Raw genomic sequence first — 63,898 nt, 5'->3', positions numbered from 1 at the left:
AGAGAGAGAGAGAGAGAGAGAGAGAGAGAAGTGAGGTGAAACTCAGATTTACATGAACAGTCCTGAGTCGTCCTCTTTCTCCCAGAATAGAGCAGCACCTTCACCAGATGTTCAGCTTCATTTAGTCAACTTGTCCGACTTGAGGGTTCTCAGACCTGTCCGACTCAACACTTCTCCAACATGTCCGACTCTATGGTCCTCCACCGTGTCTGACAATGTCTTTTTATGGACTAATATAGGTCAGGCCAGACTGGACCAGTACTGAACGTCTTGGGACGTTACTGGTCCATTCGTGGTCACTGGGAGAACTTTCCTAACTCTTAATTTAACTTTAAACATTTCTGTTCATTAAAGTTTAATAAAATAGTTTTAAAAACAATTTTTTTATATAAGTGTGACATTCCATTGTTTAAAATATAAAACAGGGAATCACATTCAATTTTTTTAAATATACCTCTGGTCCGTATTTCTTATATATATTTTAAAATTTTTAAATTAAAAAAATGGAAAATTAATAATAAAAAAAAAATAAAATAAAATAAAATAAAAAAATATATTTTTTATGAATTAAAAATAAAAATATTTAAAAGTTAAAAAATTGTAACAGTGTTAGTCTGAATTTACTGTATGTGGGTCTTTTTCAGTAAAAGTGATGAGAAAGATTAAATAAGTCTCATGTTTAAACAGAATAAAAGTCCCTTCATTTTCAGACTGAGTTTTGCTCCTTCACTGAATGTGTGACACAGTGCTACATTTCAGTGAAGAGTCATTGTCCATAAACCTACATCACTCATCACACTGTTAGTGATAACACTGTAAAATCTGTGTGTGAGGGGTTTACACACTTTACCCTCAAAACTTATTCATAAAACTCTAACATTTCTAAATGAAGATCTATCTCTGAACTAAACCTTGTTTTCTAAACAGTCTAAACATTTCTATGTGTTTATTATGGAGGTGTTTGATGGAGGCATTTCCATAGAGAGGGTCCACTTTGCATCATGAGCCCATGCTTCAGTGCTCTGCTAGTGTTTATAGTCCTGTGAGTTTAACACTTCATGACTGAGAGCTGCTGCCCCACAAACTTCACACACAGCAACCATGACTTTGGTCTCCATCTTCATCTGGACACTGGCGCTCTGGACGAGAGGTAACACACTTGATTATCTAGGAGATCTGTGGATCTGATCAAAAATTGTTTATGTATTTACCTTTTAGATATTACAGTAAATAAACCTTAGAATTTATCAGTTAAAATAACAGTTAAAAAGAACTAAACTGAAATATAATGGTGTTTAACATATAAAATTTCAAGAAGTAGAATAAAATTATTGTATGTTCCCAACTTATATTATAGTATATTATTTAAATAAATACTTGTTAATTAAATAAAAATATTACCTATATTATTTAAAATTATTCTTTTATTATTATTATCATTATTTATTTACACTTTCTGTTTAATTTTCCATTAGGATCCAGTGGTCAGGTGACTGTTACTCAGACTCCTCCAGTGAAGACTGTTTCTACAGGACAATCAGTCACCATCAACTGTAGAACCAGTAGCGGAGTTCATAATGGCAACTATCTTGCCTGGTATCAGCAGAAACCCGGAGAAGCTCCTAAACTCCTGATCTACTTGGCTAACACTAGACATTCAGGTATTGCAGATCGTTTCAGTGGCAGTGGATCTGGTTCTGACTTCACTCTGACCATCAGTAACGTCCAGAATGAAGATGCTGGAGATTATTACTGTCAGAGTTACCACAGTGGAGGAGTGTTCACACAGTGAAATAGAGTCGTACAAAAACCTCCCTCAGTCAGAGACTGCACAGAGACTGCACTGCTGCAGCTGCACCCTACTGCAGGTGCTGAGGGGGAGGATGATACACACAATAACACACTCTGTGGAGGAGAGACACACACCTCACTAACACACACCTCCACACACAATAACACACTCTGTGGAGGAGAGACACACACCTCACTAACACACACCGGGTGACTGTCTGTGAGGAGCGTGGTGTGTTCTCCCTGTGTCTGCGTGGGTTTCCTCTGGGTGACTGTCTGAGGAGTATAGTGTGTTCTCCCTGTGTCTGTGTGGGTTTCCTCTGGGTGCTCCGGTTTCCTCCCACAGTCCAAAAACACACGTTGGTAGGTGGATTGGCAACTCAAAATTTTCCATAGGTGTAAGTGAATGTGTGAGTGTGTCTCCCTGTGAAGGAATGGTGCCCTCTCCAGGATGTTTTCCTGTCTTACGCCCAGTGATTTTGGGCAAACTCTGGACCCACAGTGACCCTGAACAGGATAAGTGCTTACAGACAATGTCTGTGCTGTTTTTCTTTCTTTTTATGTTTGTTGTGTGTGAGGGGGAATTAGCTGTGGGGGCATGTGGGTAAGAAGCCCATCCCTGAAGGCTCTTCTCTTCTAATTCAATAGCTCCTTTAGGTCATTGGTGACCCAGGGTTTGTTATTGAGGAAGCATCACACTGTCTTGATGAGTATGGTGTTATTCACACAGAAGTTAATCCACACTGTTATACAATTTGTCATGGAATTGATGACACCTTCATGGGATTCACAGAGTACATCCCAGTCCATGTCCTCAAAACACCCCTGAAGTGCCTCATTCATTTCCTGTGACCACCTCCTAACAGTCCTCCTTGTCACAGGTTACTGCTGAAAAACAGGTGTGTAAGTGGACGTGAGAAATACCAGATTAGGTTCTGATTTTCCAAGTGTGGGGAAGGTGGTGGAGCAGTATGCGTCTTTCATATTTGCATATAATAAATCCAGTGATTTATTTCCTTCACATTATGTGTTACATGTCAGTGTAGGAAATGTCCAGAAAAATAAATTAATAAGAATTATGAAGAGACTCACATATACCACACAGTTTGTATTCACTTAAGCAATGTGTATTTACAAAATATTTATAATAGACAAAATCATACAGAATTAAATAAGCCAACAAACAAACAATAGAAACTAAGGCCATGTTTCCAGGGGTAAGCCGTGAACAAAGTTTCAAACATAACCCAAGTCTAACTCCAAACCCCAAAACTAGTTTCCCTATACAAACATAAACAAATAAATCACAGTTAATAGACCTGACTCCCTCTCCACAGACAGTAGTACAGGGCAATCCACAGAACTGACACCGGGAACCAAATAAGACCCATAACAATCTGGTTTTTGTAACAAACTGTTGAAGTGTTGGAAGTGTGGCAGAGAGTGAAGTGAGGTTAAAATCAACAGAAATCATGATGAATGCAGTTTGAGTGTTGTGTTTGGAGTCTGGCTGTGACTGACCTGATGACCTCACATGACGTGTCATCAACAGCCAATAGCAGAATGTAAACAACAACAAAGATGGTCATGTGACCTCCCTCAGCAGATAATATGGAGGAAAACTCACAGCTCAGGGTTCAATATCCAGATGACAGAAACACTCCTTCACTGTAACATATCTGAGATTACCACATCTGTTTTTAACAAACACTGCAGTCACCCTCCTTTTTTCTCACCATTTCGTCTGCAGTCACAGTCTGAAAGTCAGGAACGGTGGTGTTGGAGTCTGGAATATGTTCCTGCAGCCATGTCTCAGTGAAACACAGTGCTGCATTCCCGGTATTCCCACTGAGTCCTTATCAGTACTCTGAGCTTATCCATTGTATTCACCAGTGACCTCACATTCCCCATTACAACCAAGGGAAGCTAGGGTTTATACTTCCTCCTTCTAGCTCTCCATATTACACCAGCCCAACATCCCAGACATGTCCTCTTCAAACCATCAGGGATTTGGGGTCTCACTCTGGGCACTAGTGGAGCACCATCTCAGCCAAAGACATGGTGCCCCTTTGCTGCAGTAATACCCCTCCTACTACTCAAACACAAACACTACTCCAACTCCTCATAAAGTGTTGATGGGGATCTGTCACTCCAGAGAACAGTTACCCTGCTCCAAAGAACAAAGCTACATTGTAAAAAAGTCCTAATTTTATAGAAAATAACTGTAATTTTTTAAAGTTTACAGAGAACTCAAATTCATCCGACGCTATAAACCTCCGTAAACCACCAAGTTTAGCAAGTCAAGCTAACGTTAACTAACACCAACTAAAACAGGCGAAGTGAGTGTCCTTACCCTGTTTACCTCCATGTTACAGAGGCTCTTGAACACCTTTCGTTGGTGTCCTTACATGCCCATATTGTTGGAAAAGCGTCAGTGAAATGAGCTACAGATAACGGAGTGAGCGGATGGTCCTTTCCAAAGTGCCCGTTTAAAGTTGACAAATGTAGTCCATTTTCTGGATATTTTGGGATTTTTGGGCCATTTGTGCACAGATGTCCCACTGTACATTGAATGATTGCAGCCAAAAACAACACACCTTTTCGTCATTTTGCATTAAATTAAGTGCAGCTTCTAGAGTTGTTGTCCACCATCTACGTCACATGCAAGACACCTATTAGAGTTTCCCAACACCGTTGGGGGGGGGGGGGTAGCTTTTAAACCTTATTCCTTGAATTAGTAAGAAATAACATTCTGACTATCAATAAACACAAGTTAGGAACTCAAATTCCACTGTATTGTTTGACACTTCGTATTGCTGGTGCTTAGCCTTTAAGGTTAGGTGGACTCTTGAAATCGTTGTTGAGACTCAGCATTTCTCTGAGGTAACGTTAACGTTAAGGCGCTAAAAGTTTGCTAACTTTTTTCTATCGTCATTGACTATTAGTCACATTTAAATTATAACCAATCTGCTTAGCAGTTCATTTTTCTGCATAGACCACTGAAATAATGTCATCATTTTGTATTTGGCACAATTTTGTTATGTTCATATTTGGCACTTTTGAGTGGCAGACATTAATGGTGTTTTCAAAGACATCTATCATGTTCTGTGGTGGCTAAATTAATATGCGTCACTATACGTTTTGTTCTTTGGATATTTTTTTTCCTGTACATTACTGCGTCCTCTGAAGGTAAAAACACTTTCAGTCAATTTGCAGAGCTTATCAAAGAAAGCTATGTCAAAGCTTTATGATGTTTCAGTGAGTATTAGATGAAAATTACTGCATCAAAGCTTTCCTTGCTTTCCTTCAACACCAGCTTCTCCTGGTGACAGGTTTCAGAAATGTAAGCTGGGCGTTGATGGTCAGTGGTTGAAAGGCTGCTCAGTAATAATTGTAGACTATATATTATTTAATGTTATGTTTTCCAAAATATATGATGACGTGAAAATATATATATATATAAATTTATATCATGTGTACATATCACTTTCCAATTAAAACATGTATCTCCAAACACCACCATGTTTGTACAAAGAGCTAGTGGGTATTTTACAACATTTGTTCCATTGATAATTAATATTGAAACATTGTGATAGTTAATGTAAAATGTGAGACTGAATGTGAAGTAGTGCTGTCCAGCTAAGTGGAGTTCTTCACATTCACTGTTACTGGGGAATGTACCTTGAATGTTAATGTGAAGAATGTTAAGAAAAGGCTCTGCAATTAAAAATCTTATTGCAGCTGGACCACATTTCAGTTAAGCCAATGCAGGTCTTCAGAAAAAAGTGAATGGGTGAGGGAGACAACACATCTTACAAGCACAGGCATGGTTTGTGTAAATTTATTCAAAATCATTATTGGGGTCAATGTAAGGATTTTGTACATCACACCTTATTTAGTCCTAATTGAATCCATTGTCTTTCCTGGATACTAGAAACGTAAAGTAAAATAATGCATAACAAGTTTGGCCTGTGGTTTGTTTACATCACAGCCAGAGCAACAGCGCAGCACAGCACAGAAAAAGAGCAGAAGCAGATGCCCCAGCACAGATCAGAGACCAGTGCAGCAGCAGCACAGCCCAGAGACCAGTGTAGCAGCAGCACAGCCCATAGACCAGTGCAGCAGCAGCACAGCCCAGAGATCAGTGTAGCAGCACAGCTCAGAGACCAGTGTATCAGCACAGCCTATAGACCAGTGTAACAGCACAGCTCAGAGACCAGTGTAGCAGCACAGCCTATAGACCAGTGTAACAGCACAGCTCAGAGACCAGTGTAGCAGCACAGCCCAGAGATCAGTGTAGCAGCACAGCCCATAGACCAGTGTAAGAGCACAGCCCAGAGTCATAGCAGCAGCACAGCCCAGAGACCAGTGTAACAGCACAGCCCAGAGACCAGTGTAACAGCACAGCCCAGAGACCAGTGTAGCAGCACAGTCCAGAGACCAGTGTAGCAGCACAGACTATAGACCAGTGTAGCAGCACAGCCCAGAGACCAGTGTAGCAGCACAGCCTATAGACCAGTGTAGCAGCACAGCCTATAGACCAGTGCAGCAGCACAGCCCAGAGACCAGTGTAGCAGCACAGCCTATAGACCAGTGTAGCAGCACAGCCTATAGACCAGTGCAGCAGCACAGCCCAGAGACCAGTGCAGCAGCACAGCCTATAGACCAGTGCAGCAGCACAGCCCAGAGACCAGTGTAGCAGCACAGACCAGAGACCAGTGTAGCAGCACAGCCTATAGACCAGTGTAGCAGCACAGCCCAGAGACCAGTGTAGCAGCACAGCCCAGAGACCAGTGTAGCAGCACAGCCTATACACCAGTGCAGCAGCACAGCCCAGAGACTAGTGTAGCAGCACAGCCCAGAGACCAGTGTAGCAGCACAGCCTATAGAACAGTGTAGCAGCACAGCCTATAGACCAGTGTAGCAGCACAGCCTATAGACCAGTGCAGCAGCACAGCCCAGGGATCAGTGTAGCAGCACAGCCCATAGACCAGTGTAAGAGCACAGCCCAGAGTCATAGCAGCAGCACAGCCCAGAGACCAGTGTAACAGCACAGCCCAGAGACCAGTGTAACAGCACAGTCCAGAGACCAGTGTAGCAGCACAGCCTATAGACCAGTGTAGCAGCACAGCCCAGAGACCAGTGTAGCAGCACAGCCCAGAGATCAGTGTAGCAGCACAGCCTATACACCAGTGTAACAGCACAGCCCAGAGACCAGTGTAGCAGCACAGCCCAGAGACCAGTGTAGCAGCACAGCCTATACACCAGTGTAACAGCACAGCCCAGAGACCAGTGTAGCAGCACAGCCTATAGACCAGTGCAGCAGCACAGCCTATAGACCAGTGCAGCAGCACAGCCCAGAGACCAGTGTAGCAGCACAGCCTATAGACCAGTGTAGCAGCACAGCCTATAGACCAGTGCAGCAGCACAGCCCAGAGACCAGTGCAGCAGCACAGCCTATAGACCAGTGCAGCAGCACAGCCCAGAGACCAGTGTAGCAGCACAGACCAGAGACCAGTGTAGCAGCACAGCCTATAGACCAGTGTAGCAGCACAGCCCAGAGACCAGTGTAGCAGCACAGCCCAGAGACCAGTGTAGCAGCACAGCCTATACACCAGTGCAGCAGCACAGCCCAGAGACTAGTGTAGCAGCACAGCCCAGAGACCAGTGTAGCAGCACAGCCTATAGACCAGTGTAACAGCACAGCTCAGAGACCAGTGTAGCAGCACAGCCTATAGACCAGTGTAGCAGCACAGCCTATAGACCAGTGTAGCAGCACAGCCTATAGACCAGTGTAGCAGCACAGCCCAGAGATCAGTGTAGCAGCACAGCCCATAGACCAGTGTAAGAGCACAGCCCAGAGTCATAGCAGCAGCACAGCCCAGAGACCAGTGTAACAGCACAGCCCAGAGACCAGTGTAACAGCACAGTCCAGAGACCAGTGTAGCAGCACAGCCTATAGACCAGTGCAGCAGCACAGCCCAGAGACCAGTGTAGCAGCACAGCCTATAGACCAGTGTAGCAGCACAGCCTATAGACCAGTGTAGCAGCACAGCCCAGAGACCAGTGTAGCAGCACAGCCCAGAGATCAGTGTAGCAGCACAGCCTATACACCAGTGTAACAGCACATCCCAGAGACCAGTGTAGCAGCACAGCCCAGAGACCAGTGTAGCAGCACAGCCTATACACCAGTGTAACAGCACAGCCCAGAGACCAGTGTAGCAGCACAGCCTATAGACCAGTGCAGCAGCACAGCCTATAGACCAGTGCAGCAGCACAGCCCAGAGACCAGTGTAGCAGCACAGCCTATAGACCAGTGTAGCAGCACAGCCTATAGACCAGTGCAGCAGCACAGCCCAGAGACCAGTGCAACAGCACAGCCTATAGACCAGTGCAGCAGCACAGCCCAGAGACCAGTGTAGCAGCACAGACCAGAGACCAGTGTAGCAGCACAGCCTATAGACCAGTGTAGCAGCACAGCCCAGAGACCAGTGTAGCAGCACAGCCCAGAGACCAGTGTAGCAGCACAGCCTATACACCAGTGCAGCAGCACAGCCCAGAGACTAGTGTAGCAGCACAGCCCAGAGACCAGTGTAGCAGCACAGCCTATAGACCAGTGTAACAGCACAGCTCAGAGACCAGTGTAGCAGCACAGCCTATAGACCAGTGTAGCAGCACAGCCCAGAGACCAGTGTAGCAGCACAGCCCAGAGACCAGTGTAGCAGCACAGCCTATACACCAGTGCAGCAGCACAGCCCAGAGACTAGTGTAGCAGCACAGCCCAGAGACCAGTGTAGCAGCACAGCCTATAGACCAGTGTAACAGCACAGCTCAGAGACCAGTGTAGCAGCACAGCCTATAGACCAGTGTAGCAGCACAGCCTATAGACCAGTGTAGCAGCACAGCCTATAGACCAGTGTAGCAGCACAGCCCAGAGATCAGTGTAGCAGCACAGCCCATAGACCAGTGTAAGAGCACAGCCCAGAGTCATAAGGGCAGCACAGCCCAGAGACCAGTGTAACAGCACAGCCCAGAGACCAGTGTAACAGCACAGTCCAGAGACCAGTGTAGCAGCACAGCCTATAGACCAGTGCAGCAGCACAGCCCAGAGACCAGTGTAGCAGCACAGCCTATAGACCAGTGTAGCAGCACAGCCTATAGACCAGTGTAGCAGCACAGCCCAGAGACCAGTGTAGCAGCACAGCCCAGAGATCAGTGTAGCAGCACAGCCTATACACCAGTGTAACAGCACAGCCCAGAGACCAGTGTAGCAGCACAGCCCAGAGACCAGTGTAGCAGCACAGCCCAGAGACCAGTGTAGCAGCACAGCCTATACACCAGTGTAACAGCACAGCCCAGAGACCAGTGTAGCAGCACAGCCCATAGACCAGTGTAAGAGCACAGCCCAGAGTCATAGCAGCAGCACAGCCCAGAGACCAGTGTAACAGCACAGCCCAGAGACCAGTGTAACAGCACAGTCCAGAGACCAGTGTAGCAGCACAGCCCAGAGACTAGTGTAGCAGCACAGCCCAGAGACCAGTGTAGCAGCACAGCCTATAGACCAGTGTAACAACACAGCTCAGAGACCAGTGTAGCAGCACAGCCTATAGACCAGTGTAGCAGCACAGCCTATAGACCAGTGTAGCAGCACAGCCTATAGACCAGTGTAGCAGCACAGCCCAGAGATCAGTGTAGCAGCACAGCCCATAGACCAATGTAAGAGCACAGCCCAGAGTCATAAGGGCAGCACAGCCCAGAGACCAGTGTAACAGCACAGCCCAGAGACCAGTGTAACAGCACAGTCCAGAGACCAGTGTAGCAGCACAGCCTATAGACCAGTGCAGCAGCACAGCCCAGAGACCAGTGTAGCAGCACAGCCTATAGACCAGTGTAGCAGCACAGCCTATAGACCAGTGTAGCAGCACAGCCCAGAGACCAGTGTAGCAGCACAGCCCAGAGATCAGTGTAGCAGCACAGCCTATACACCAGTGTAACAGCACAGCCCAGAGACCAGTGTAGCAGCACAGCCCAGAGAACAGTGTAGCAGCACAGCCTATACACCAGTGTAACAGCACAGCCCAGAGACCAGTGTAGCAGCACAGCCTATAGACCAGTGCAGCAGCACAGCCTATAGACCAGTGCAGCAGCACAGCCCAGAGACCACTGTAGCAGCACAGCCTATAGACCAGTGTAGCAGCACAGCCTATAGACCAGTGCAGCAGCACAGCCCAGAGACCAGTGCAGCAGCACAGCCTATAGACCAGTGCAGCAGCACAGCCCAGAGACCAGTGTAGCAGCACAGACCAGAGACCAGTGTAGCAGCACAGCCCAGAGACCAGTGTAGCAGCACAGCCTATAGACCAGTGTAGCAGCACAGCCTATAGACCAGTGTAGCAGCACAGCCTATAGACCAGTGTAGCAGCACAGCCCAGAGATCAGTGTAGCAGCACAGCCCATAGACCAGTGTAAGAGCACAGCCCAGAGTCATAGCAGCAGCACAGCCCAGAGACCAGTGTAACAGCACAGCCCAGAGACCAGTGTAACAGCACAGTCCAGAGACCAGTGTAGCAGCACAGCCTATTGACCAGTGCAGCAGCACAGCCCAGAGACCAGTGTAGCAGCACAGCCTATAGACCAGTGTAGCAGCACAGCCTATAGACCAGTGTAGCAGCACAGCCCAGAGACCAGTGTAGCAGCACAGCCCAGAGATCAGTGTAGCAGCACAGCCTATACACCAGTGTAACAGCACAGCCCAGAGACCAGTGTAGCAGCACAGCCCAGAGACCAGTGTAGCAGCACAGCCCAGAGACCAGTGTAGCAGCACAGCCTATACACCAGTGTAACAGCACAGCCCAGAGACCAGTGTAGCAGCACAGCCCATAGACCAGTGTAAGAGCACAGCCCAGAGTCATAGCAGCAGCACAGCCCAGAGACCAGTGTAACAGCACAGTCCAGAGACCAGTGTAACAGCACAGTCCAGAGACCAGTGTAGCAGCACAGCCCAGAGACTAGTGTAGCAGCACAGCCTATAGACCAGTGTAGCAGCACAGCCTATAGACCAGTGTAACAGCACAGCTCAGAGACCAGTGTAGCAGCACAGCCTATAGACCAGTGTAGCAGCACAGCCTATAGACCAGTGTAGCAGCACAGCCTATAGACCAGTGTAGCAGCACAGCCCAGAGATCAGTGTAGCAGCACAGCCCATAGACCAGTGTAAGAGCACAGCCCAGAGTCATAGCAGCAGCACAGCCCAGAGACCAGTGTAACAGCACAGCCCAGAGACCAGTGTAACAGCACAGTCCAGAGACCAGTGTAGCAGCACAGCCTATAGACCAGTGCAGCAGCACAGCCCAGAGACCAGTGTAGCAGCACAGCCTATAGACCAGTGTAGCAGCACAGCCTATAGACCAGTGTAGCAGCACAGCCCAGAGACCAGTGTAGCAGCACAGCCCAGAGATCAGTGTAGCAGCACAGCCTATACACCAGTGTAACAGCACAGCCCAGAGACCAGTGTAGCAGCACAGCCCAGAGACCAGTGTAGCAGCACAGCCTATACACCAGTGTAACAGCACAGCCCAGAGACCAGTGTAGCAGCACAGCCTATAGACCAGTGCAGCAGCACAGCCTATAGACCAGTGCAGCAGCACAGCCCAGAGACCACTGTAGCAGCACAGCCTATAGACCAGTGTAGCAGCACAGCCTATAGACCAGTGCAGCAGCACAGCCCAGAGACCAGTGCAGCAGCACAGCCTATAGACCAGTGCAGCAGCACAGCCCAGAGACCAGTGTAGCAGCACAGACCAGAGACCAGTGTTGCAGCACAGCCTATAGACCAGTGTAGCAGCATAGCCCAGAGACCAGTGTAGCAGCACAGCCCAGAGACCAGTGTAGCAGCACAGCCTATACACCAGTGCAGCAGCACAGCCCAGAGACTAGTGTAACAGCACAGCCCAGAGACCAGTGTAGCAGCACAGCCTATAGACCAGTGTAACAGCACAGCTCAGAGACCAGTGTAGCAGCACAGCCTATAGACCAGTGTAGCAGCACAGCCTATAGACCAGTGTAGCAGCACAGCCTATAGACCAGTGTAGCAGCACAGCCCAGAGATCAGTGTAGCAGCACAGCCCATAGACCAGTGTAAGAGCACAGCCCAGAGTCATAGCAGCAGCACAGCCCAGAGACCAGTGTAACAGCACAGCCCAGAGACCAGTGTAACAGCACAGTCCAGAGACCAGTGTAGCAGCACAGCCTATAGACCAGTGCAGCAGCACAGCCCAGAGACCAGTGTAGCAGCACAGCCTATAGATCAGTGTAGCAGCACAGCCTATAGACCAGTGTAGCAGCACAGCCCAGAGACAAGTGTAGCATCACAGCCCAGAGATCAGTGTAGCAGCACAGCCTATACACCAGTGTAACAGCACAGCCCAGAGACCAGTGTAGCAGCACAGCCCAGAGACCAGTGTAGCAGCACAGCCTATACACCAGTGTAACAGCACAGCCCAGAGACCAGTGTAGCAGCACAGCCTATAGACCAGTGCAGCAGCACAGCCCAGAGACTAGTGTAGCAGCACAGCCTATACACCAGTGTAACAGCACAGCCCAGAGACCAGTGTAACAGCACAGCCCAGAGCCATAACAGCAGCACAGCCCAGAGACCAGTGTAACAGCACAGCCCAGAGGCCAGTGTAACAGCACAGTCCAGAGACCAGTGTAGCAGCACAGACCAGAGCCATAGCAGCAGCACAGCCCAGAGACCAGTGTAGCTTCACAGCCCAGAGCCATAGCAGCAGCACAGCCCAGAGATTAGAGCAGCAGCACAGACCAGAGACCAGTGTAGCAGCACAGACCAGAGACCAGTGTAGCAGCACAGCCCAGAGATTAGAGCAGCAGCACAGACCAAAGACCAGTGTAGCAGCAGCACAGCCCAGAGATTAGAGCAGCAGCACAGACCAGAGACCAGTGTAGCAGCACAGCCCAGAGACCAGTGTAGCAGCACAGCCCAGAGACCAGTGTAGCAGCACAGCCCAGAGACCAGTGTAGCAGCACAGCCCAGAGACCAGTGTAGCAGCACAGCCCAGAGACCAGTGTAGCAGCACAGCCCACAGACCAGTGTAGCAGCACAGCCCAGAGACCAGTGTAGCAGCACAGCCCAGAGACCAGTGTAGCAGCACAGCCCAGAGACCAGTGTAGCAGCACAGCCTATAGACCAGTGTAGCAGCACAGCCCAGAGACCAGTGTAGCAGCACAGCCCAGAGACCAGTGTAGCAGCACAGCCCAGAGACCAGTGTAGCAGCACAGACTATAGACCAGTGTAGCAGCACAGCCCAGAGACCAGTGTAGCAGCACAGCCCAGAGATCAGTGTAGCAGCACAGCCCAGAGACCAGTGTAGCAGCACAGCCCAGAGACCAGTGTAGCAGCACAGCCCAGAGACCAGTGTAGCAGCACAGCCCAGAGACCAGTGTAGCAGCACAACCTATAGACCAGTGTAGCAGCACAGCTCAGAGACCAGTGTAGCAGCACAGCCCAGAGACCAGTGTAGCAGCACAGACTATAGACAAGTGTAGCAGCACAGACTATAGACCAGTGTAGCAGCACAGCCCAGAGACCAGTGTAGCAGCACAGCCCAGAGATCAGTGTAGCAGCACAGCCCAGAGACCAGTGTAGCAGCACAGCCCAGAGACCAGTGTAGCAGCACAGCCCAGAGACCAGTGTAGCAGCACAGCCCAGAGACCAGTGTAGCAGCACAACCTATAGACCAGTGTAGCAGCACAGCCCAGAGACCAGTGTAGCAGCACAGCCCAGAGACCAGTGTAGCAGCACAGACTATAGACAAGTGTAGCAGCACAGCCCAGAGACCAGTGTAGCAGCACAGCCCAGAGACCAGTGTAGCAGCACAGCCCAAAGACCAGTGTAGCAGCACAGCCCAGAGACCAGTGTAGCAGCACAGCCCAGAGACCAGTGTAGCAGCACAGCCCAGAGACCAGTGTAGCAGCACAGCCTATAGACCAGTGTAGCAGCACAGCCCAGAGACTAGTGCAGCAGCACAGCCCAGAGACCAGTGTAGCAGCACAGCCCAGAGACCAGTGTAGCAGCACAGCCCAGAGACCAGTGTAGCAGCACAGCCCAGAGACCAGTGTAGCAGCACAGACCAGAGACCACTGTAGCAGCACAGACCAGAGCCATAGCAGCAGCACAGCCCAGAGATTAGAGCAGCAGCACAGACTAAAGACCAGTGTAGCAGCAGCACAGCCCAGAGATCAATGTAGCAGCAGTACAGCTCAGAGCCAGAGCTCACAGTACAAATTTGGTAGTTTTTTTTAATGTGAGTCACTTTTTTGTGCCTAAATCACAGGTGTCACAGTCATTGATTCAGTTGTTTAATTTGAATACATAATGCTCTTGTAGAAATGGACTTGCAGTGTTCAGTCTTGGAAGGAATCTGATGTTTAGATGCACAAACAAAGCCACATGTTCACCTAATTTTTTTCCCTTTAAAAATTAAGCTTCAGTAACCTGCACATTTGTGCCCCCAGACATCCATTTTTACAAGGATGAAATTTATGATGGAATTTCAACATCAACAAATATTCTACATTCAGAGATTCAGAATCTAAGTAAATGATGAATCGGAGACTAATCAATTATATCAAATCATAGTAATTACTTCAGTATATAAGCACTGTAATATTGCTAGAGTTATAGGCACATAATTAACAGCAGCAAACATCCACTTTTGGATCTGGATGATGAAGTACTTAGATTAGACCAAGCCAAAGTACGGACAGCCCTACACAGGGTCAACCCACGAAAAGCTGCTGGTCCTGATAACATATCAGGTTTTGTTCTTAGGGAATGAGCTGACCAACTGGCGCTTGTGGTTACTGACATCTACAACACCTCCCTGAGCCAAGCCACTGTTCCCAAGTGTTTGAAGTCCACCACCATTGTGCCATTGCCAAAAAAGTCACCTGTATCATCACTTAATAATTACTGTCCGATTGCACTCACTCCCATCATAATGAAGTGCTTCGAAAGGCTGGTCAAAGATCACGTTAGAGCAAATCTCCCTGCTACATTTGACCCACTCCAATTTGCCTGTCGCCCAAACCGATCAACAGATGATGTCATATCAGCAGCACTTCACTTGAGCTTGACTCATCTGGAACAAAAGAACTCATATGTACGGATGCTCTTCATTGACCTCAGCTCCGCATTTAATACAGTCATCCTCCAGCACTTGATAAAAAAGCTCACAAAGATAGGCATCAACGCACCGCTATGCAATTGGATATTGGAGAAAAGGAGGAGCGCAAACTGGTTGATGCACAGCTGGCATTGTGGAAGCAGGCAACGAACCACAATCAAAGAGGTGAGGGATGGCGCGGAGGTCGAGGCAGGGGTTGAAGATTTGGAAGAGGCCATGGCAGCGCTGGCAGAAGTGCAGGGTGTTTCGTCTGTGGAAGCCCTGATCACTTCATAAGAGACTGTTCCAACAGACACAGAGACCAGAGACAAGCCCCGCAAGCAATGGAGCCTTCTGACTGAGAGTAGGCCTTGGGGCTGGAGGAGCTGGACAGGGGCGGAGTGTCTGGACGAACACCAGAATAGATCATTCATTCATTCATTCATTCATTATCTGTAACCGCTTATCCAAATCAGGGTTGCGGTGGATCCAGAGCCTACCTGGAATCATTGGGCGCAAGGCAGGAATACACCCTGGAGGGGGCGCCAGGCAACACAGAAACACACACACACATACGGGCACTTTTGAATCGCCAATCCGTGTGTTTTTGGACAGTGGGACAGTGGGAGGAAACCGGAGCCCCTGGAGGAAACCCACGCAGACACAGGGAGAACACACCAACTCCTCACAGACAGTCACCCGGAGTGGGAATTGAACCCACAACCTCCAGGCCCCTGGAGCTGTGTGACTGTGACACTACCTGCTGTGCCACCGTGCCGTTATTGACAAAAACTGATTCTTATGTTGTCATGCTTAGAATAAAGATGACAGTAGCAAGGATAGAATTTGGCTTTTAGTAGATTCATGACCACTTTTGAGCTTCATGTTTTTCAATTAGACCTCAGCATAAGGGGTGTTTGGCCAAAGTTACAGATGCAGTAACAGAGTCTTTAGGATGCTCCGTGCAGACAGAAGAAAAAAAAAAGGCATTTTTGTTTTCTATGTTTCGCCCAATTAATCTCCTGAGCAGGGATTCAGGGATTTAATGTGTAAATTGAGTATTTAATATCACATCACACCCCATACAGCCAGTCAGTTTTCTGCCGCCTATGTAACCTCTCCTTCAGCTTGTATTATGGAAAATCCCCCTTTTGGCACTAATACTGATGAGCTGACTGATCTGTTTAATTCTACTTGCATTGGTATCATTGATCAAATTGCTCCACTTAAAAGTAGAAGATTTAAAGTGAAGTCTCAGCCATGGTTCAACAGTGTTACTCGTGCACTTAGACAGCAATGTAGGAAAGCAGAACGCAAATGGAAGAAAGATAGACTCCATATTTCCTATCAAATTCTTAATGAATGTCTGAATAATTATCAGCATGCAGTAAAAGCAGCCAGAGCTAAATACTTTGCCGATACCATTGCCAAGCATTCTCACCGTCCTAAAGTTCTCTTTAATACAATTAAAACGATACTGCACCCTCCGGCTTCACCCATGCTTCAGAATCAGAATCAGAATCTCTTTATTTCGCCAGGTATGTTAGACATACTAGGAATTTGTCTTGGTGACAGCAACACATGTATGACATGTAACACGTACACAGACTGTTAACAAAACTTTAAAAGAGGTACAATAAACAATAAATAGACTAAAAAAATACAGTTAAGTACTAGAAAAAAAGAGCGTTAAGACATAAATTAGACAACATAAAATATAAAATCTATACTGTACAGATATGCGTATGAATAAAAATGTTTCCAGATATTCCTAAAGTAGGTTATATTATATATTGTTGTAGAAGTTACAGAAATAGAACTTCTGTACAGCTGTGCAAAATAGCATAGTGCAAGTGAGTAAAGTGTCCTGTTCAGTGCAGTTATGTCCAGTCGGTTTAGTTCAGTGGTTTGGAGACTCAGAGGTGTTCACTGTGGTTGAGGAGAGCTACAGCTCTGGGAAAGAAGCTGTTAGCATGTCGTGTTGTGCTGGTTTTGATGGTCCTTAGTCTTCTACCAGAAGGGAGAGTCTGGAAGAGGTGATGTCCAGGATGTGAGGGGTCAAGCATAATTTTGCGAGCGCGTTTCCTCACCCTGCTGGTGTGGATCTCCTGAAGCGTTGGCAGGTTACATCCAATGATCTTCTCTGCTGATCTGATGATGCGCTGGAGCCTGGCTCTTTCTTGTGAGGTAGAGGAACCAAACCAGGTGGTTATGGATGAGGTGATGATGGACTCGATGATCGCTGTGTAGAACTGGATCATCAGGGTCTGTGGCAGGTCAAATTTCTTGAGCTGTCTCAAGAAGAACATTCTCTGCTGAGCTTTCTTGGTGATGGAGACGGTGTTCCTCTCCCACTTCAGGTCCCTGGATATGGTGGTGCCCAGGAACTTGAGTGACTCTACAGTGGAAACTGCGGTGCCCTTGATGTAGAGGGGGGATACAGGGGGTGGGTTGCGTCGGAAATCCACCACCATCTCTACAGTCTTGTCTGTGTTCAGCAGCAAGTGGTTGTCACTGCACCAGGACACCAGCTGACCAACCTCCTTTCTGTAAGCAGACTCATCACTATTGGCTATGAGGCCCACCAGAGTGGAATCATCTGCAAACTTCAGGAGCTTTACAGCTGGTTCCTTGGAGACACAGTCGTTGGTGTAAAGGCTGAAGAGAAGGGGTGAAAGAACACACCCTTGTGGAACTCCAGTACTGAGTGTTCGAAGGTCTGAGGTGTGTTTCCCAAGCCGCACATACTGTCTTCTGTCTGTGAGGAAGTTTGCAATCCACTGACACATGGAGTCCGGCACTGACAGCTGGGACAGTTTGCTTTGAAGTAGCTGCGGCACAACGGTGTTGAAAGCCGAGCTAAAGTCAACAAACAGAACCCGAGCGTAGGTTCCAGAGCTGTCTAGATGCTGAAGGATGAAGTGGAGAGTTAGGTTGATCACATCATCAACAGATCTGTTTGCTCTGTATGCAAACTGCAGGGGGTCCAGCAGGGGGTCTGTAATGGTCTTTAGGTGGGCTAAGACCAGGCGTTCAAAGACCTTCATGACCACAGATGTCAGGGCGACAGGTCTGTAATCATTAAATCCAGTGATGGTGGATTTCTTGGGGACTGGAATGATGGTGGAGGTCTTGAAGCAGACTGGAACACAACGGAGCTCCAGTGATCTGTTGAAGATGCTGGTGAAGACTGGTGCTAGTTGGTCACAGCAGTGTTTTAGGATGGATGGAGAAACTGAATCAGGTCCCGGGGCTTTCTTCACCTTCTGTCTGCTGAAGAGTCTGTGGACGTCCTGCAGGCTGATGGTGAGACAAGCTGGGGGTGGAGGTGTGAGAGCCAGTGTGGGGGAGGAGGGGGGTTGATGATGGGGTGAGAGAGTCTGCTGATTGTCTATTGTTTGAAATCTGCAGAAGAACTCATTCAGGTCGTTGGTGAGCTGACGGTCGTTCAGGTGGAGGGGGGTATTTCTCACCTTGTAGCCAGTGAGAAGCTGAAGACTGTTCCAGGCTGACGATGGGTCGTTAGCTGTGATGTGGTTATTCAGCTGCTCTGAGAACTTTCTTTTCGCTGCTTTAACCCCTTTCTCCAATCTGTATGCTTGATGCAAACTCTGATTTATGTGATAAATTTACGAGGTTTTTCATTTCCAAAACTGACCGTTTACGGACACTTAACTTTTCTCCAGCACCTGGCTCCTCTGTTCTACCTATGTGTTCTGCTTTCCTAAGTCAGTTTGAGCCCATGTCATTGTTGGATCTCACCGATTTAATTCTGCATATGAGACCAACCTCTTGCTCCCTGGATGCCTTCCCCACGCCGCTTCTTAGAGATGTGCTGTCGTCAGTTGGCCCAAGTATATTGTCCATAATAAACAGCAGTCTCATTAATGGTATTGTGCCTTCTTGTTTTAAACATGCAGTTGTTCAGCCTCTTTTAAAAAAGCTTGGCCTAGATCCATCAGTCCTCAATAACTTTAGACCAATCTCTAAGCTACCTTTCTTGTCAAAAGTCTTGGAGAAGGTTGTTTTTCATCAATTTTCTTCTTTTTTAGACAAACATAATATCTTAGACACATTTCAGTCAGGTTTTAGAGCACACCACAGTACTGAGTCTGTCCTTCTTAAAGTATTAAATGACATACTCCTAGCAGTTGATTCAGGAAAGTGTGTTGTTTTAATTCTCCTGGACCTAAGTGCAGCCTTTGACACAGTTGACCACACCATCCTGTTAGATCGCTTGTTGTCTGACGTTGGCATCCAGGATCTTGCGTTGAAGTGGTTTGCTTCCTACTTAGAAAATCAAACTTTTTCTGTTAATATAGGACAGTCTTCCTCTTCCTCTCCTGCATCTCTTACTTGTGGTGTACCTCAGGGCTCTATCTTGGGACCCATCCTCTTTTCTCTGTACATGCTCCCTCTGGGGTCAATTTTTCAAAAATATAATGTTTCATATCATTGTTATGCCGATGACACACAGCTTTATCTTCCGCTGAAATCAGGAGAGAATTGTTCACTAAAACTCATGTTGGATTGTTTGAGGGACGTGGAGTGCTGGATGTCTAAAAACTTTCTTAAACTGAACCAAGACAAGACAGATGTGATCATTTTTGGAAATTCCCACTTGACCCCCACCATGGCCAATGAACTGGGGCGTCTGTCATCTAATGTACACAGCCAAGTAAAAAACCTTGGTTTCATCATAGACACCGATCTTACATTTGAAAAGCAAATAAGCACTGTTGTGAGAGGTAGTTTCTTTCAACTCCGTCATATAGCTAAACTTAAGAGAATACTGTCTTTTAAAGACCTGGAAACAGTTATACATGCTTTTATCTCCTCCCGTATCGATTATTGTAATTCTCTGTACCTGGGAATATCTCAATCCAGCCTGTCACGATTGTAACTGGTCCAAAATGCAGCTGCAAGGCTTTTGACCGGTACCAAGAAAAGGGAGAGAATTACCCCTGTGTTGAAATCGTTGCACTGGCTACCAGTGAAATACCGAGTTGAATTTAAAATCTTACTGTTTGTTTTCAAAGCTCTCCATGGCCTGGCTCCGAAATATATTTCGGATCTTCTTTGCTTTCGATCTACCCCACGTGCCCTACGTTCCTCTGACAAATTGCTTTTAGACACCCCTCGCTCTCGGTTGAAGTCCAAAGGAGATCGGGCTTTTGCTGCAGCCGCTCCAAGACTTTGGAACAGTCTCCCACTCTTCATAAAACAATCCCCTACAGTAGTAACTTTTAAGTCCAATTTAAAAACATATTTATTTTCTCTGGCCTTTGGGTCCTTTTAAATTACTTTAGCCATTTGTCTCTGCCTTGGTTTATGTTGTCTTGTTATCTGTATTTTTCTCCACAACGTTTTATTGTTGGATTCTTTTATTTGTTTTATTTCTTTTACAAGTATGTTTTATAATTTTATCTGGTTTGTTTTGTTAGTTGATTTGTATTGTGCAGCACTTTGGCTGACATTCACTGTCTTTTTAAATGTGCTATATAAATAAACTTGACTTGACTTGACTTGACTTGAATAATATATACAGAGTCTATGTGGTCACACAGCTCCAGGGGCCTGGAGGTTGTGGGTTCGATTCCCGCTCCGGGTGACTGTCTGTGAGGAGTGTGGTGTGTTCTCTCTGTGTCTGTGTGGGTTTCCTCCGGGTGACTGTCTGTGAGGAGTGTGGTGTGTTCTCTCTGTGTCAGCGTGGGTTTCCTCCGGGTGCTCCGGTTTCCTCCCACAGTCCAAAAACACACGTTGGTAGGTGGATTGGTGACTCAAAAGTGTCCTCTCAAAAATCTCTAAAATAATGGTATTTCTTTGTGGAACTTGTAGTGATATCACTATATTGAAAACGTAGCAGGAACCAGACCGACCTGCCGACTCACATCAAAATCCCGCGCTGTACTTACAGCCGATGATTGAGCTGGAGAACGGGGCTTAGGAACCGGTGGCGTGGTCAGTGCCTGAACACTGTCATGAGCAGAAGAGTGCACCGTGAAAGAGGCCGCACTGCGAGGGAGAGGGACAGGTTTATAATCCAGGGAAAGACAGGGAAACACCTGGATCTATGCGCGGCAGAAACTCAGAGTTGTCCACGGCCTCCGCCGCGTCCGTACTCCGAGCTGGACTTCAAGACCCTATCTATATAGCCATTTTGCTATTCCGTTTTTTGTAAGTGCCTCTTTCAGTTGCATTTAAACAGTAATTATGTGACACAGCCATATTCAATATGTTGTTTTATTTTCTAAAGAAACTTTTCTACTCAAATATGTAATCACTTGAGGTTTTCATGCTGACCGATAAATCAATTTTTCTATAAATTGGTCATGTTTTGACCAAAATTTTACCTAGCGCCTGCTTTTTTTTTTCATATTTCTCAATGTACAGCCTTGAAATCATACTCCCACATCAGATATCTTCACACAGATTGTTAGTGTGAGGTGTCTGTTAGTTGAAAACATTAGCATTTTTATGCTAATTTATTACATGGAATATTACTGTGATAAAATAAATTTGTAGCATCAGATGGATATATTTTTCTTGATATTCTAAGCTCTGGGATGTATGACTGATAAAGTTCTGACAGTCACAGCAGGCCCAGATTTTCAGGAATTTAGTTCAGGGCAAATATGGACAATATCTCAACAAATAAAAAAAAAACATTTTGGTACATTGGCAGTTTTCTCAGCTGCTGATAATATTTACAATTATTATTATTATTATAATCTTTTTTTTAAAAAAATGATGAAATAATACTTGTTTATTTAGAAAACACACAATAGAGAATTATTTAAGCTTTTTAGTTTATATTTGTTGATCTAAATCAATATTATTTGATGTGAAACCTACAAAAACCTTGAAAAACTATAAATCAATAATAGGAATATGTTTTTGCTGATGACTCATATTTTTCTGCCCAGAGACAGCGTGGGTTGACGTTATGTGAGTCAAAACGAAACTGAAAGTAAACACCGTCTTTCTTGTCCCTTTGCAGCGTCTTCATTTCTGATTATAGTGAATATCATTAGAATCTTTCATGACAAGAACATAAGACAAAAATTTTGAAGGAGCGCCTTGATTTTTAGGTGGTTTTTCACACTGGATTACTCCTAGAGGCTTCACAGCACCGCGATGAGAGCGCTATTTTTAGAAACGGTAGGATCTGCGCTTTCTAACGGTATACGGAGCTCACAGACGCATTCAGACATTCAAGACTTACAAAGCTGATTATATAAGACACCCGTAGAACCCCACCTCTTAGGCAAAATTCCCCTGCTAACTAACTGGGTCTCCAATACCTCCTTAATCTCCCGTTTTGGAGCAGAGCGAGGGACACTAACAGAAAAGAAATCCGCTATCAAAAGCAGATCGACAACACGACACGAATCAAACACCTCCAAAGTGGGGCAAAGAGCAAGCTGTTACTGATTAGAGTAGATGAATTAGTCAGTGACAATATGAGGTATTTTGAAAATGGCAACATCATATCACTATTTAATAAACTCTCAAGAAACATTGTGGAAAAATAAGTCTTACTACCTCTTTTGCTGTTTTTCAGTTCATTTTCATCTTGTTCAGTGAGAAATATCTAGTCTGCTTTGGGCTCTGTATCTGGATTTGTTAAACTTCATCACTGAGAATGTTTGTTCACATATGTAGGTAGATCCAAAGAGACCCAGCATCTTCTGAGGATGCATTTAGTTCATTCTTGCAAGATCTGCAATCCAGTCTGCACCTGAGAGCTCTGGGATGTCTTTGCCTTTCTTGTCACAAAATTCTGTGCATTTACCTCTGTGAACACATCACTGTCAATCGTTGTCCCTTTCACTGACCGAATTGCTGCCAGCTTCTCCGTAATCTCAAAGTCTTTTGTGATTCCACGTGTGAAGATGAGCAACAGCACAGTGTCATGGACATCGCAGCTCTGGTCCAGAGCCAAAGAGAAAAAGTCAAACTGTTTGATTTCTTCTGCAGCTGTAGCTCCAGATTTTCTGCAATTTCCTCAGTTTTTCTCGCTATGGCTCACCTTTTATCTCAGGGCAGATTAGCGGAGCAATGTTCACCAAAAACTCTTTAACAAATTCCCCATCAGACGAAAGCTTACCTTTTTTTTCTGATTTTGTGGGATATCACAAAGCTGGTATTGAATGCTGCTTCCCTGGACGAGTGAAGCTTGGTAAATGTCTTTGTTTTTTTTATTTTTTTTTTTATTTTAGCTAGAAAGCTTCCAGTGTCCATGCATGCTCAGCATCAGTAAAATTATAGTATTTCTTTGCATGTTTAGTCTCGTAATGTCGATTCAAGTTGTAACCATTAAATACAACGACCTGTTCTCCACAAACTAAGCACACAGCTGTGACTTTGACATCAGTAAAATACTTTGAACTCCATGTCTTCTTAAAAACCCTACATTCTGTATCAGTGTTTATTATGGTTCATTTTCAAGATTTACCATAATAATAAAACCTTTGCTTCGTGTCTAGACAAAGACAGTCAAGGAATTAATGAACAAAAATGGTTGGTTATTGATAAAATTGCTTTATTTCAAGGACACATCAACAATTTATTTGCAATAATGAACATTTAAAAGTGAAATTAAAACAGCTGAAAATTTAAAAAAGTAATAAACAGAACAGGACTGTATTTACTGAGACACTAATTCTTCAGACTGTATCATGTCAGAAGCTGATGTGAAGATCTGAGCATTAATCAGAGACATGTTTGAACACACTGAAGATGAAGAGGAGCTCTATCAGCTCCAACACAGGTGTGGACCCTCACTGTCCAGTGCACTGATCTCTCTTCAGTGTTTCACTGACAGTAGTCTGGCCTCCTTTGGTGGCCTCACAGGTCACTGTCTTCTTCATCCACTCGTCCTCCTGGAGGGTCAGGGTGCTGCTCCAGCTGTAGAGGCCAGTGTCCTTCTGCAGAAGCCCAGGACTCTGACTAAACCCAGAGGTCAGAGGGTTTCCACCCACCTTCCAGCTCAGCTTCCAGTCTGAGGGGAAGCCCTTGTTGGCCAAACACACCAGTGTGGTCTTCCCCTGCCCCAGACTGGAGGAGGGTAGGACTGTGAGGGTGGGACGGGTCGGAGCTAGGACACACACACACACACACACGCACACACACACACACACACAGTTTCATTTCCCTTATTTCTAACACAGCACAAATGACTTCAGTGATGCAGTAAAAATCACACTCTAATTACAACCTTAAACTCAACCACTTTCACATATAAACTCATATTTACAATTACATTCAGAGGAGGATTTCAGTTTCATTAAATATTACAGAGTTTTCACTTACAAACATCTACAGAACATTATGATTTCACCAGGCGTCCCCAAACATTTGCATATAACTGTTTTTCTAACAGAGCAGAACTGAGTTCAGTGAAGCATTAAAATAACGCTCTAATTATAACCTTAAACTGAACCTTAAACTGAAAAATAATTGTCCTTCAAAATACACACACACACACACACGCACGCGCGCACGCACACAAAACAAACACACACACATTCTCACATTTAAAATAGTTATTTTTTGTAGTCTATATTTAATTATATGTAAATAATATTCTTTCCTAATAATTCATTAACATTCCCCTCATGATACACTAAAATAGAGGAAATACATTCATTTCCATAGAGAGGGTCCACTTTGCATCATGAGCCCATGCTTCAGTGCTCTGCTAGTGTTTATAGTCCTGTGAGTTTAACACTTCATGACTGAGAGCTGCTGCCCCACAAACTTCACACACAGCAACCATGACTTTGGTCTCCATCTTCATCTGGACACTGGCGCTCTGGACGAGAGGTGAGACACATGTTTTGTGGAGATATTATATGTCTAATATCAGGATAATAGTTGTAATTTAAATCTGTATTTTGATTTCATATGAAACAACTTCAATACAAGTAATTAAAATTAAAAAGAAATCCTAAACCCCATATAATTTAAATAATTTAATTATCTTAATTATATATTTTTTAAAAATCGTATGTAATATCTTTATTGTGATCATTTATTCATGTTACTAATATTTAACTTTTCCTTTAGGATCCAGTGGTCAGGTGACCGTTACTCAGACTCCTTCAGTGAAAAGTGTTTCTACAGGACAATCAGTCACCATCAACTGTAGAACCAGCCCTGTAGTGTATCGGGATAGTGATGGGGATGATTATGTTTTCTGGTATCAGCAGAAACCTGGGGAAGCTCCTAAACTTATGATTACATATGTTACAAATTTACAGTCAGGTATTTCAGATCGTTTCAGTGGCAGTGGATCTGGATCTGACTTCACTCTGACCATCAGTAACGTCCAGACTGAAGATGCAGGAGATTATTACTGTCAGAGTTACCACAGTGGAGGAGTGTTCACACAGTGAAATAGAGTCGTACAAAAACCTCCCTCAGTCAGAGACTGCACTGCTGCAGCTGCACCCTACTGCAGGTGCTGAGGGGGAGGATGATACACACAATAACACACTCTGTGGAGGAGAGACACACACCTCACTAACACACACCTCCACACACAATAACACACTCTGTGGAGGAGAGACACACACCTCACTAACACACACCTCCACACACAATAACACACTCTGTGGAGGAGAGACACACACCTCACTAACACACACCTCCACACACAATAACACACTCTGTGGAGGAGAGACACACACCTCACTAACACACACCTCCACACACACAATAACACACTCTGTGGAGGAGAGACACACACCTCACTAACACACACCTCCACACACAATAACATACTCTGTGGAGGAGAGACACACACCTCACTAACACACACCTCCACACACAATAACACACTGTAGAGGAGAGACACACACCTCACTAACACACACCTCCACACACAATAACACACTCTGTGGAGGAGAGACACACACCTCACTAACACACACCTCCACACACAATAACACACTCTGTGGAGGAGAGACACACACCTCACTAACACACACCTCAACACACAATAACACACTCTGTGGAGGAGAGACACACACCTCACTAACACACACAATAACACACTCTGTGGAGGAGAGACACACACCTCACTAACACACACCTCCACCCACAATAACACACTCTGTGGAGGAGAGACACACACCTCACTAACACACACCTCCACAAACAATAACACACTCTGTGGAGGAGAGACACACACCTCACTAACACACACCACACACAATAACACACTCTGTGGACAAGAGAGACACACACCTCACTAACACACACCTCCACACACAATAACACACTCTGTGGAGGAGAGACACACACCTCACTAACACACACCTCCACACACAATAACACACTCTGTGGAGGAGAGACACACACCTCACTAACACACACCTCCACACACAATAACACGCTCTGTGGAGGAGACACACAAACACCTCAGTGTGTCTTCTCAGCGCTTTAAAGGGGAATTTAACTGGTACTTACAGTGTACCTTCCATAACGTACAGATTAAGACTGATATAAATCAGTATAAAATACTTACCTGTTCCTACTGGTACTTTAACTATTGGGGACTTTGTTTTATGCTTTTATTCAGCAGGCAAGCTTCACTCACATTCCAGGTTCTTATTATGCTTCTAATTGTCTTGTATTTCATTGTATGGTTCTGATTAATATGATGAGCATTGGCTTTGTACTTTTGAAATGTCTTCCCAGGTCAGTAGGTTCAGTCCTGCAGCAGCTTATGACAGGACGAGTAGAAAGAAGTTACCTCTATGGAAGGCTTGTCATCCAAAGACAAATAACTGAATGCAAGTACAGGGAAACAACAGGGAATGGGCTGGATTATGTAGTTCCTCACATTTCCCTCCTTCTTACATTGTAAATACAGTGAAACTACAGGGAATGGGCTGGATTATGTAGTGGACAACTATTATCCCATTTTACTCTGTAAATACACACAAACAACAGGGAGTGAGCTTTACTTCTGTGTTGTGGTGTTCAAGATTTGCTCTGCCAATGGATTAAAGACACCCCACATCAGTAATGTGGAACATTCATTTTCCTTGTCTACACAAAGTGCACAAAAGACGGTTAAACAATGTCAGTAAGTATCAATTTAAGATAATTATATTCAACAAAATCCACAAAACAATGTTCTATGAACAATCAGTACCTGTAATCTCACTTGATAATTTACATTCCACCTTAAATGACACCTTAACTCACCTCAGACTCCATCACGAGTAAGAGTAAACATATTTAAAACACATAAAACCACCTTTTAATTGCACAAAACATACTCAGTATATACCTAGAAGTTGGAAATAAGTGGGTTAAGGTGATTTATGTCGACAGTTAGAACATATAATATATTTTCAGGTCTAAAATTAAGGAGCGGCACCAAACCTGCTCTGAACACGATGTTATAAAGAGAGGTGGTGGAACGGCCTACTTCCCACATGGTAGGGCTATTGAAACTCCGCCCCTTTTTGACAGCTTTCTCTAATAAGCTTATTTATTTATTTATTCACTGTAGTGAACTACATTATATAGTCCACTCAGTGAAGTACAAGATATCATTTATTAGAATCATAATAAATACCTGGAATGTGAGTGAAGCTCGCCCTCTGAATAAACACATAAACAATGATTGTCATGCACAGAGAATGTACACCATAAATTCAGAGAAATTACACTTATACTCCCCAATATTTAAGTACCAGAAAGAACCTGTAAGTATTTTAAATTTACCGATGCATATAAACAATCCGTAAATGATGTGAAGGTGCACTATAAGTATGAGGTACATTTCACTTTAAAATACCAGGATGTACACCATAAAACACGGGGAGATGCACTGTAAGTGCCAGGGAAGTACACGTTAAAACGCGGGCTGGTAAGTGTTTTAGATGTACTGACACATATAAGGAAGTTATGGGAAGGTACACTGTAACTACTGAGTAAATACACTTTAAATCACGGGAAAGTACACCATAAAATGTGTGAAGGTACATTGTAAGTTCTGGGTAAGTACACATTAAGACGCAGGCTGTATTTTAAAGTGTTACCCACTCCTTCACACACAATAACACACTCTGTGGAGGAGAGACTCTTATTTAAACATTTATTTACATATTCTTTATTTATTTTATTTTTGCCTCATTTGCCATTAGCCACAGCAGACCTAGGACTGTTAAAAACCATGTGATTTCTCCTGAAGGTTGTGGAGAGTCCAGAGCTGTCTTTTTTGATAAGTGTGATATTCTATTGGAACACAGAGGGGAACTAATAATCAAAGTGAGTGTGAACGCTGACAGCATGTATATCATTATTCACTGTAAATGTTCATCTTTGAATTGTAGAGCTCTAACTTTGTATATTATTTCATCTTTGAATTCCATCACAGTGGAAACCTCTTGTCCTTTTTATAGTATTTCAGTGTTCTTTAGCTTTACTACATGAGTACATGCAGAAATATTAATTTTAAAATAACTACCTATAGTTCTTGTACCAAACGTTATTAGTTCTGTCTCATTGTTCTGTTTTAGTGATGATGCCGCTCAGTGATGACTCTTTATTAATTATTAATAATGATAATTAATTCATTCATTATCTGTAACTGCTTATCCAGTTCAGGGTTGTGGTGAGCCCAGAGCCGGGGTGCCAATCCTTCACAGGGTGACACACACTCACACATTCACTCACACCTAGGGATACTTTTGAGTCACCAATCCACTAACCAATGTGTGTTTTTGGACCGTGGCAGGAAGCACCAGGAGAAAACCCATGCGGACATGGGGAGAACACATCACGCTCCTCACAGACAGTCACCTGGAGGAAACCCACTCAGACACAGGGAGAACACACCACACTCCTCACAGACAGTCACCCAGAGGAAACCCACGCAGACACAGGGAGAACACACCACACTCCTCAGACAGAGTCACCTGGAGGAAACCCACACAGACACAGGGAGAACACACCACACTCCTCACAGACAGTCACCTGGAGGAAACCCACACAGACACAGGGAGAACACACCACACTCCTCACAGACAGTCACCTGGAGGAAACCCACAGAGACACAGGGAGAACACACCACACTCCTCACAGACAGTCACCCGGAGCGGGACTTGAACCCACAACCTCCAGGACCCTGAAGCTGTGTGATAGTGACACTACCTGCTGTTCCACCGTGCCGCCATAATGATGATAATGTAAAATGTAAACAATCACAGTAGAGGTAAAACCCCAAAACAATAGGTAGTGTCTCTGTCATAGCTCAAGGTTCCTGTGGTTGTGGGTTCGAGCCCCGCTCTGGGTGACAGTCCTTAAGGAGTTTGGTGTGTTCTCCCCGTGTCCGCATGGGTTTCCTCCATGTGCTCTATTTTGAGAAAACTACTTTGGGAGAAGAATAAATATCCAGAAGTTATACTGACTTGAAGTGCTCTGCCAGTAGTGTGTCAGACAATCGATGAGATCAAGCTGAACATCAATGTGAGCGTTATCCACACTGCAAGTAAAAGGAGAAGAAATATACATTTCACTCTCAATTGTATTGAAGTCAAATGCGAGATCTGCCATCCAGTCTGCATCTGAGAGCTCTGGGATGTCTTTGCCTTTCTTGTCACAACACTCTAGAATCTCTGCTCTCAGGTCCCACACTCTTTTAATCACCTTGCCCAGACAGAGCCATCTGACAGCTGTGTGGTAGCCTATGTCACCATGTTCAGTCTCATGCTCCTCCACAACTCCTTCAAACTGTCTGTGATTCAGTGCTCTTGCCCTGATGAAGTGAACTATTTTAGTTACATTTCAGTAACATAGTTCATTTATAGCACTGAATTACACAACACCTCCTGATGTATGATACAATGCAAAAATACAAATTCCAATTTATCTTGCATCCGCTTCAAGATGCATGTTCTTCCGTAAGATACATTCTGTAGATTGTCCTATTATTAACCATTTTATTACCAGTAATTTTCCTATTGATTCTGCCCCCACCCCACCTTCTCCTGAGGAACATGCCTCACTGTTAAATTCTACACTCTTTGAGATTCTTAATACCTTAGACCATGTGAAATCTAGAATGGTGATGTTTATTTCTTCTTCTCCCTGGTACACTAATGAATTATGCACCATGAAGCAGACTGGCCGTCAGCTGGAGAGACTCTGCAGGAAATCTAAACTTTTTGTTCATGCTGAGGCCTATAAACAGCACCTAGCTGCCTACAGAGATGCCTTACATGCTGCCAAATCATCCTATCTGTCCAGCCTTATTAACAATGCTAATAAAAATACTCCACATCTTTTTTGAACAGTCACCAAACAATTTAAACCTCCTGACAGTGCTATAGCTGCTTCTCTGGCTCTTTGTGATTAATTTCTACATTTCTTTGAATCTAAAGTTGTGAAGATCAACAGTGATCTTGTGTCTTCCGCTGCTAATGACTCTCCACTTTCCACGCTGAGAGAAACTATATGGTCTTTTTGCATCTTTGTGTGACCTTTTGTTATCCCCCTAATAGTCCCATCCCCCATTCCCACCAATCATTCCCCCACTTACATCATACCCTTCCTTCCTCTATCTTATCTCTTTGTTTCTTTGATCGTCTTCATCATCTCCTTTACCCCTCCTTAAATTCCTCTTCTTCCTCCAATTCCCTTCCCCCACTATTCCAATTTATATAAGGACATTCTAAAATATTTGGTGTTAGACTGGATTGGGAACAGACTGGACTGGCAACTGTCACAGACTGGACTGAGAAAAGACTGGATTAGGTACAGAATGAACTGGCTATAGACTGAACTGCTGACAAACTGATGACTAAGCTGTGTCCATGCTTTTCTGCATGCACGTGAAGAAACCTCTGAACCTCCAGTTTCCAAACTTTTCCAAACTGGAAACAGTTTCCAGATCATCCTGAAATAGAACGCAATCACCCAGTTGTACTCATACAAACCGGATTCCAAAAAAGTTGGGACACTAACACAATTGTGAATAAAAACTGAATGCAATGATGTGGAGATGGCAAATGTCAATATTTTATTCGTAATAGAACATAGATGACAGATCAAAAGTTTAATCTGAGTAAATGTAACATTTTAAAGGAAAAATATGTTGATTCAAAATTTCACAGTGTCAAGAAATCCCAAAAAAGTTGGGACAAGAAGCAATAAGTGGCTGGAAAAAGGAAATTGAACATATAATGAACAGCTGGATTACCAATTAAAACTAATTAGGTCAATTGACAACATGATTGGGTCTAAAAAGAGCTTCTCAGAGTGTCAGTGTCTCTCTGAAGCCAAGATGATAAGAGGAACACCAATTCCACCATTGTTGCGCAGAAAGATATTGCAGCAATACCAGAATGGTGTTACCCAGCGTAAAATATCAAAGACTTTTAAGTTATCATCATCAACCGTGCATAACATCATCAAAAGATTCAGAGAATCTGGAACAATTGCTGTGCGTAAGGGTCAAAGCCTTAAAACTCTACTGGATGCTTGTGATCTCCGGGCCCTTAAATGTCACTGCACCTCAAACAGGAATGCCACTGTCAAGGAAATAACAGAATGGACTCAGGAATACTTCCAAAAGGCATTGTCAGTGAACACAATCCACCGTGCCATCCGCCATTGCCAGCTGAAACTCTACAGTGCAAAGAGGAAGCCATTTCTAAGCAAGCTCCACAAGCTTAGACGAGACGTGTGCACTGGGCCAGGGGTCTTTTAAAATGGAGTGTGGCAAAATGGAAGACTGTTCTGTGGTCAGATGGTGGTTCTTTATGGAACACCGGGACGCCATGTCATCCGGACCAGAGAGGACAAGGATGAACCAAGTTGTTATCAGCGCTCCGTTCAGAAGCCTGCATCACTGATGGTATGGGGTTGCATGAGTGATTGTGGCATGGGCAGCTTGCGTGTCTGGAAAGGCACCATTAATGCAGAGAACTATGTTCAGGTTCTAGAACAACACATGCTCCCATCTAGACGTCATCTCTTTCAGGGAAGAGCCTGCATTTTTCAACAAGATAATGCCAGACCACATTCTGCAGCAATCACAACATCATGGCTACGTAGGAGAAGGATCCGGGTACTGAAATGTCCAGCCTGCAGTCCAGATCTTTCACCTATAGAGAACACTGGCGCATCATAAAGAGGAAGGTGCGACAAAGAAGGCCCAAGACGATTGAACAGTTAGAGGCCTGTATTAGACATGAATGGGAGAGCATTCCTATTTCTAATCTTGAGAAGCTGGTCTCCTCTGTCCCCAGACGTCTGTTGAGTGTTGTAAGAAGAAGGGGGGATGCCACACAGTGGTAAAAAATGGTCTTGTCATAACTTTTTTGCGATTTTTGATGCCATGAAATTGTGAAACAACATATTTTTCCCTTAAAATGATACATTCTCTCAGTTTAAACGTTTTGATCTTTGATTTGTGTTCTATTCTGAATATAATGTTAGATGTTGGCACCTCCACATCATTGCATTCAGTTTTTATTCACAATTTGTTTAGTGTCCAACTTTTTTGGAATCCGGTTTGTACATGATCCTGTGTATGTGTTGTAGTGGAGTATGGATCGAATAAAGAAATGAAAAGTTCTGAATGAAAGACTCTCCACTCTGATAAGGATTTTTTGGAACAGAATCCCACATTCCACAGAATGCTTGTGTGCTGAGAGACTCTGCACCCCCCCCCCCTACACACACACACACACACACACACACTCACGCACACACATATGTCTACACCAAAGACTGAGCAGGACACTTTCCAGTGACCCCCCCGCCCCCCCCGTCTCCTCCAAGAATATGAAGAAAACAGAACCAGTTTATGACACTTTTAAGCCGAAGGAGACCAAACAAGGTGTTAAAGACCCGGATTAAAAAGAACCCATTTATGGTCCTCGGCGTCAAGATGGCGACTCCTTAGCTTATGCAAAATCAACAGGTGGCCCCAGAATTGACCTTGCACTGAACTCCTGAACCCCGATCCAAACCAAACAACTAGCATGGACCAACAAGTGGACATTTGCGAAATCATGTTTCGCCCTGCCACCCTTTAAATCCATAACGGACGCATCGTGTGTTTATAAACATTTTATGCAATATGTATGAACGTTACTCTCTGTTATTCTCAACTGATTGTCTATTAACTAATGAAGTGATGTGTATTACTGTTTCAATCATGAAGGACATTTTCTGTCTCTGATTAGGAAAACGAATTAGTTTCTAAACATCTAGCATAATATTGTAAATGGGATGTGATCATAAAATACCCAAGATATATATACATAGATATTTGATAAAAATAATCCAGGACACTCATTATGCTATACCACAGGTATGTATAAGTACTTTTTACTTTATTCAGTTTTCTATGTATATGTGACTCTCTTCCCTCTCTGAAACGTGAAACAAGTCACGTGAGCCTCAGACCCAGAATCCAATCAAAGAAAGGAGACCTCCCAAATGGGCGTGACCGCGCCACATCTGAAAAAGGAGTGCCCAGCTCTAAGCTCGCTCTGTTCTACTCTTTTTCGCTTCGCTCTTTTCCGCTACATTCTCTTATGCTCTTCACGTCGCTCTCTCTTCACTCTTCTCTTCGTGCGACGCTCTTCTTCTTCATTACACTGACAAGATTCTTCAACGAACTTTATAGAGGACCTCACTCAACGCTCAAGGGACGCCTTGTGCTAGTTTGCAGTGCGATACAGAAAATACAGAGTAACGTCGAGAAATTTTCAGTAATCTTTTCTTTGTTTATTTGTGTTCATGTTTGTCGCCCAATCAAAGTTTTAATTTTACGACTGATCAAAGCAGGTGAAACTTATTTTGGCCAGAATAAGATACCACCCCTGAGATTAGTTGATAGCTGATATGTTAGTGTTATACTCTGACTTCTGAGGGCGTCGCTTCTGAGGATTTGAGGAAACAGCGAGCTACTCTTCAACGCCCCCCTCACTCCGGGGACGATCCAGCCAGGCCAGCAGTCCTCTGTGAAGGGAATCCCCTGACCGACGTCACACCGTCTAAGGCCAAGATTGGCTGACTCATCCTGGAAGGAATACCTTCCCTAACAAGCCTACCTTCAGTGACACGGGGAGGACAGGAAGCCAAGACCCGGAGAACGGAGATTGAATCTGCTGGACCCAACGGCTTGGTTATAACAGCAACAAGAGTAAGCAAGCATAAATTACTCATTTTTCAGAAGCTGATGCCTAATTAAGTCTCTTGATAAATGTATACATTAATTAAATCTCATTTACCAACACATTAGTCACAAGTCTTATCGCCTAGCCTATCTTTAAATTAGAATCGGTTTCACCTGCATTGATGCCGTGAAACTTGAGATTGTGCTGTTAATTAAATATTCTCTTTTCTCTTAATAAAATATTTCCATTATTTGAAATAACAGTGTGTGGAGTTTGTTCATTAAGTCTGAAAATCCTGAAGAACTCACGTAGTGGTGACAGTATTCACTCTCTAATTAATTGTTAAGGTTTTGCCATTTAAGTCAATCCTAATGATAATAATTATTATCATTAGTCAAACCATTATTAATCAGAACGAGTTCGAATAAGGTTAAGCCGCTACAGTGTAAATAAACTCCAGTCAACGCCGAACTCCAGTCTCCTGACTCTTCAATGCCGGATATATCTAACAACGTCAACCTTCCATTCTCTTGAAATTAACAATCTCTTTGAACCATTCCAGTCCGGATTCTGTCCCTTCCACAGCACTGAAACTGCCTTAATGAAACTATTGAATGATCTTCTTTTAGCTGTGGATTCTGGCTCTCTCTGTATCCTATTACTATTAGATCTGAGTGCAGCATTCGGCACAGTACGCCACCCCATTCTTCTATCCAGGCTGCGGGAGCTGGGCGTTGATGGTTCCGCACTGCATTGGTTCACATCCTATCTAACTGACAGAAAACATTCTGTCAGTTCATTACCCTTTCTGCTCACACTTCTTGCACTTCTCCTGTTACTCAAAGGGTACCTCAAGGATCAGTTCTTGGGCCACTTCTTTTCATTGTATACATGATTCCCCTTGGACATATCTTGCATCATTTTAATCTCAACTTTATCTTGTGTCATTTTAATCTCAACTTTCACTGTTATGCAGATGACATCCAGATTTATTTTAGTATTAAATCCATTAATAACCAGTAAATAAACAGTAACAAGACTGAACTCTTGCTAATCTGTTCCAAATCAATCCTCAAAAAAGTTGGTTCCCTTTCTCTCTCTATTGATAATTCAAGTGTATCTCCTTCTTTCCTGGTTCATAAACTGGGTGTCATCCTCGACTCAACTCTTTCACTTAGTGCTCACATCAGTTCTATAATCAAAACATCTTATTTTCATCTGTGTATTATTGCCAAAATCAGGCCATCTCTTTCTCAATCTGCTGCTGAAATCTTTATTCATGCCTTCAGCTCCACCCGTTTAGACTACTGCAAATCTCTTCTCTTTGGCATCACCTCTTGCTCTTTCCACAGACCTCAGATTGTCCAGAATTCTGCTCCCCGCCTTCTCACTCGCACTTGCTCTCACCAACACATCACACCTGTTCTTTAACATCTTCACTGGCTTCCCATAAAGTACCGTATTCAATTCAAAATACTTCTTCTCACATACAAAGCTCTGAATAACCTTGCTCCTTCATACCAGTCTGCTCTTCTGCATCTCTACAGACCCATGCGAACACTCAGGTCTTCCTCAGCCGGGCTGCTCACTGTTCCTCCTTCCAACCTTCGAAGCTATGGTGATCGCGCTTTCTCTACATCTGCTCTGCGACTCTGGAACTCTCTTCCCCCTTCAGTCCAACATTCTCCAACTCTCTCTATATTCAAATCAAACCTCAGAAAATATATTTTCTCCCTTGCTTATAAAACTCCTCAAATTTAATCTTTTGATGCTTGTACTGTTTGTTAATGTTTTGTATTCTGTATTTGCTCTGTTTTGTATGTCTTTGAATGTGTTCTATGTATTAACTACTGTAAGCGTCTTTTTGTTCTTGAAAAGCACTATATAAATGTAATGTATTATTATTGTTATTATTCAAAATTCCGACATTTTTCCCTGTCAGATTTGGAGAACCATTGGTTGTAACACCTGCCAGTCTGTCCCACTTCAGTCCCAGTTTGTCCAAGCTTGCAATTACCTCTGTGAACAAATCACTCTCAGTCATTGTACCTTTCATTGAACAAATTGCTGCCAGCTCCTCCATAATTTCAAAGTCTTTTGTGATTCCACGTACAAAGATGAGCAACTTCACAGTGTCATGGACATCGCAGCTCTCATCCAGAGCCAAAGAGAAAAATCAAAACTGTCTGCTGTCTTTTGCAGCTGTAGCTCCAGATTTTCTGCAATTTCTCACTATGGCTCACCATGAGAGGCACACATTCGCAAATGCTTCTTTTTTTCCCAGGGCAGATTAGCGGAGCAATGTTTACGAAACAGTCTGTACAGAATTCCCCTTCAGAGAAAGGCTTACGGTTTTTTGCAGTTTTGTGGGAAATCACGAAGCTGGTCTTGACAGCTGCTTCCCTGGATGTGTGAAGCTTGGTAAACAACCTTGTTGCTTTTGCAGTTTAGCTAGAGAGCTTCCTGTGTCCATGTTTGCTCTTCATCAGTGAAGTTCTTGTATTTCTCTGCGTGTTTAGTCTCATAATAATAATTCAAGTTGTAACCCTTAAGCACAGTGACCATTTCTTGACAAAGCACACAGTTTTGCCTTTGACATTAGTAAAATACTTAGAATTCCATATATTGGTAAAAACCCTACATTCTGTATCAACCTTTCTTATTTAGCATGTGTGTGTGTATACGCTCACTCGTGCAAGAATATATGATTTTCTGTAACCTGGAAAAAGCAGACCCTTCAAAATGAAAACAGTTTAGTTTGTGCATAATGTACCCTTATTTATGTTTAATTCCTAGGGGGAGGTGGCTACCTGATGACCCCTGTGAAGAGCTAGTGATGTAGTGGATGGTTTGGGTACTCATGGGATGGGCTCAGTGAGTAACTGTTGTTGTTAAGGGTAGCTGGTTGCTGACAGGATGACTTACCCTGTTCATGATTATAATTACCACTGACCTCACGAGGGGATGGTGGGGTGCAGCCAATTAGCTGGATGTGCCCTGGGGGCCGTACAATGCCCAGATCTCTGCACTAGACAGAATTTCAAAATACGGAGACATTTTCACTGTAATCAATGTATTGATGTCACTATCAGTTTCTGATCGAACATATTTCTAACTTTGGATGATGAAAGAACATTTGGGAACTTTAAACTTTCACTAAGCACTGAGTTAATAACAGGTTTATAAAGAGCCAAAAAAATTAACAGTCACATATCTTTTAAAAGCTTTATTTTTATGAATGAATACAGCATTAAAAAAGATAAGCATTAAAAATATTTAGAGCAGGAACAAAAGCAACAAAGTGTTAGAGTGTCTATATAGAGAGTGTAACTCTGTACTGAGCTGCTCCAGAAGCTGATGTGAAGATCTGAGCATTAATCAGAGACATGTTTGAACACACTGAAGATGAAGAGGAGCTCTATCAGCTCCAACAAAGGTGTGGACCCTCACTGTCCAGTGCACTGATCTCTCTTCAGTGTTTCACTGACAGTAGTCTGGCCTCCTTTGGTGGCCTCACAGGTCACTGTCTTCTTCATCCACTCGTCCCCCTGGAGGGTCAGGGTGCTGCTCCAGCTGTAGAGGCCAGTGTCCTTCTGCAGAAGCCCAGGACTCTGACTAAACCCAGAGGTCAGAAGGGTTCCATCCACCTTCCAGCTCAGCTTCCAGTCTGAGGGGAAGCCCTTGTTGGCCAAACACACCAGTGTGGTCTTCCCCTGCCCCAGACTGGAGGAGGGCAGGACTGTGAGGGTGGGGCGGGTCGGAGCTAGGACACACACACACACACAGTTTCATTTCCCTTATTTCTAACACAGCACAAATGACTTCAGTGATGCAGTAAAAATCACACTCTAATTACAACCTTCAACTCAACCACTTTCACATATAAACTCATGTTTACAATTACATTCAGAGGAGGATTTCAGTTTCATTAAATATTACAGAGTTTTCACTTACAAACATCTACAGAACATTATGATTTCACCAGGCGTCCCCAAAAATTTGCATATAACTGTTTTTCTAACAGAGCAGAACTGAGTTCAGTGAAGCATTAAAATAATGCTCTAATTATAACCTTAAACTGAACCGCTTCAAATATGAACTAATATTTACAATTACATTAATAGATACATTTCATTCAGAATACTTTTAAAACTATTTCTTTCATTTAATTCATTATAATTGTAACATTACACACATCCCATGATGTGAAAGTTTAAAACATGATTTGATTTCCTCCAAAACAGTGTATGATCAATAACTAAATCAAGCTGCAGTCTCCATGTACTACGTCTTCAAAGCTTTAGAACAGAAAACACTGCTCATAATAACCTCCACATTGTGGCGTCCAGATGGAGACAGAACGGCTCTAATCACCCAACACTGACTCTACAATCCAGCTTTACATTTGATCTTTTTAAAAAGAAATGTCATCACTGAACACTTCACAGGAAACCTTTAGGAAATATTTGTATTTGAAAGAAAAGAAATCCAGTTCAGAAACAGGAGCTGGTGGTGAAACCTAAAGCTCCACACTCTCCACACTTCAGAGCAGTTCTAATTAAATACATTCACATTTGGATTATCATTTATTCAGAAGATCATCAAGTGCATCTCTACTGTTGTCCAGAATCATTTTAATTAAAGATTCCTTTTGAATAAAGAGTAAAAGTGGACTTACTTCCAACATCCAGTTTTGTTCCTCCACCAAAAGTCCTCCACAGTGATACAAACTCGTTTACTGGCCGTACAAAAACCTCCTGCTCTAAACACACCGCTCTCTTCAGCCTTTACACACACTATTTCTGAACTAGAACACAATATTAATGGATTCTGCAGCTATTAATAATGGAAAGCACTCCCAAACTGTAGAAGCTACAGATTCTCAACAAGGATTATTTTATAAACATTAAAATATCTAAACCCAGGACACACTTTGTTCTTTTGTATTTCCACAACAGACAAACACTTGATATAAAAGTATAAAACATCTCAGATTCCAATTACAATCACAGATACAATCATATCAACTAATATTAAAACCAGATCCAATTAATGACAATAATAAAAACATGCTCCACTCTCTGTGTTGGTGATTATATGTTCACTTTCATCAGAAGTGTTCATAAATAATTCAATCAGTAAAAATTAGAGCTGCTGTTGAAAACTGTTCAACATTCATTAATAGTTTAAAAGATTCTTACTGTTATCATTGTGTTTCCTCCACCCAAAAGTCCTCCAGCCCTGATCCAGACAGATGGAGCCGCAGTAGCAGCTGCAGAAAACCTCAAATGAAAGGCAGAGACAGTTAGAGTTTAGGATTTTAAACATGAGACTCCACACTGAGCAGAAATGTTTGATCAAACAATATCAAATAAATATGATGATCTTTCCTCAGTGTTGTTAGAAAGATGATTTCCATAGAGAGGGTCCACTTTGCATCATGAACCCATGCTTCAGTGCTCTGCTAGTGTTTATAGTCCTGTGAGTTTAACACTTCATGACTGAGAGCTGCTGCCCCACAAACTTCACCCACAGCAACCATGACTTTGGTCTCCATCTTCATCTGGACACTGGCGCTCTGGACGAGAGGTAACACACATGATTAAATTAGAACTGTGCTTACATGGTTTGAAATTGTAGAGGAATTTAGGAATCATCACCTAAACATGTAATAAAAAAAATAAATTAATTAATACATTTTATAAACCTAAGGTAATACATATTTTTTTATATTTATATACTATTTAATATGTTTATTTCTATCTTCATCTATGCTATTAATATTTACACCTTCCTTTAGGATCCAGTGGTCAGGTGACTGTGAATCAAATTCCAGTGGTGAGAAGTGTGTCTACAGGACAATCAGTCACCATCAACTGTAAATTCAGCAGCGCTGTTGATAGTGATTGTGGGTCTAGTGATGACTGTCTCGCCTGGTATCAGCAGAAACCTGGAGAAGCTCCTAAACTCCTGATCTACTACGCTAACACTAGACAGTCAGGTATCTCAGATCGTTTCAGTGGCAGTGGATCTGGATCTGACTTCACTCTGACCATCAGTAACGTCCAGACTGAAGATGCAGGAGATTATTACTGTCAGAGTGCACATTATATCAGTAGTAGCTGGGTGTTCACACAGTGAAATTGAGTCGTACAAAAACCTCCCTCAGTCAGAGACTGCACAGCTGCAGCTGCACCCTACTGCAGGTGCTGAGGGGGAGTATGATACACACAATAACACACTCTGTGGAGGAGAGACACACACCTCACTAACACACACCTCCACACACAATAACACACTCTGTGGAGGAGAGACACACACCTCACTAACACACACCTCCACACACAATAACACACTCTGTGGAAGAGAGACACACACCTCACTAACACACACCTCCACACACAATAACACACTCTGTGGAGGAGAGACACACACCTCACTAACACACACTTCCACACACACAATAACACACTCTGTGGAGGAGAGACACACACCTCACTAACACACACCTCCACACACAATAACACACTCTGTGGAGGAGACACACACCTCACTAACACACACCTCCACACACAATAACACACTCTGTGGAGGAGAGACACACAACTCACTAACACACACCTCCACACACAATAACACACTCTGTGGAGGAGAGACACACAACTCACTAACACACACCTCCACACACAATAACACACTCTGTGGAGGAGAGACACACAACTCACTAACACACACCTCCACACACAATAACACACTCTTTGGAGGAGAGACACACACCTCTGCCTGTGCCTTATGTACATGGACAAACATGAATTGTATATTTGTAATTAATGTTCCTAATGTAGACACAGATAAAACCATAATGACACTGCTGACCACTGACTGCATGTTCCATATGGAAAATAACCCACAATGGAATGGTAAGGCAAAAGGTCCAATAATTAAATTCATTTTTGCCTGTATCCCCACTTTAGAACAGATCCTCCTGTTCAGCTTACCACCACATTTTGTTATTTCACTTAAATTCTAACATGAACACAGTGCAGAGAGTGTGGTAAACTTTTCTTCTCCTTTGCGATTCACTGTATTCAATATTTTCACCTCTATATTCAACCACAAAATCACCCTTTGAAATTGAAGTTAAGGAGAAGACACCATGACCTGTCAATTATTGAATACATTGACAAAGGTTATATATTGCAGTTAAAAGCATCAGTTTTCTGATTTCTGATTGAAGTAAAGCAATAGGTGTTAATGCACATGGTAAGCACAGACTATCCTACATGTGGGAGCCCTTTTTGTGCAATTCAGCCTTATGCTACAGAGTGGCTTCAGATGATCATTTACCTGAACACGTATCAATGCATGCACAAAATATATCATTCATTCTTTCAACTTCAGTAACTGCTTTGTCCAGCTTTGTCACACTGGACCCAGAGCACACACAGAATAACTGGGTGCAGGGCACAAAATAATATGAAATGCTATTATTGTTATTATAATTGAAGTCAAATGTACATACACTTACACTAAAGTCATTAAACCTTAAAAAATATTTGTGCCCTCTACATATTCAATGTCAACAAACTATAGTGTTACCAAGTTGTTTAGGACATCCACTTATTTACTTTTGACAGCATTCAGGGTGCGGAGCTCAGCAGACCTCAGTGAAGTGATGTAAATGACAGATAAGGATTAAGTAAATTTTTCTTTTTTTAATTCATGATCTATCATAACAAAACAGTGCACTTTGCTCTTTTGTACATAAACTTACTTTTGATGGGATCGGTGTACTTCTGCTCTAGCTGATTAGTTTTGTGAGTCTTTGTAGTTACATAATGGATGGCATCTTGAAGTGGCCTGATTCTTCCTGCCATTTTTGAATCTACAAGAAATGTTTCAGTTATGATTTAATACAAACTTGAAGTTAAGAATAAATCCACTGGACGGACCCATTTTCTCTCCCAAATGATTAATCAAATATGAGAGGGAACATTCCAAATGTGATTTCATCATGCAGTATACAGATGGATCGCAAAACCAGGAGGATGGGGGATACATTTGTGCCCTACAGGTGTTACATAAATGTATTCTACTGTAACATTAAATACAGATAAATATAGTAAAAAAAATAAATCCTCACTTCAACATTATGTTCATGTTTTGAAGACATTAATAAACATTAATAAAAAATACAACTACATAAACAATGACTATACTTCATCTGTGTAAATGTGTGTGTGTGTTATATGCTTTAGATTATTTTAGGCTGAGATACACTATTGTGTGTTCTTCCAAGATTTTTTAAAACAAATGCTTGGCTCCCTTTAATTCTGTAACAGTTTCTACGCTTCTGACTAAATATTGCATCACTGCTGTGATGATCTCAAGGAAGCCACATAAACATCAGAGGGGTCAGGCGCTGATGTTTTTGTGGCTTCCTTCAGATCACTTATTTGTTTCATTTGTTTCATCTTCATCTGGACACTGGCTCTCTGGACAAGAGGTAACACACAAGTAATTTTGTTAAGATGTATATGTTGTAAATAGGGTTAATATTTGCCTTTGAGTCAATGATTCATGGTAATTTTCATATGTAATAGATTCTGTCCTTGTCAAATCCAAATAGTAAATTCAAGTGTAAACATATTGGAAAATTATGAAAATTACCAAGGGACTAATAATGTATAATGTGTCATCATCTTTTCTGATTATTCATTTTAGTGTCGCGGTGGCAACAGGGTGATTAAAAAAGCACAGACGTCTCTGTCCCAAACAACTTCCACCAGCTCCTCCTAGGGGCATCCCCAGGCATTTCCAGGCCAGTCGGGAGATGTAATCCCTCCAGCGTGTCCTGAGTCTTCTGAGCCTTCTTCCAGTTGGACATGCCTGGTATACCTCCAGTGGGAGGCGTCCAGGTGGAATCTTTATCAGATGCCCGACCCACCTCAACTGACTCCTCTCAACGCAAGGGAGCAGTGACTCTATTTCGAGCTCCTCCCTAATCACTGAGCTACTTACCCAATCACGGAGAGTACGCCCAGCAACCCGTTGGAGAAAGCTCATTTTGGCCACTTGTATCTGACGGAGTTCAGTGCCCACATTGAACAAGTTTGACTTACTGCTGAGGAGGCGAACACAACTCAAAATCTGAGAATACAAGGACAGTACGACCCTGGCATGCAATACTCACAAAGCACCTCCCTCAGAATCACTCAGGGAACAGGGTCATACACCTTCTTCCTCCAAAATTCTAGATTCAACTGTTGTACGGATTCTCCTTTCCAGCACCTTGGCATAGACTTTCCCAAGGAGGCTGAAAAGTGTGATGCCACAATAATTGGCACACTTTCTCTGGTCTACTTTTTTTTTTTTTTATAAACAGGAACCACTATCCCTGTTTGCCAATCCAAAGGCACCATTCCCGAGGTCCATGCAATATTGTAGAGGCGTGTCATCCAAGACAGCGCCACAGTATCAAGTGCCTTCAGTGACTCTGGGCAAATCTCATCCACTCCGGGGGTTTGCCACTGCATCACATCACCACCTCAGTTACTTCAGCCAAGGAAATGGGATCTGAAACTTCTGGCCCTACCTCCTGCACAGGAGGCATGTCTGTCAGCCAAGTTTAGTTTCACCATCATTACTGAGCACTTGGACAGTGTCCCCTCTCCACCTCCTGAGCTGGCTGAGTTTTCTAGAACCTCTTTGAGGCCGCCTGGTAGTGATCTTCCATGGCCTCTCCAAACTCCTCCCATGCTCTGGATTTTGCTTCAGCAACTGCTACAGCTACAACACTTTTTGCTTGCCGGCACCCATCTGCAGATTCGGAAGTTCCCTAAACCAGCCAAGACCAAAAAGCCTCCTTCTTCTGCTTGACAGCTTCCCTCACCCCCAGTGTCCACCAGTGGGTTCTTGGGTTGCCACCATAACAGGCACAGACAAGCTTATGAACATAGCTACATGCGGCTGCTTTCACAATGAAAGTCTGGAACAGAGTCCATTCAGACTCCATTCCCCCTACCTTCTCCGGAACATGTGAGAAGTTCTCTCTGAGGTGAGAGTTGAAATCCATCCAGACAGAGTCCTCTGCCAGCTTTTCCCAGTATACGTTTGGGCTTACTAAGTCTGTCCGGCATCTTTCCCCGCCATTGGATCCAACTCACCAACAGAGGGTGACCGGTTGACAGCTCAGCCCCTCTCTTTACCCGAGTATCCAAAACATATGGATCCAGATCAGAAAATACGACCACAAAATCATTCATTGACCTTTGGCTCAAGGTGCTCTGATACCAAGTATACTTATGAGCAGACTTATGTTTGAGTATGTTGTTCGTTACAGACAAACCATAACTAGCAAACAAGTCCAATTACATCACACCACTCAGGTTCAGATCGGGCAGGCCGTTCCTCCCAATCTCTCCTCTTCAATTTTCCCAGTCATTACCAATAAAGTCCCCCAGCAAAACAATAGAGTCAGTGCATGGAATCCTCTCTAGAACACCTTCATTAAACTGATTAACATCAGGTTTACCATCACTCTCTAATCCTTCTACACCTTCATTAGACTGATTAACATCAGGTTTACCGTCACTCTCTAATCCTTCTACACCTTCATTAGACTGATTAACATCAGGTTTACTGTCACTCTCTAATCCTTCTACACCTGCATTAGACTGATCAACATCAGGTTTACCATCACTCTCTAATCCTTCTACACCTTCATTAGACTGATTAACATCAGGTTTACCATCACTCTCTAATCCTTCTACACCTTCATTAGACTGATCAACATCAGGTTTACCATCACTCTCTAATCCTTCTACACCTTCATTAGACTGATTAACATCAGGTTTACTGTCACTCTCTAATCCTTCTACACCTTCATTAGACTGATTAACATCAGGTTTACCATCACTCTCTAATCCTTCTCCACCTTCATTAGACTGATCAACATCAGGTTTACCATCACTCTCTAATCCTTCTCCACCTTCATTAGACTGATCAACATCAGGTTTACCATCACTCTCTAATCCTTCTACACCTTCATTTGTCTGATTAACTTTAGGTTTACCACTACTCTCTAATCCTTTTGTTTGAGTGTCTACACATGGATGTTTATTAAGTAAAACACTGTCCTCTATGAAATCACTAATGATTCCCTGAAGCTAAGTCACAAAATAAATGCACTCTGGATTTAAGGACATGGACTTAATGTCAAAAGATCAATGTGTGTTGTTCCCATTGGCTTAATCAGTTCATTTGTTTTAGCTTCATATTTTCACCTAAAATAATTCTTTTTTATATTAACTTATATTTACAAATATAAATTTATGGCGGCACAGTGGTGCAGCAGGTAGTGTCACAGTAACACAGGTTAATGGACCTGGAGGTTGTGGGTTCAAGCCATGCTCTGGGTGATGCTCTGTGAGGAGTGTGTTCTCCCTGTGTCCACGTTGGTTTCCTCATACGGTCCAAAAACACACATCGGTAGGTGGATTGGTGACTCAAAATTGTCCATAGGTGTGAGTGAATGTGTGTGTGTGTGTGTGTGTGTGTGTGTGTGTGTGTGTGTGTGTGTGTGTCACCCTGTGAAGGACAGGTGTACCCTCCAGGATGTGTTCCTGCCCTGCGCCGGGGTAGGCTTCGGTCCCACCACCAACTTGAACTGTATAAGGGGTACAGACAATGAATGAATGAATGAATGAATGAAATTCAACTTTATACTATATTTATCACATTAAAACTGTAAAACTTGAAATAAACTACATACATGTCTTGGAGGTGCTATAGCTATCCTAAGGGTAACTTCAGCACCATAAAACACCTCTCTGGCACAGCCCATAATCCCTTGGAAGCTCTTGTTGCACCCTTGAACAGACCTGACTCTACGTCTGACTTGTTTTTTGCAGCTTTATTCTTCCTAGTTTGGTGTTGAAGTTACATTTTCAAAAAGCTTTCAGGATTCATGCACACATATAACAGGGAGGCTGAACTCAACAGGACTGAACTCTCACTCTCCAATTCAAATCTGCTATGCTCTGCTGTTTCACTCATCACTGAACTTTGACCTCTCTTGAAAAAGCAAAAATATATAAAGTAAAACGCTATACAACAATTATGAAAATTAAAACACAACAAAATCAGGCTATGCTTCCTCTGAAATGTAAACCTATTCCAAACATATAATGAAAAAATATATAAATTATTAAAAGGTACATTGTCACTAATCTCTAGTTTGCAACACTTTTTATTTGTACTTTAAATATATATATAATTTGCTGTTTTTATGTAGCCAAACTTCTTAACAATAATGTGTCATTGAGAAAAGGACAAGCCAAGTACTATTTCTTTTTGATCTATAGCTTACAAATAGCTCCTGGAGAGCTCAGTAAACTTGCAGGAGAACTGTGACTGCCCAGCTGAAAAATGCAGGCCAGCCTCCTGCTGGTGTTGATGGGAGAGAGTGGTCATCCTACCCACACAGAGAGTGACTGTAGCTGTGTCCTTTTCTTGCATTAAACACTTATCACTGGACAGTCTGCCTTGACTATACATTGAATCAGTGTCTATCAAACCAGCAGCACTCTCTGAAAGTTAAACATCTCCTCCTCTAACTACATTTTGAGGAATTTCTATAGATGCAGAAATAATCTTCATTATTCAGTTGTGTCCACATTATTTAATGAAGCAGAGAGAGAGAGAGAGAGAGAGAGAGAGAGAGAGAGAGAGAGAGAGAATCAGTGAGGTGAAACTCAGATTTACATGAACAGTCCTGAGTCATCCTCTTTCTCCCAGAATAGAGCAGCACTTTCACCAGATGTTCAGCTTCATTCAGTCAAACTCCCTCAGGAACACACACAGTGTCCAGATTGAAGCTTTATTTCAGTGCAGTAAAGTCTCAGGTCCAGCAACAGGACACTGAACAGAGAACAGACAGAAATATCAGCTCTGTGGAGAATTTAAACTCTACAGTAGAAGCAGGTGAGAGCAGCTCTGTGGTCAGTTTTGTCTTGGAGCTCTTTGGGATCCACTTTTACAACAACACGCCCCACTGAGACCTCAGCTCAAATTACATTATTGTTGCTGGGAGACAGAGCAGTGCTACAGGTAGAGTCTCTGTCACACAATAATGACCCAGGGCTGTTTGACTGTTTGATTTTCATTGTGAAATGGGGATTGGTTTCAGAGCTGCTGCTCAGCACGAACATGCAGAAAGAGATGTGGGAAAATGAGCACAGGCTTTCACAACACATTCACACACACACACACACACACACACACACACATTCACACAAACACACACACACACACACACACACATTCACACAAACACATATTGGTTATTGGATTTTGACACCAGATTAATGAAGGAACAATAAAATAATAATATATATTTTTTTCTAATTTCTTTTTTTTCAGTTGAATGTGGAAAGAACTAATGATACACAGATATTCCATGATATTAATAAAAAAAAATGTAGGTAGTTTTCCTCATTTCCATAGAGAGGGTCCACTTTGCATCATGAGCCCATGCTTCAGTGCTCTGCTAGTGTTTATAGTCCTGTGAGTTTAACACTTCATGACTGAGAGCTGCTGCCCCACAAACTTCACCCACAGCAACCATGACTTTGGTCTCCATCTTCATCTGGACACTGGTTCTCTGGACAAGAGGTAGAAATGTGGGGTTGTATTTCAGTTTTGAAGATCAACATTGAAACCCTTTCTTGAATTATTTCATTTTAAAATTACAATGGATTGAATTGCTTTATTTTTGTGTGTATACAATTTAATATTAATATTTATTTCTCTCTCTCTATTAGGTTCCTTTGGAGATATAATAATGACTCAGACTCCAGGATCTCAGTCTGTTTCTCCAGGAGACACTGTTATTATCAGCTGCAGATCCAGTCAGAGCATTTACAGCAATCTCGCCTGGTATCAGCAGAAACCTGGAGAAGCTCCTAAACTCCTGATCTATGGAGCATCCACCCGTCAGTCTGGAGTCTCAGATCGTTTCAGTGGGAGTGGCTATGGTACAGACTTTACTCTAAAAATCACTGGAGTAAAGACTGAAGATGCAGGAGATTATTACTGTCAGCAGTATAGCAGCTATCCACTCACACAGTGTTAGAGCGTCGTACAAAAACCTCCTTCAGCTGTAGAGGAACTGCTCTGAGTCAGAAACACTCACTGATCTGAGAACAGCTGCTAAAGCTGCACTCAACTGAACTCATCAGCTCCAGAACACTACAGTAGTGAAGAGTGTTCTCTCTTTGGGGAGTTTTCCTCACTGTGGAACAGGGATTTACATCAGGAGATGGAGTATCTCACTAGGAGCAGCAGCAGATAAACACTACACACTGTACACACTACACACAATCTTCACAAGCTCTACACACCGTTACTAATTACATTAGAGCTTGACTTTCAGCTTCATTCATTAATCTATTCACACTGCATCATGTAAATTTACTGAATTAAATGTTAATATTAACTTAACCAAATAATGTAATGATGTTACACCACTGACCTACAGTGACCTTTGCTCTGGTCTAACATTATGTCAGTTCTTCTACAGTTAGATCTTCTTAATCTGTGTGTTTTTGTATAATATTAGAAACATTTTTCTTCCAAAACCTGTCCATTTCTATCCATCCTTAAAGCCGTCTGTCTGGGGTTCATGATGATTCTGCATCTGTCCAAAAATGTTCAGCTTGTTTCAGTCAGTCACACTCAAGCACATCACTCAGCACCGCACTGAATCTACAGCTACTCCCAATTTTAACAACAGAGATTGTACTTTTTAGTGAACTGTATGATGAAGAATCACTGAGATTTTATTCCTCACCAAGACACTGCTCAAGATTAAAGCACAGTTCAGATTATTGAGCTTTTAACTACACAATAATACTGTGTTTCTATGTGATGTCACTATATGAACAAACAATGATCAGGGGGTCCTGACCACTGAAGAGCAGGGTGAAAGGGGGCTAACAAAGTATGCAGAGCAACAGCTGGACTACAGTCTGTAATTGTAGAACTACAAAGTGCTCCTGTGTGGTCAGTGGAGCTGAGAGAATGGACAGTGAGTGTAGAAACAAGGAGGTGGTCGTACTATTCTGATCAGACTGTGTATATTGTTCTCATGTAGATGATGTATCAGATATTGAACTGATAAGATACAGATAATACACTGGATCTCAGACAATGATCCTGATCAAGTGCTGAGATTCTCATCAAGACAATTCTCAATTAACATCACCATCGAACAATGCACACACCTCACTGTGTAATCCTAATTTTAACAGCTCACTTTCAGTCAAAATGTATCTCTAAATGTTAGCTCAAACATCACAATCCCTCTGATAAACAATGAAATTATTAAAGTGGATTAAGTATAAATGTGTGTCTGAAATTAATGCCAGCGCTGAACCCTAAAAGAGTGACATCAGATGTGTTAGAGTAGACTTGAGGTTATAACTGCAGTAGATCATGAGCAGCTCAAACTGCTTGCTGACAGCAACAAGGTCATAATTCATAGAAGAAACATGGACATGGAGAATTTACCAAGATGTGGAAGATCAATAAAAAATAACTAAAAATACTGTTTTAGACTTCTGCCACAATCCAAAACAAATAGCAAACAGTGAAATGAAATGTAGGTCCACATCTCCACAGTGAAGCACAGTGTAAACACGTCTGGATTCTTTAGGTTAAAGACACTCAGGAAACCACTGTTTACTTCTAGACACAAGAGAGTAAGACTGGAGTGTGATAACATCAAATTAATAAAGAACACAGATAATATAAAAATATTATGAGATCTAATGACATCATGATGGACACTGCACCAAGAGAATGATCCAAGTCATAAAGCGAAGTCACATGGAGCATGGTTAAAAAATAAGATGGGTGTTTATCCATGTCCTTCTCAGACTCCAGACTCGAACATGAGAGAAAATCTTTAAATAAAGGACACGAGACAATCTGGTAGAACTGGAGAACATGTGCAGAGAACAGGATAAAATGAGACCTTAGAGGATAAAAACCCTGCTCAGAACATACACAAATGTAGCAGAGGAGGTCTGTTAGGGATCAGGGTGGACATTCAGGACATTAGACCAGGGCTGGACAACCCGAGACTCTGTGTCTGTACAAGTGTGACCCTTATATTCATAATTAAATTATATATTAAATTTATATCAAAACAAAATTTCAAAAGGTGTTAAACCAGTTTTGCTGGAGAAATATGCACCTGTGCATATTAATATTAATTATAAATAACACCATGAGAACACAACAATGCAACATTATCTTCATGACATGCTTCAGCATCAGACAAACACACCAATAATCTACTGAAGACGTGCACTGCCTCCTGAAAAAGTAAATCCTCAAATCAGCCTTAAGGGCTACATTAAAAATGATCAGTGATTCTGAACAACCCTGAGGCAATCGGGTCCATGTCCACAATTTACTCTTAAATAAAAATACCAACCAGTACTGGATTTCTGGGTGCACCGGAATGCTGAAGAACGCATTCACTAAATTAATCACAAAAAAAGAGCTGTTAACAGGTTTAACGGGTACCTGGGATAAGACTATGTGCTGATTTGGAACTTCTGGAGAGGGTGGATGAATCTCAGGATTAATCTCAGAATTTACTGCCTGCAGGTCTTACACAAATCTCCACTCTCCAGTTTCCCCTGGAGCACTAACATTTATTATTCTTTACCAAATAAATTAGGGTATGAACCGCTGATTTAGGGTGGAGAACCATCACACCAGCAGTGAGGAGTGAATTGAACACTGATGTGATGCCCTCAATAGTGACACACTTGAGTGGCTTTTTCAGTTGATAGTCCCTTTTAGGATTAACTACTACAGATTGGGCGCATATCATCCCCAACTTTATTTGCACTTTGCATATCAGCAGTCTGGGACTGCAGCCGGATCCTCAGAAGGAACTGAAACCCATACACAGCTCTGGTTTGTGTGTGTGTTCATGTCAATTGAAAAAAAAGAAACCACAGCTGTTTATTAGACGCAGAACACTTCAGAATTTTTACCACTTTTTTTTTAACACCCCCTCCATGATCCCGCCAATCATTCAAGGAGGTGCACTTGCACTGCCATGGACCCAGATCTCTCCACCCATCCTCAATAAGTTTAGACAGTGATATATGAGGCTCAGAATGCAGAAATATACTTCTCTTTTGAACAAAATGTTTAAACAATTGCTTTTGTGAGAGCGAGAGGATGATCTGAGCCACGGAGTGACAATGTTCCCACTACAGATCCACACAAGCTTTAGCTTTTCACATAAAACCCATCAAATTCCTTCATCAAAAAATCTTCATCAAGCCCTTCATGCATGTGCAGAGTGCGATGAAGGTCCTCTACTGACATGACATCGACCCAGTCTGTAAGGAGGTCAGTGGATTGCAGAAATTTAGACTTAACAGGGGACAGTAAATCTGCTGATAAAGCCAAGCATTCCCAGCTTGCATTCATATGTTTAACAGCAAGCCAGGTGCCTGCTTCACCATGACATATACCACTGTATCCTCCACACAGACCTTGATGCCCACATAGACTCATTCATTCATTCATTTATTAGCTGTAACCCTTATCCAGTTCAGGGTCGCGGTGGGTCCAGAGCCTACCTGGAATCATTGGGCGCAAGGCGGGAATACACCCTGGAGGGGGCGCTAGTCCTTCTCAGGGTAACACACACTCATTCACTCACTCACACCTACGGACACTTTTGAGTCACCAATCCACCTACCAACGTGTTTTTGGACTGTGGGAGGAAACCCACGCAGACATGGGGAGAACACACCAACTCCTCACAGACAGTCACCAAGAGCGAGAATCAAACCCACAACCTCCAGGCCCCTGGAGCTGTGTGACCACATAGACTCAGTATATATTAAATACTCAATGTACACATTAAATCCCTGAATCCCTGCCCAGGAGATTAATTGAGTGAAACCTAGAAAACAAAAATGCATTTTTTTTTTCTCTGTCTGCACGGAGCATCCTAAAGACTCTGTTACTGCATCTGTAACTTTGGCCAAACACTCCTTATGCTGAGGTCTAACTGAAAAACATGAAGCTCAAAAGTGGTTGCTCTACTAAAAGCCTCTGGTCTCTGTGTCTGTTGGGACAGTCTCTTATGAAGTAATCAGGGCTTCCACAGACGAAACACCCTGCGCTTCTGCCAGCGCTGCCATGGCCTCTTTCAAATACTCGACCCCTGCCTCGACCCGAGGCCCCCCATGGCCTCCGCGCCATCCCTCACCTCTTTGATCGTGGTCCGTAGCCTGCTTCCACAACGCCAGCTGTGCATCAACCAGTTTGTGCTCCTCCTTTTCTCGTCATTTTTCTTTCTTGGCGTTCAGGTTTTTCTGCATGCGCTGCATACTTTTCCACCTCTTTCAGTGGGCCCACGTCCACATCTAAACAGTTGGTTTCGACACAGGGCAGAAACCAACTGATCTGGGTGCAACCTGCACACAAAGTGGTATTTGAGCTGGCTTTCCCAGGCTGTTATGTCCGCAGTCTCCCAATCCTCTGTTGGTGGTCCGCCTGTTGGTGGTCCGCCTGTTTTCTGGCTTTGGGCTTTTATTCTTGGCTCTGTGATGCGCTCAAGCGTTTCTGGAGAGGGAGGGCCTGGGAACAGTGGGTCTGCTTCCTCATCAGTCTCGTCCTCCTTTGCCCTTATCTCTCACGCTGTCTGGATGGGAGGGTACCTTGGCGGAGTCTGCAGCTGTTGTTGAGTGGTTGTTTGTGTCACAGCGGGTGGAGGGAGTGCAGGTGAATGTGGAGGAGGAGGAGGAGGTGCTGAGGCCTGCGCTGGGCGATGTGGATTCACATCCAGGTCCCAGCTGATCTTCGGATATAGGCCGTACTCAGGAGGGGGTGGAGGGGCCATAACAGACATGGGCGTACATGGAAGAACAGCACAAACATTTGCACAATCATTAGATATTGGTGAACCAGAACAAACACTTGGTTTAACATCCTCATTAACTTCTCTCTTCCTTGCATTTCTCTTCTTTTCTTGTCTGCTACAAACGGCTCTGGAAGTTTTTTACAACACCCTCACCCACTAAGCTGAATATTCTGTCTGAGTATTTCAGTCTCCTGCTCTTTATGTGTTAATTCATCTCTCAACCGTTCCAACTGATTTGGACTGAAACTTCCTCCCCCAGGAAACCCCAGTTTAACCCATTCTCCCATCTGCCTCACACTGCTTGAGCCATACTCCTTCAGCATTTGTCTTCCTCAGCCTGGTTCTGTGCTGTTTTGCTGTAACAACACCCCATAATTGTATTTTAAAATAAAAACCAAATTAATTAATTTAATTAATCAAAATTGAAAGAAAAAACCCATATATATATATATATATATTATTATTATTATTATTATACTAACCCCAGGTTGATAGAACTCTTTTTTTTCTGTTTCTCTCATAGAAACTGCTATTGTTTCTCCCATAGAAACAAACCTGATGTCACCTGTATGTTCCTCTCTACTGGACACTTTCTAAAGGCACCTTACTCAATAGAATGTCCTGCCTTAGGAGCTCATCAGCTCTGGAAAAATAAAATAATCAACATCTTACCGCGGTTCAATCGGTGTTCCCTCCTGGTGTCCCGTGCCAAGTTCAATATCAGCGGTGCCGGTGGACCCGAAACGGAGCCACCTCCACCTCCCCACTCTGGAGACTTCTTGTGGATGGCTGGATTTGCTCTTTCAATCCGCGCTCGAAAGACACCAGACACACGAGATAATCAGGACAACGAGCCCCCAAGTTGTTATGGAAAATCTAAAATTAATCTCTCTCTCTCTCTAAGTATCACCAGGAAGCAAGATCAATGCTCAATTATTTCTTTGGGGAGAAGAGAGGAATAAGACACGCAGTCAAAGATTCTCTCTTGTCTCTCAAGTTTATTGAACAAAGCCAAGCCATATATAGGACCCCAGTCACGTACACCTTTATTACATCATGTCTCATTCCATCAACCACATTGCCTCATTATCTCCAACTTTACAGCTGCCAGGAAAAAATGGTGAGAGATGTCCTTCAGTTGTTGACTGCCTTCCTTCTAATCTGCTCAGCGCCTTCCTCCCACAGGTCACTGTAACACAATGCAGTAAGTCCCTTCAAGCACTAAGGCCTACATAATTTATTCATTCATTCATTTTCTTTTCCGCTTCTCCATTTCAGGGTCGCGGTGGCAACAGGGCGAGCAAAGAAGCCCAGACGTCTCTGTCCCTTGCAACATCCACCAATTCCTCCTGGGGGATCCCAAGGCGTTCCCAGGACAGCTGGGATATATAATCCCTCCAGCGTGTCCTGGGTCTACCCCGGGGCCTCCTTCCAGTTGGACGTGCCTGGTATACCTCCAGTGGGAGGCGTCCAGGAAGCATCCGGATCAAATGCCCAAACCACCTCAACTGACTCCTCTCAATGCGGAGGAGCAGCGACTCTACTCCGAGCTCCTCCCTTGTCACTGAGCTCCTCACCCGATCACGGAGAGTACGCCCAGCGACCCGTCGGAGAAAGCTCATTTCGGCCGCTCGTATCCGCGATCTTGTGCTTTCGGTCATTACCCAGAGCTCATGACCACAGGTGAGAGTGGGAACGTAGACTGACCGGTAAATTGAGAGCTTTGCTCTATGGCTCAGCTCCCTCTTCACCACAACGGTGCGGTACAGTGACCGCATTACTGCAGATGCTGCACCTATCCTACGGTCAATCTCACCATCCCTCTTCCCATCACTCGTGAACAAGAACCCGAGATACTTGAACTCCTTCACTTGGGGCAGGTTCTCACCCCTTACCTGAAGGGAGCATGCCATCTGTTTCCGGGAGATTACCATGGCCTCAGACTTGGAGGTGCTGATCCGACCTGATACCTGATACAGACCGCTTCACACTCGGCTGCAAACTGCTCAAGTGAGCGCAGGAGGCCTCCGTGCGAAGAAGCCAGAAGAACAACATCGTCCGCAAAAAGCAGAGATGCCACCTCCTGAGCTCCTCGACGGAAGCCCTCCTGCCCCAGGCTACGCTGCGCCACCCTGTTCATGAAAATCAGGAACAGGAGTGGAGATAAGGCACAGCCCTGACGGAGTCCAATGCCCACACTGAACAAGCCTGACTTACTGCCAAGGATGCGAACACAACTCAAACTCTGAGAGTACAAGGACCGTACGGCTCGCCGGAGCGACCCTGGCACCCCATACTCCCAGAGCACCTCCCACAGAATCTCTCGGGGAACACGGTCATATGCCTTCTCCAAATCCACAAAGCATGTGTAGAGTGGAGTAGCAAATTCCCACGCCCCCTCAATCATCTGTGCAAAAGTAAAGAGTTGGTCCATAGTTCCACGGCCTGGACGAAATCCGCATTGTTCCTCCAAAATCCTAGGTTCGACTATCGGACGGATTCTCCTTTCCAGCACCTTGGCATAGACTTTCCCCGGGAGGCTGAGAAGTGTAATGCCACGATAATTGGCACACTTTCTCCGGTCCCCTTTTTTGAAAATAGGAACCACCACCCCGGTTTGCCAATCCAAAGGCACCGTTCCCGAGGTCCATGCGATATTGTATAGGCGTGTCATCCAAGACAGCCCCACAGTATCGAGTGCCTTCAATAACTCTGGGCGAATCTCATCCACTCCTGGAGCTTTGCCACTGCGAAGCTTTTTCACCACCTCAGTGACTACAGCCAAGGAAATGGAATCTGATCCCCCAGAGGCCCTACCTCACGCACAGGAGGCATGTCTCTCGGGTTAAGGAGTTCCTCAAAGTGCTCCTTCCAACGCCCAACAATACGCTCAGTCGAGTTCAGAGTTTCACCATCCTTGCTGAGCACAGCTTGGACAGTGTCCCCCCTCCCCCTCCTGAGCTGTCGGAGTGTTTTCCAGAACCTCTTTGAGGCCACCCGGAAGTCATTTTCCACGGCCTCTCCAAACTCCTCCCATGCTCTGGCTTTTGCTTCAGCAACTGCCACAGCTGCAGCCTTTGTTGCCTGCTGGTACCCATCCGCAGAATCGGAAGTTCCCCGAGCTAGCCAATCTCAAAAAGCCTCCTTCTTCCGCTTGACGGCTTCCCTCACCCCCAATGTCCACCAACGGGTTCTTGGGTTGCCGCCATAACAGGCACCGATAAGCTTTTGACCACAGCTACATGCAGTCGCTTCCACGATGGAGGTCCGGAACAGTGTCCATTCAGACTCCATTCCCCCTACCTCCTCCGGAACATGTGAGAAGTTCTCTCGGAGGTGAGAGTTGAAATCCATCCGGACAGAGTCATCTGCCAGCTTTTCCCAGCACACCCTCACTATACGTTTGGGTTTACCAGGTCTGTCCGGCAGCTTTCCCCGCCATCAGATCCAACTCACCACCAGATGGTGATCGGTTGACAGCTCAGCCCCTCTCTTTACTCGAGTGTCCAAAACATACGGCCTCAGGTCAGAAGACACAACCACAAAGTCGATCATTGACCTTTGGCCCAGATTGCTCTGGTACCAAGTACACTTATGAGCAATCTTATGTTCGAACATGGTGTTCGTTATGGACAAACCATGGCTAGCACAGAAGTCCAACAACATCACACCACTCGGGTTTCGATCAGGCAGTCCGTTCCTCCCAATCACTCCTCTCTAGGTTTCCCAGTCATTGCCAACGTGAGCATTGAAGTCCCCCAGTAAAACAATAGAGTCAGTGCATGGAATCCCCTCCAGAACTCCAGTCACTGCCTCCAAGAAGGCCGAATACTCTGAGCTGCTGTTCGGTGCATACGCACACACAACAGTCAAAGTTTTCCTCTCTGCAAGCCGGAGCCGCATTGAGGCGACCCTCTCGTTTACTGGGACAAACTCCAGCTGTACAGGCGCCACACCCGCCCGGCGCCTCTCACCCTGTGCAACTCCTGAGTAGGAGAGAGACCAACCCCTATCGAGGAGTTTGGTTCCAGAGCCTACACTGTGTGTAGAGGTGAGCCCAACTATATCTAGCTGGTATCTCTCAACCTCACGCACCAGCTCTGGCATTTTCCCCCCCAGTGAGGTTATGTTCCATGTACCAAGAACCAGTTTCCGCTGACAAGTTCCACGACGCCAGGGGCCCCTTCGCCCCCGCTCTGTGCCCGATGGGCATTGCACCGCACCCCTACTCTGGATCTTGCGGGTGGTGAGCCCACATGATCCTCCCACGTTGCCATTTCGGGCTGAGCCCGGCCGGGTTACGTGGGTTGCCCGGCCACCAGGCGCTCGCCGTCGGACACTACCCCCAGGCCTGGCTCCAGGGGTAGGTCCCGGTAACCCTTTCCCGGGCAGGGTAAACTGAATTTTAATGGGTGTACTCATAGGAATGCTTTTGGATCATGTTTGTCTGGATCTTCACTCCAGACCTGTTCGCCATGGGAGACCCTACTGGGAGCTAACAGCTCCCGACGACATAGCCCTGGAGGTCATGAGACCACACAAGCCCTTCCGCCACGACAAGGCTCTGATCCAGGAAGGGCTACATAATTTAGTAAGAATTAATCAAGATTAATCAAAACCATTACTCCCTGAATATATTATGTCATTAGTTATTATTAAGCATTACTCATTAGTGTTAATCGGCATTTTCCCATCACATTATCTAGCCACAGGTGCACAGCACCTTCATGAAATTCCGCTAGTGCCTGAAATTAAACGTGCTGACCATATGTTCTTCCCTGGATGTGCATTGAAATTAGATTAAAGGGATCTATAATCACTTGTAGAAATATGATTTATTCAAAACAGTAGCTGCAATACTTATAAAATATTAGTAAATTGCCTAGATTTAGTCTATCATTATGCTTCAAATTACAGTAGATATGTGCCTTAGTTTGTAAAATAATTATAGGATACCTGGTAATAAAAGCATACATCTGTTAACATACAATTTACTTCATCTACTTTTGTGTATGCAAATTAACAGGTACTTTATTTTAATGTATGTTTAAAATGTTTGTAGCTGACATATATTTTAAACATAGGGTCTTAATTGCAGCATTAAAAGATGTTCACTGTTCTGTGTATGTGTATTTACACCTTTAACCGTGTCTGCGGAGATTCTTTTCCATCACCCGTCTTCACAATACAGTAAATAAACAACATAGGAAACTTGGTAATAACCATGTACATATGCTATCATACTCTTTATTTCTTCTGTACTTATATTTTCTTACAAATTATTAAACAGACACTTACTCTGTATTTAGTATGTACTTAGTGGGCTGTAATTTATAGATTCACCCATACATTTATCAGAGATGTCATTAATGACAAAGGCTGTGTCTGGTATGTTATCATCCACCTACCTTATACTGAAATGTGGCTGGTGCCACTTGTAGGCCAAAAGGCATCATCATAAATCAGTATTCATCTGTCAGATAATCACACAGATGTCCTGTGGTCATGCCCCGTGTTCTGCTCAGATACCCCACCACATTCAGTCTACATCAGAAATGTTTTCTCACTGTTGGAGTCAATGAGAATGTGGTGTTAAGGTACATATTTAAAAAAAAAAATCAGTATCCTCTAAACTTAAGTGTGTGTTTAGTTTTACTCTAGAAGTGGTTACAGTGTAGTGTCAGGGAAATTCCAGTGTTAGTGTAAAGTGAAATGGGAAAGATTTGTGTTATTTGTGTAATTCGATACTCTGTTACTGTAACAATGAAAATCTGACAGCAGAACTATCATTTACTAAGATTTAAACTGTCTATTATTCATCAACTGAAACTAAACCTTTGACTCTGTAGCAGGAGACTTCATCAATATTTCAACCCACTCTGAACCACATTTGGACAGGCATTGAATGAGCTGTCATCTCTCATAATTCATTCTCTAAATTTCTCTTAAAGCATTTCATATTCTAGAATATTATTGTAGCTTGATGCTGTCAAACAATATACTGAAAGACTTGATCATCACCTGCTGAAGAATGAGTTAACAAATGAGACTCAAAAGAGAGAGTGTGTGTGTGTGTGTGTGAGAGAGAGAGAGAGAGAGAGAGAGGGAGAGAGAGAGAGAGAGAGAGAGAGAGAGAGAGCAGTGAGGTGAAACTCAGATTTACATGAACAGTCCTGAGTCGTCCTCTCTTTCCCAGAATAGAGCAGCTTCATTAATTAATTAGCTTGATTAAATTCAGCTTCATTTAATCAACTTGTGCGACTTGAGGGTTCTCAGACCTGTCCGACTCAACACTTCTCCAACATGTCCTTCTCTATGGTCCTCCACCGTGTCTGACAATGTCTTTTTATGGACTAATATAGGTCAGGCCAGACTGGACCAGTACTGAACATCTTGGGACGTGACTGGTCCATTCATGGTCACTGGGAGAACTTTCCTAACTCTTAATTTAACTATCATCAGATGAAGAGTTTTTAAAACTGTTTCAGAACTGTTTTAAAACTGTAATTAAAACATGTTAATGTCTTCATACGGAGGAATCAAACTGACTCCAAACAAGCTGCCCATCATGATCTGAATCAGTGCTGGGGATATTTCTCTCAGCACAAATCAGTGTGAATTTGAAAGGAGTTTATTACTGAATATCAATGTTTATAAAATCCAGACTCGTATTGTGACACAAGCACTAATTTTAATGTTATATGTAATGAACCTGTCTGTTCATTTACATTATGTTTTATATAAATGTGGCATTATTTGAATTACAAACTAAAACAATGAATCACATTCAGTTTAGAAAAATAACTCTGGTTTGTATTTGTTATTTATATTTAACTTTAAAACTCTTAAAATACAATTGTAACACAGTGTTAGTCTGAATTTACTGTATGTGGGTCTTTTTCAGTAAAAGTGATGAGAAAGATTAAATAAGTCTCATGTTTAAACAGAATAAAAGTCCCTTCATTTTCAGACTGAGTTTTGCTCCTTCACTGAAGGTGTGACACAGTGCTACATTTCAGTGAAGAGTCATTGTCCATAAACCTACATCACTCATCACACTGTTAGTGATAACACTGTAAAATCTGTGTGTGAGGGGTTTACACACTTTACCCTCAAAACTTATTCATAAAACTCTAACATTTCTAAATGAAGATCTATCTCTGAACTAAACCTTGTTTTCTAAACAATCTAAACATTTCTATGTGTTTATTATGGAGGTGTTTGATGGAGGCATTTCCATAGAGAGGGTCCACTTTGCATCATGAGCCCATGCTTCAGTGCTCTGCTAGTGTTTATAGTCCTGTGAGTTTAACACTTCATGACTGAGAGCTGCTGCCCCACAAACTTCACCCACAGCAACCATGACTTTGGTCTCCATCTTCATCTGGACACTGGCGCTCTGGACGAGAGGTAACACACTTGATTATCTAGTAGATCTGTAGATCTGATCAAAAATAGTTTTTGTATTTACCTTGTAGATATTACAGTAAATCAACCTGAGAACATATCAGTTAAAACAGAACTAAACTGAAATCAAAAGGTTTTTAACATAAATAATTAAAAAAACATAGGTCAAGTAGAATATGAACTTCCCAACTTTTATATTATTTAAAATATACTTGTTAATTAAACAAAAAATATTACATATATTACTTATTTAAAATGATTCTGTTATTATTATTATTTATTACAGTCTTTGTTTAATTTTTCTTTAGGGTCCAGTGGTCAAGTGACTGTTACTCAGACTCCTCCAGTGAAAACTGTTTCTACAGGACAATCAGTCACCATCAACTGTAGAACCAGTAGTGGAGTTTATAATGGCAACCATATGTTCTGGTATCAGCAGAAACCTGGAAAAGCTCCTAAACTCCTGATCTATGGAGCATCCACCCGTCAGTCTGGAGTCTCAGATCGTTTCAGTGGCAGTGGATCTGGATCTGACTTCACTCTGACCATCAGTAACGTCCAGACTGAAGATGCAGGAGATTATTACTGTCAGTGTTACCACACTGGAAGAGTGTTCACACAGTGAAATAGAGTCGTACAAAAACCTCCCTCAGTCAGAGACTGCACTGCTACAGCTGCACCCTACTGCAGGTGCTGAGGGGGAGGATGATACACACAATAACACACTCTGTGGAGGAGAGACACACACCTCACTAACACACACCTCCACACACAATAACACACTCTGTGGAGGAGAGACACACACCTCACTAACACACACCTCCACACACACAATAACACACTCTGTGCAGGAGAGACACACACCTCACTAACACACACCTCCACACACACAATAACACACTCTGTGCAGGAGAGACACACACCTCACTAACACACACCTCCACACAGAATAACACACTCTGTGCAGGAGAGACACACACCTCACTAACACACACCTCCACACACAATAACACACTGTGGAGGAGAGACACACCCCTCACTAACACACACCTCCACACACAATAACACACTCTGTGGAGGAGAGACACACGCCTCACTAACACACACCTCCACTCACACAATAACACACTCTGTGGAGGAGAGACACACACCTCACTAACACACACCCCCACACACACAATAACACACTCTGTGGAGGAGAGACACACACCTCACTAACACACACCTCCACACACAATAACACACTCTGTGGAGAAGAGACACACACCTCACTAACACACACCTCCACACACAATAACACACTCTTTGGAGGAGAGACACACACCTCACTAACACACACCTCCACACACAATAACACACTCTGTGGAGAAGAGACACAAACCTCACTAACACACACCTCCACACACAATAACACACTCTTTGGAGGAGAGATACACACCTCACTAACACACACCTCCATACACAATAACACACTCTGTGGAGGAGAGACACACACCTCACTAACACACACCTCCACTCACACAATAACACACTCTGTGGAGGAGAGACACACACCTCATTAACACACACCTCCACACACAATAACACACTCTGTGGAGGAGAGACACACACCTCACTAACACACACCTCCACACACAATAACACACTCTTTGGAGGAGAGACACACACCTCACTAACACACACCTCCACACACAATAACACACTCTGTGGAGGAGAGACACACACCTCACTAGCACATACCTCCACACACAATAACACACTCTGTGGAGGAGAGACACACACCTCACTAACACACACCTCCACACACAATAACACACTCTGTGGAGGAGAGACACACACCTCACTAACACACACCTCCACACGCAATAACACACTCTGTGGAGGAGAGACACACACCTCACTAACACACACCTCCACACACAATAACACACTCTGTGGAGGAGAGACACACACCTCACTAACACACACCTCCACACACAATAACACACTCTTTGGAGGAGAGACACACACCTCACTAACACACACCTCCACACACAATAACACACTCTGTGGAGGAGAGACACACACCTCACTAACACACACCTCCACACACACAATAACACACTCTGTGGAGGAGAGACACAAACCTCACTAACACACAACTAAACACACAATAACACACTCTGTGGAGGAGAGACACACACCTCACTAACACACACCTCCACACACAATAACACACTCTGTGGAGGAGAGACACACACACCTCACTAACACACACTTCCACACACAATAACACACACTGTGGAGGAGAGAAACACACCTCACTAACACATACCTCCACACACAATAACACACTCTGTGGAGGAGAGACACACACCTCACTAACACACACCTCCACACACAATAACACACTCTGTGGAGGAGAGACACACACCTCACTAACACACACCTCCACACACAATAACACACTCTGTGGAGGAGAGACACACACCTCACTAACACACATCTCCACACACAATAACACACTCTTTGGAGGAGAGACACACACCTCACTAACACACACCTCCACACACAATAACACACTCTGTGGAGGAGAGACACACACCTCACTAACACACACCTCCACACACAATAACACACTCTGTGGAGGAGAGACACACACCTCACTAACACACACCTCCACACACAATAACACACTCTGTGGAGGAGAGACACACACACCTCACTAACACACACTTCCACACACAATAACACACACTGTGGAGGAGAGAAACACACCTCACTAACACACACCTCCACACACACAATAACACACTCTGTGGAGGAGAGACACACACCTCACTAACACACACCTCCACACACAATAACACACTCTGTGGAGGAGAGACACACACCTCACTAACACACACCTCCACACACAATAACACACTCTGTGGAGGAGAGACACACACCTCACTAACACACACCTCCACACACAATAACACACTCTGTGGAGGAGAGACACACACCTCACTAACACACACCTCCACACACACAATAACACACTCTGTGGAGGAGAGACACACACCTCACTAACACACACCTCCACACACAATAACACACTCTGTGGAGGAGAGACACACACCTCACTAACACACACCTCCACACACACAATAACACACTCTGTGGAGGAGAGACACACACCTCACTAACACACACCTCCACACACAATAGCACACTCTGTGGAGGAGAGACACACACCTCACTAACACACACCCCCCACACACAATAACACACTCTGTGGAGGAGAGACACACACCTCACTAACACACACCTCCACACACAATAACACACACTGTGGAGGAGAGACAAACACCTCACTAACACACACCTCCACACACACAATAAAACACTCTGTGGAGGAGAGAAACACACCTCACTAA

The 63,898-nt window shown here is 43.7% G+C and overlaps 1 pseudogene and 2 gene segments (V, D, J or C); all 3 read left to right on the top strand.

The window, feature by feature from the left end:
* Positions 1 to 1,075: 1,075 nt before the first annotated feature.
* On the top strand, positions 1,076 to 1,792 carry LOC136694650 (immunoglobulin kappa variable 4-1-like). The segment is given in 2 exon segments: positions 1,076 to 1,150; positions 1,476 to 1,792. Coding segments are annotated over 2 exon segments (366 nt in total).
* Positions 1,793 to 24,733: 22,941 nt separating this feature from the next.
* LOC136694186 (immunoglobulin kappa variable 1-8-like) lies at positions 24,734 to 40,270 on the top strand (annotated as a pseudogene).
* A 20,181-nt stretch (positions 40,271 to 60,451) lies between these two features.
* LOC136694185 (immunoglobulin kappa variable 4-1-like) lies at positions 60,452 to 61,122 on the top strand. The segment is given in 2 exon segments: positions 60,452 to 60,500; positions 60,806 to 61,122. Coding segments are annotated over 2 exon segments (366 nt in total).
* Positions 61,123 to 63,898: the final 2,776 nt, after the last annotated feature.

Source organism: Hoplias malabaricus, chromosome 4 (assembly GCF_029633855.1).
Source record: "Hoplias malabaricus isolate fHopMal1 chromosome 4, fHopMal1.hap1, whole genome shotgun sequence".
NCBI lineage: Eukaryota > Metazoa > Chordata > Actinopteri > Characiformes > Erythrinidae > Hoplias > Hoplias malabaricus.
The sequence above is the reverse complement of the archived record's forward strand: the minus strand, read 5'-3'. Positions and strand labels throughout refer to the sequence as shown.